This window comes from Chelmon rostratus, chromosome 22 (assembly GCF_017976325.1).
Source record: "Chelmon rostratus isolate fCheRos1 chromosome 22, fCheRos1.pri, whole genome shotgun sequence".
NCBI lineage: Eukaryota > Metazoa > Chordata > Actinopteri > Chaetodontiformes > Chaetodontidae > Chelmon > Chelmon rostratus.
Genome location: NC_055679.1, coordinates 10,445,850 through 10,510,765, shown reverse-complemented (window position 1 = coordinate 10,510,765; position 64,916 = coordinate 10,445,850). Strand labels below are relative to the sequence as shown.

Below are 64,916 nucleotides of genomic sequence, written 5' to 3'. Positions count from 1 at the left end.
CTTGTTTTGCTTCGCCCTCATATTGAAGTTTGCAGGGCCAATGAATTAAGTAGGTTGGTATTCATCGAATTCATGTACATCAAACACGTATTTTATTTCCTACCCTCGCAGTCTGTGGCCAAAACAGCCAGATCTGTCAGAACAGGCGTTATTGAACAACTAATTACCACCTGAAGCCTCGCATGCGCTCCGACGTTTTCAAGGGGCCGCTCGTCTTTTTTCGTTCAGCGAAACCATCAACCTGCGGGACGCCAACTCAGACTCATATCATAGCTTTAAATCTCTTGCATCCTGCTGGTCTTTATGAGGAAATTCAACACAAATCTCTCGTCCGAAATGTTTTCTGTTTGTTAACGTCCCACCAGCATTTCACTTTAGCTTTTATGTTATCATATGATTGAGCTTGGAGTTCCTCCTCATTTCTACCATTCCTTTATTTTTTTGATACATCTCCCACTTCCTTCAGATCGTATTATTTATATGTTGATTCATTTTTCCCGATTTGTGAAATTCTTGTCAGGGTTTTCTCTGACAAATTGTTCAGCGGAGGCGTTCATCCTCCTGACGTGTCTTGTTGGGTGATCAAACTAGTGAGTGAATGAGGGCCCAGACAACAGCCCCACTCATTAAACATGTGGTATTTACTGTTTGAAAAAGCAACTCAGCTCCTTTCCCCTGGAGGATAATGTTACATCTCATAATAATGAGGAACCTTTATATAGACTGAAAAGATTGTTTCCCAACACACAGAACAGCTTAACTTTCAGTAGTGTTTTTGCAGTAGTTGGACCATGGTTCCACACCCGCACACTATGGAGATACAAGGTTTTTCTTCTGGCATTTACAGTAAGTACATTGCACCATGGCCATGACCTCAGACAGCTATTTAACACTGCAGCAAAAACCCTCCCTGTGTAGACGTTTTCTATATGTCTCAGCAGAGTCTTTCCCTCATCCCTCCCCTGAGGCGTGGTGCTGTTTTATGAATGAGCTGTTATGCAAGAAATGGTGACCTGAATACAGACAGACAGAGAGGGAGGAAGGGAGAGAGGGAGGGGAGGGGGTGAGGATTGAAAGCACTGTATGGCTGCGATTCAAGTGACATCACAAAAAAAAAAAAGAGAGTCCCAAATCACGTGATTCGTTTTCGCTGTGGTTGTTTGCTGCGAAATGACATCTGCCGTGGATTAGGTCACATCAGGTGCTATTATAAATAGGGGTTGTATTTGCCAGTGTAATCGCGCTAAAGCCGGAGATTGACTGGTGTTTATCAAGACGTTCAAGGTGTAATCACCATAATGACCTGATAATAACCACCGCCGGTTCTGCGGTTATCACGATGTCCCTGCCAGACGACGTAACCGAGGAAACAGGGTTTAGATGCATGTGAAAATGGATCATTCGGCGGGCAGTGCTTGAAGTTTCCAGGCAGTTTGGTTTAGTCCTCTTAATGCCTGTCATGTGATCGTCGAGCCATCCCACCGGCCTTGTCTCTGGCTGATGTTTATGATAATTCAGGGTTGGGTCAGTGCCACTCATCTGTCAGATTTGTTTATATAATAGTTTTATTGGTCAATAAATATAATCATTAGAGCTTAAACAAACACATTAGTATTGTTTTAAAGAATTAATTCGCAACTATTTTGGATAAATAATTAATCTCTAGTCTTTTTTTTCCAAATGATCACATTCTGTATTTATGTTTTACACAGCGTGTGAACTTTTTTGGAGTCAGGTTAGTTAGCATGCTAACATTTGCTAATTAGCAATAAACACAAAACACAGCTGAGGTTGATGGCTTTTGCAGGTATTTGGTCATAAACCAAAGATGTTCTAGTCTGGACCCAAGTGGTGGACTGACCAACTGGCAAATGTTGATAGATGTTGGCATCACTAGAGGCTTAAAATGCCCTAAATTCTCTGGTTCTAGTTTCTTAAATTTGACTTTTTGCTCTTTTCTTTATATTCTATGCTTTCTATACATTTTGTCAACGTGCATGGGCTTTGGGAAAAGTCATGGGCATTTTTTAAACCAGTGTTCTGACTTTTTAAACACCAAACATTTAGCAGATTCTTTTCAGAAAATAACTGGGAGATTAATCAATAATGAAAGTTAGTTGGTGCCATCATTAAGACTGCTACTGGAACAATGCCTAAGATGAAATTTTAATTTTGAAATGGACAAATACACTCCTCATGAGTCCCTGTTGGGAGATTATTTTTTCTTGGGTCAGCGACACATCAGCATTAGAAACACGTGATAACATGCAGGCTTCAGTCCTCTGATTGAAAGCTGCCGTCTCTCCTCACAGGTTTAAAAGATCCTAATCATGGACTGATTTGATAATCACCAGGGGGGATCAATGTCACAAATCCTGAGGAGTTGAAATGTTCTGTCAGTTCTCTCATGGTGTCCCAATAACCAGCCAATCTCTAGTCTGCATTAATCTAATCTCTGCGTGAAAACTCACTCACGCACCGCTCGGCCAAACCGACAACACATATTGAAACCTGAGCGTTAAAACCTCGCTATCAGCACACTGTTCAGCAGGTTATTGATCAGCATTGTCAGCACCAGCATGACTTACGCAGGTGTGACTCCCTCTGATACAGTAACATGTCATCTATTAGTGCAGAGTCGTGGGTTTATTTTCATGCCTGGGTGGTGCTTCCCTGCTTAGGCCCCATAAAGAAACTAAATGACAGGAGACTGTTAATTATTTACATTTAGCACTGCTGGGCGAGACTGCCACAGAGTCCCTAATGACTGTATGTACATTATACGTATGTGTGTGTGTGGCGGGGCGGGGCGGGATCTCTGATGAGATCAGCACTCAGACACAATTATTTCCAGTATCTGATCACGGAGCCAAACAAAACAAAGGGCGAGAGTGTCCGGCCTGATTCATTTGCCTCATTAACCTCAACACCAACCACAGGGAGCTGTTTGTTAAGAATCATTAATTAAACATATATCTTTGTTTAACAGGATAGAGAGATGTTCACGCTTGCTTCTTAGGAAACGTTCAAAACACACACTCATCTGGAGACAAATGGAGGGAGGCGAGAGGGGAAGAGATGAGAAGACGAGGCTCCTAAACGAGTCCAGGCTGATTTATGAGTGTTTGACTTGGCATGAAGGAGCAAAAGAGCATGAGGGAGAAGAGACCTTACGTTTTTATTTTAGCAAGTTAAAAACTGCAACTACCACATATACAGACAGAGCGGTGGAACTGCACAGGTATCTCGTTCATAGTTTCTGACTGGGTGGACATTTCAGTCCAAAGCACCTGTCCTTTATATTTCGGGGGCCTCTGCAAGCACATAAAGGCACACACACACATGTCTATAAACACACCCTTATATCCTTGTCTGCAGTGGCTGTTATATATAGAGAGGGAGCGGGAAAGTGGAAGGATGGCTCAGGACAGCCTGTTCTCACTCTAGATGAAAAAACTCACAGGAGCAGAAGAGGAATCCAGGCCATTAAAACACACACTCACACACTCACACACACAGGGGCTTCCATATTGCTTTTCTGCAATGAATATTGCGATATGAAAAAACACATGCACGCTCATGCATTGTAAAATCGATTGTGTTGTATAGGAAATACTGTATTATCCATAAAACATAAGATGCATGCAACATGTACTCGACAAACGTCTGACAGAAATTGCTATTGTTGAATTTGGGCGAGGGTAAGAGTATAGCCACACTTGCATGAGGCTGTACTTGAGCTAAATGCTAACATGCTCACAGTGACAATGCTATCATGCTGACGCTTAGCAGTTATAATGTTTCCATGTTCACCAGCTTAATTTAGCATGTTAGCATGCTGTCATCTCCCAGTTAGCACTAAACACACAAGTATTGCAGGAATTTCCTCAGGAACTGAAGCACTAAACAAACTAACCTGATGATGGCGCTAGATGAAAAGTTAAGGGATTAGCAATCTTATTGCAATTATCCTGAGAGGACCATGAATGTGTGTGCCAAGTTGTATGGCAAGTCATCCTATAGTTGTTGAGATGTTACAACAAAACAAAACACATAGTGGTGCTAGAGGAGAAGTCGGGGATCACCAAAGTCACCAGGATTTATCATCTGAGGAACATGAATGTCTGATTAAACTAGTTCATGCCACAAAAGAATAGGATTTATACTCTTAAAGGACTGATAAAAATGGCTGAAAAGGCTCAGTGCTTGTTTACATTTACAGGAAACTCAGTACTGTAAGTATGTTAGTATTCCACTGCTGCGGTCTTGTGTAACATCTCTAATAGAGAGCATCCTTTACCTAATCTAACTGTTAAAAAAAGCCAGAGAGAAACAGAACAAGAGTGAAATCTTTCCAGATACCTGCTGTGGTCAAAGGAGGGATTCCCTTTAGGCTGGCTGGTATTTGTTTTTACGCATGGGAGAGTAACAGGGGTGGTTATATAACACCAGGGGGGCACAGGTGAGAGGGTTCTGACTGCAGTCCCCCTCCACTTTATCTGCAGTGGGACAGAGAGGAGGAGGAGGAGGAGGAGGGGAGGGAAGGAAGGAAGGAGAGAGGAGAGAAAAGTGAGAGCGGAGAGGACAGTGAGGTGGAAATGGGAGAGTAGAGAGGAGGAGAAGAGAGGAAAGAAGGGGGAGAGGGAAGCTAGACGGAGATGAGAGCAGATGAAAGGGAAAGGAGAGGACAGGAAGAGGAAATAAGAAGGTAGAAGAGTGGGGTGAGAGGAGGGGAGAAGGTAAAAGGGGAGAGGAACAAACAGTAAGAGGAAATGGAGACAGGAGAAATGGGAAGGAAAACAGGGAATGAAGAGGAGAGAAAGTGCATAAGGAGAGGAGGGAAATCAGGAGCAGCACAGAGGAGATGGGAGGAGAAGGAGGATAAAGGGGGGGGTAAGAGGAGGGGGATGGAGGGAGGAGAGGAGAGGAAAAAAGAATGAGGGTAGAGAAAGGAAAGGAATTTGAGAAAAGGGAAATTAAAGGGGGCAAAGCAGGGAGAGGAAAGAAAAAGGAAAATGAGAAGAAAGAAGGAGGAAAGACGGAAAAGGGAAGAAAGAGAGAAAAGTGAGAGAGGAGAGGCCAGGAAGAAGGAAAGGAGGTACGAGAGAGGGGAGAAGAGAGGGAAGAATGAAAGAGAAGGAATAAATGAGATTAGGGAAAGGGAACGAGGAGTGACGGAGTATGAGGAGAGGAGGGAAATCAGGAGCAGCACAGAGGAGATAGAAAGGTAGTGGGGAGGGGAAATAAAACGATGAGGAAAGGAAAGGAAAGGAAAGGAAAGGAAAGGAAAGGAAAGGAAAGGAAAGGAAAGGAAGGGAAAGGAAAAGAAAGGAAGGGAAAGGAAAGGAAAGGAAAGGAGGAAAAAATGAAATTAAAGGAGGTAAAGAGAGGGCATGGAAAGAAAGAGGAAAATGAGCAGAAAGAGGGAGCAAAGAGGGAGAAGAGAAGAGATGAAAAGCGATGTGAGGAGGGAAAAGTGAGAGAGGAGAGGGAAGGAAGAGGCAAATGAGAGTGGACAGAAGGGACAAGAGAGGGAAAAACAAGTAGGAAGAGGAAAGGAAGAAATGAGGATGGATAAAGCAGTGAGGAGAGGAAAGGAAAGAAAGGAGAAGAGGAGAGGGGTTAAGCTCTTCTAATAAACAGATCATTTCAGCACACTGTCTTCAAACAACTTCAGAAAACAGCACATACCACAACTACTGACCAGCACGGGTGTCAGGCTTCAAATAAGTGCTGATGCCGATGACACGCGACAGCCAAAACAGGATGTTTATCATCAAGTGTCGGCTCGACATCGGCGGCATGTGACTAGAATGTTTTCACCTGCAGTCAGCAATCAAAGCGAGAGGTGATCCGGCCTGGCAGAGGAGCAGCGCTATGTTTAGCATGTTAGCTCCACGTCATCTGTGGCAGTAATCACTGTAGTTGTAACCCTGTATTGTCATCCGCTTACATGATAAATTGCACTGCATTTGAGTCCAGGTAAAAAAAATATCTGTGTCAGTTTACTTTCAGGATTATATTAGCAATCTCCCTCTCCCGCTCTCTATCTATCTATCTATCTATCTATCTATCTATCTATCTATCTATCTATCTATCTATCTATCTATCTATCTATCTATCTATCTCTCTCTCTCTCTCTCTCTCTCTCTATATATATATATATATATATATACAAACATACAATATACTGTTTTAAAGAAACAGTTGCACTCATTTGCTTTCTGGCTCATAACAACTTTCATATCTGTAAGGCTACAGCGAATGACTGATTAGCTTAGCCTTCCATAAAGACTGGAAAAAGGAGAAAACAGCTACCCTGGCTCTGTCAAGAGGTAACGAAATCCACCTACCAGCACCTATAAAGCTCAATAGTTAATATATATTATTGTTTCAAATCTGTCTAGTGACTGTAAGGCTACAGCTAGCAGCCAGTTAGCTTAGCTAAAGACTGAAAACAAGAGGAAACAAGAGGAAAAAGGGCCTCTAAAGTGTACTGTTTCACGTATTAAATAGTTTTATAGTAAATATAAGGCTACAGCTAGTGGCAAGTTAGCTTAGCTTATCATGAAGACAGGAAAAGGGAAGAAACAGCTGGCCTGGCTCTTTCCAAAGGTAACAAAATCCACCTACCAGCACCTATAGAGCTCACTAGTTAACATCTAATATTGTTTTATATCTGTCTAGTAAATGCAAGGCTGCTGCTAGTGGCTGATAAGCTTAGCTTTCCATAAAAAACTGGAAAAAGGAGAAAACAGATACCCTGGCTCTGTCCAGAGGTAACAAAATCCACCTACCAGCACCTATAAAGTTCACTAGATAACATATAGTATTGTTCATATCTGTCTAGTGATTATAAGGCTATAGCTAGCAGCCAGTTAGCTTAGCTTAAGACTGAAAACAAGAGGAAACAGCTAGCCTGGCTCTGTGCAGAGGTAACAAACTCTACCTACCACCTCTAAAGTGCACTGGTTTACATATTAAAGTGTTTAATATCTGTCTAGTAACTATAAGGCTACAGCTAGCAGCAAATTAACTTAGCCTACCATGCAGACAGGAAAGGGAGGAAACAGCCAGCCTGGCGCTGTCCAGAGGTGACAAAATCCACACCGTACACCTCACTATAGTGAACACATTATATTGCTTCATATCTGTCCATTACATATAAGGCTACAGCTAGCGGCTGGTTACCTTAGCCTACCTAGACTGGAAAGAGGGGAATCAGCTAGCCTGGCTCTGTCCAAAGTAACAAAATCTAAAGCTTACTAGCTTACACATACAAATGGATAATCCAGATATTAAAAATCAGTTCAGGGAGGTTTTTGTGTTGAGGAGACGTCTACAATCCTGGCCACAGCCCAACATTTCGGTTTTCTTCTACTTGATGGTTTCTTCCTTTGAGATTAACCGTCTCATGTTTCTGCCTCTTGTTCTACATTCAGATGTTAAACAGGCCATTCATCTGTTGAAAGTTGCCTAAAACAAATCTTAAAATGTGGTCAAACTAAAAGCAGAGCCCATATTAAGTTTGGATAAATTATTTACAAATTGGAATTTTTGGTTAACCATTTTATAAACCCTCAGGAGATAAGAGCACAACATCACTATACGTTTTTATGATCACTATCAAAATTTAAGTGACCCTGTAGTGTTTTTTTGGCTCACACATGAGGTCATATCTATAAATATTAAATGTGTCAGGTTAAACTGACTGACTAAGCCTTCTATCAGTTCAACCAGAGACTTTCTAGGATGGACAGTGCCATAACAAATCCCTTCCCAGAGACAACAGCCTCGGGGACTAGTTAATGTTTTGTCAGATATTTCAGATAGTGAGGGGAATCATTTCCTGCAATTCCACTCAAAGAAAAGCTGCATACCAGCCTGAATGACTCACTGTTGCCATATAAACCAAGCCATGATCATAAAACATTGCGAAACCCTTCTTTCTGTTGAGGAAACATGAAAACAGCTCCAGGACAGGTGCCTCTGCTGTGTTAAGAGGGATGGAAACTATTGCCACAGACTAAATACATGGATTACATTTGCTCAGGTATCCAAACATCTTGACTGGACAAATAACCTGTTTTTTTCATATAATGCTGTTGAGAAGATGGAATTTAAAGACATCTGACAGAAATGATTAGAAACCCTGAGGAGGAACACATCCCAGTGTCTGCAAGCGGTCATAAAAAAATCATTATATTTATGAGATACCTCTGTCTTAGCAACCACAAGGTACTGCATGTTGTCTGGTCCAGGTAAAATTTGTTTGTAGCGCCATCTTGTGAACATCTACAGAACTGTAGGAGAAAAGGGCATAGAGGCTTGAAATAGACCTTTACAGCACACACATGCAAAAAGCACAGGTGAAATTAAATAACATTATTAATGATTGTATTCATAAGGTGAGCCAGATATTACCTGCGCAAAGTTGTTTTTCAGTTTTTCAGAATGGATTTTGGTGTATGTATTTTATCAATCAATCTAAAAACAGGTAACTTTTGACTTGACTTTTTAGATCTAAAATGATGAGTTTAAGCAGCTTCAATATTTCCAATATAGAATATTGGACAGTTGAATTTAAATATGTGAACCTTAAAACCTTGAAATCAAGATTTTGAGATTACACAACTTGAAGAAAAAAGTCAAATTTTAAAAGAGGGGGATTTGAAGTCCCATAAGTTAATCATTTTCAAAATAAAATATTTCAATAATATAATTTTAGTGTTATTTAAATGCAACAGTAAGTATTAAATAGTGATTGATTTTCACACTTCAATTCATTTGCTTATAAGATCTAAACCTATTGGCCTTTCTTTTTTAAAGAACTGTGGGAACCATCCTTCATGTAGATCCTTTATCCTTCAAATGTAATATTGAAAAAAACATGTAACCAAAAAATAAATGAATATGTTAAAAAAAAAGTTGAAAATGTAAAATGGACAAAAATGTAACACAGAAAAAAAAATGTAATCTAGAAACTGAAATCCGGAAAAAAATGTACAATGGAAAAAAATCTAATATGAACAGAAAATTCAATCTAGAAATAAATTAATGTAGAAAGAAATAACAAAAAATATGTGATATACAAAAAAAAACGCAGTACAGAAATTATAGTAGTAAATGTAGTAAATATACTAAAAATTTAATGTCATCTTGAAAAACATATAATCTAAAAAAAAGCAATATGGATAAAAATGTAATCTAGAAAAAAGTCATATAGAAAAATGTAATTCTGAAAAATGGACAAAGAAATGAAAAAAAAAAAAAAACTACATACACCCTAGTATGTGGCATGTTTTCCATGATATATACATGTCTCTATAAAAACAGGAATAGATGGCCAAAAACTGCGTTTTGCATGACTCACTACTGTTCAAGAGTCAGTGTCTCCCTCAGCTGGACACAAACAGTTCTACCTCCTGCAAATAAAGATGTAATGGAGACTTTCAGTATGTGCCAATTGAGCCCAGCTGTCCCAGCAATGTTTCACAGCTTCATACCATCCTTGCAAAAAATATTTTGCACTTGTTCTGACTAAAGCTTTATTGAGCAACAGACTCCTAATTCTGATTCTGTGGGCTGCAATTTGAAATTGATTCAATGGTTGCCTTCAAAAGCTGTCTAAGCAAATTTAATAAAAAACAAAGACACATTCTCAGATTGCAAATTCCTATAAGAGACATGAGTGCATGGGAGTGATTAGCACAGTCACTGTCCATAAGTTAAATCTCAGCTGTAACCTCTCTCCTTTAGGGGAACACAAACTCCACACAACACAAAACAGACGAGCCTCTACTTACTTAACTCAGTTTATTTACAGAGTATTTGAAGAGCCATGTTTGCAAATGTACTGAAATTACCGACAGAACTCTTCTTTTCCTTTTTTTTTTTTTTTTTTTTTTTTACACATGGGGAGCTGATTAATCAGAGTTTGATCTCTCAATATTTTGATCTAGATGCTTCAAAAATCCAGTGAGTGACTGTATCTTGCTTTAGATTACTGTCAAGTCCCTCAGGGGAACAATAAATTAACCAGGTTTTAAGCCGTGCTCCATCTTCCAGACTTGAGTAAATGTAGCAGTTAGAAACAGTTAGTTAATCATTCTGGGTGAGGACAGGACACAAACAAATCTAAGCAACACCAAAGCCTGTGATACTCCAATAAAAAGCAAGAAACAAGATGAACCAAAAAAAAAAAAGCCTAACAGAAATAGTTTTACTACAGCATAATGTTACAGTCCTCCCTCAGATGAGCCATGTAGAGGCAACATGATCACAGATGGTCTGAATGAACGGGGCAATGAGCCATTCACGTCAGTCTGATGGTGTCACACTGATCCCACTAACACAGCATCTCGTAAAAGGAAAGTTTAAGGGTTGTTTTTCTTTTCTACTGGTCAACAAATCTAGAGTTGGACACAAGGTTTCATGTGTGCAATTTTGAGCCAAATATAAAATCTGTAATAGCATGATAAGAACTTTTAATCTGGAATACCTTTATTTGGAATATCACATTTTCCGCAACCACAATGACCCAATCAGTCATAATTTGCATAATCATCATGATCAGTATCACAAAAAGAGCAATGAAGCGGGTGAGACCCACACAGGTAAATCACGGTGACAAACAGCTCTATAAGCGATGACGAGTCCTTTAAAAAAAACCTTTCCCCTTAAAGACGACTCGACTCTTGCAAACACCCCCCGAAGAAAACTAGTTTGAACTGTCCTGGTATCAGTGTATTATGGTACATAACTTTTTTTTTTTTTTAATGAAGTAACACTGAAAATAAAATAGAGAACAGGCAACATAGATAGCATGGACAAACAGTTAAAAAAAAGTAAAAACAAACATCTGAACGTTCCACACCATTAAAAAAGGACATTTTCAACACATTTTAATAGTCTGCAACAACAAGTGTACAGTTCCTTTCCAGCACAATCATTCTACGTTCTCAATGTGTCGGAAATGACTTTTTTTTTTAAAGCGTGTGGAAGAAACCTGCTCACCCTCCCCAAACTGTCCGACAGGGTTCGAAGAGACTTTTACTGAAACGTGTGCAGATGTGAGGAAGCCATGGATGAAACCACACAGTCTGACAGACGGAAGAAAACCTTGAAGCTGTGGCAAACTTTTATACTGTTCAACAGAACATGACAGCACAATAAATCAGCAGATTGGTTCAAACACCCAAATTAAACGACAGTGTATTTCATCAACTCAAGACCAATGTTAAGATTAATGAAACAGATAAAATTACATCTGCTGGGCCACACATTGACACATGCCCTGGACTTGAAGCTGTTAAATGAAATCTTGTGTACAACCGTCAGGGCATCTTCAAGAGTATTTTACAGTAAAAACGATGGAATGAACATCCCTCAGACTTCTGTGGATGAAAACTGAGACCTCCTGTTTTTTTTCAGTGTCCAATCCTTAAAACTGCTGCGGTTACAGTATCTTTCAGAGGCTCGTGCGGGGGTTGAAGGAGCACTTCCTGTGTGTAACCCGTTAAATTTACAAGCTTTTATGTCCAATTTGACAACTAAGATCGTCTTTGCTGTGCGAAAATAAAAATATGGTGATGAGTTTCACCTCTGAGCTCAGTATTAAGTGCCCTGTGTGCTCTTGAGATTCTGCTGAACTACAGTAGCTGCACCACTGACTTAAGATTCAGTGTTGTGAAAGTGGAAATCCAACTAACCTCCTTGTTTAATATAAGGGCCATAATCCAAAAAAATCACCATATTCCCAGGAGAATTATTCCTCTCCTGCTTACTACTAGTGGGGAGAAAAGAGCTGGACGTGCTCTTTGTGTTGAACTAACATGTTGTCTCTAACATAAGCCATACAGATGTGTACACAAATAACGCATGTGTTAAAAGAAGAACAGCTTTAATGTATATTTTGCAGACGTACCAGTATGTGCCTAGTTCGGGACAACATATTGCATGTTATTCTTAAGACTGTAGTGGGGAGGGTGTCATTCTCTGTCCATGCATTTAAATAGCAACACAAGGAAAAAAAAAATTAACACACACTTAACGCGTCTTAGAGAGGAAAATAAGTCACCCAGAGGTCTGCAGCAGTACATCTCATCATTTCTTTCAAATAGATTTGGACTTATAATCTTTTTTTTTTCTTTTTTTTGTGTCCGTAAAATTCAAATGTTGACAGAATAGGAGTACATGTTGTGGATCACATTCAGACGCCTCGTCTCTCTTCTTCTATACTTCAGTGTTGCCCGCGTAGAGCCTGGTCCATGCTCGGGCTGGGGGGAGGGAGAGACAGAGAGATGAAATGGTGGTGGAGGGTGTGAGGGAGGGGATACGGTGCGGGGCTGTGGAGAAGGAAAGCGTTGCAGAGTGTACTCAGATGCTCCCAGATCAAAGGGCAGCCTGAAGTAACTGAACTTTAGGAAGTTTTAGGAAGCTTCTCACGCAAATGTGCCCAAATTGTGTTGGTTCAAAATCGAAACTATGGGATTATTTCCACTGATTAATAAGCCAGTTATTTTCTCGATTAATGGGCCAATGAACTGGTCTTTAAAGTCTCAGAAAAGATTTCCAAAGCCCAAGCTGACATGTTCAAGTTGCTTGTTTTGTTCCACCAGAAGGTCGAATGCCCAATGTACTCAGTTTCCTACCATACAAGACTTAGAAAACCAGAAACTATTCACATGTAAGGAGCTTTTTGACATTTTTCCTTTGAAAAAATGACTCAAAACAGGAAACTGATTATCAGAATAGTTGCTCTCAATTAAAATATACTTCCAGATACTCTTATCTGAGGGTTTGCTGGTTTTCTACGATTTATACCCTTCTAACTTAAGTATCTAAAACAAGCAATCTGAAACTATCGTTGTGGGCTCTCAGAGAGTGTGATGGACATTTCTCACTATTTCTGGACTTTTAATAGGCTCGTTGGGCATTTGCATGAGACAAACAGACACTGAACAGTTAAATGACAGTAAAAAGTCAAGCTTCATGAAGGGAAAACCCAAGAAAAAGGCCATGACAGGTCTGTGTACACCAACCGTACCACCCCGATTAAAAACATACAGTCAGCGTGCTGATGGTCTATTAGACATAGAGCTGCCTGCGTAGAGTCTGGTCCATGCTCGGGCTGGGGGACAGACAGAGAGATAAAAATGGTGGTGGCGGGTGTGAGGGCGATATGCTGGAGGACTGTGGATGAGGAAAGTGTTGCAGAGAAAACACTGACGTGTTCGATCAAACAAACTCGCAGAACAGTCTGTCTAATTAAATGTCCAATTTACAACGAGTTCAATCAGCCAATCAAGAGAAAACAAATCATCGACAATTCTGATGATCAATGGTTTTTTCAAAGGCTGAGCTTTTATATATTCAAGTTGCTTGTTTTGTTCCACCAGCAGTTCAAAACCCAAAGGAATTCAATTTCTGATCACAGAAAACCAGAAAACAGTCACATGCCAGAAGCTGGAACAAATCATCTTTGGGTTTTCGACTGTTATTCAAACAAAACAACCAATCTGAATTTAACACAGTCGGCTCGGAGTAACTGTGACGGGCATTTTCCCCCATGTGTGGATTTTTTTTTTAATCAACTAAAAAAAGAACTGGCAGGTTAATTCACGCTGCAGCCATAAATCCAAACCATTAGGACTGCATTCTTTCAGTTTCTCTGCTTACACGTTTATATCATTCGACAAAGTTCTGATCACAACAGAACATTTGCATGAGATATGACAAAGACAGCAAATTCTCAATCTGTCTTTGACAAACAGATGTCACAACACAGTGAAAGTGCATCAAAGAATAAATCATTCAAATAAAGCTTCATGAATAAACAACTCCTGAAGAATGACAAGATAGGTCTGTATACACCAACCATACACTAATAATGAAAACCATTAATATTATCATGGATTACCATTTTGGTTTCACTCCATTTTACATATTGATACATTATCTGTATAACAGCTGAAACTATTTTATTGTCCCTGTGCAGTCCATGCTGCCGAGCCATTAAGACAAGCCTCTCAGCTTCCTTTACGTCATCTTCCGACATGGTGAACAAGGGACAAACAGCTGCAGTCACTCAATACTCTCAACCCAACCATCTCAATGGATGCATCACAGGGGCCAGTTGAAAAATTCTACTATTCTGAGTGAACAGGAAAAATGTATTTTATTTGCAGAAATGTCACATGCCATATTTGTGTACATTTCCGGTTAGATTAAGTTGTCAACACAGTTACAAACACAACATGATATATGATATATTGGTGGCAATCCAGAGGTCTGGAATCAGGCTAATGATGCTGGCATCTACCAAAGCATTTTTCACACTGGAAAGCTGTAACCACGTGTGACGGTGGCAATGTAGTTGAGTAAAGCAGATCCCAGGTGCTTTAATGAGCGCTGAACAAAAATATAAATCAAATCCTCACCTGTCTCGATGGCATTGCTTTCGTTTTTCTTCCACTGCTCTGCAACATCGTTTGCCAGGGGATCATCTGGATTGGGAGCACTTAATAATGCCTGGATAGATAGCAACACTGTACGGATCTGCAGGGCTGGAGACCACTTGTCTGGAAGAAGGGAAGTTCAGAAAAAGGTGCAAACAAGGGACAAAAATGACAGCTTGAACATCAAATTTGCAAAATGAGGGAAAATTCAGCAACAACATGCCAGCGACAGAGACGCCAAGCGGCTGCCATCATGGATGAAAGCTGAATTGCTCCGAGATCCCATTTTTCCTCAAGGCTACTTGATGAAGGACAACAACTCTAGCTCTCGTCAATCCAGGGAAACAAAAAACAATAAGAGCAAGTGACAAACTTAAAGTGCAGATCAGTGTGCCTACAAATCATAGCATTTTCCTTAATACCTAAAAGCAAGTCTGGCAACCCCTCTGCCGCTGTCTGCCAAATAAACATTACACCTTAAGTTTGTTTACCTCAAAACTTGATTTAATGGTTGTAATCACATCAACTTCCTGAGGCTTCGTTCCAAAAATTAGCTTTCTGCAAATTTAGCCAGCTGCTTTTCAGCCATCTCACATAATAAAAAGCCTATTACATTTACCTAATTCTGGTTTTAACAATAAAAACCCAATCTGTGATTCTATGCCTCACACTGCTGGTGTGTCAGTCAGGGTATTACGCCACCTGTCTGATTTGTTTGTAGAGAATTACTGTGCCAGTTTACATTGCTGGGATGTGACATTTAGAGGAAATAAACAAGCGCAGCCAGTCTAAAAGTGAATGAAAGGAGTAATCTATCAAATCTATTATGTTGTGTCACAACAGGGAAAGAAGCTAATATTTTGAAGCACTGGCCCCACAGGCCACGAGGCCCCTAAATCTGGTGGCCAATTTTTACATTTTTGGTTGCCCAAATGTAAACGTACGTAATACAGAAAAGGCTATTTCAACACAACTGTCACACTTCACACCCCCTAAAACTACCATCAGGATTTTACCGATGTTACTCTCATCAATACTCCTTATCACTTTGGTTCTTTAGTGATGCTCTTATCTGTTCTTTTCAAATAGTATTTTTTTTCTTTAAAATACGATTAAAAAAGAAACTCAGAACAGGATTACATTTATATTTTCAATGTTTTAAGTGTTTCTAGAAAACAGTAACGCTTACAACAGCAAAATCACTGTATGAACTTAATATCTCACTGGACACAAATCTAAAATGTCAATAAAATAAAGTGAAGTTTAGAAAGAATGAGTCAGTATCAGCTGTTTTTCCTGTCCTCTGTCCTCCACACTCGGCCGATGTGGATCTCTGCCTGCAGGTACTGCTGCTGAACAGCTAAACTCCATACAGACAGCTTTTGTCTTAGCTTGTTTGAAATCGTTCACCATTAGCCGAGCTAGCGCGCTGTGCTTGTGTAACTACTGGCTTTTTACTCTCAGAAGTTTATTGCACTTACAGTAACGAGCATAGTTAAGAGAGCTCAGCCCCAACACAGAGAGCAGAGGAGATGTGGCAGCATGACAATAAATTACACCAAAACATTAAAAACGTTGGAGCTTATCAGTACTATAAATAATAATACTATAACTTTGCCCTGGGGCCAGTTTAATACCACGTTTCAGTGCCATGCCACTGCCTCATACATACACTTCCTCCCTCCTGCATTGTGCCAGACATTTTTCTGTAAAAGGCCAGTAAGTATTGAACTTAATCTGTGGTGTGGCCAGAAACAAGACTACATTGGGATGTACATAATGCTTCTGTCGTGGGGATATTCAGTAGGCAGCTGTTTCCTAACACACTGGGAATAATAACTCTGTCACTCGTGTCTGTCAGATAAACATAAAAGCTTTTGCATATTTTCTTCCTCAGACTAATGAGAAATCCCTAATCACACCCTTCACTTATGATGCTACTTATTTTTATTAATTTCAGGATTTGAAATCATTTTTGCTAATTTCAGGATTTGAAAGAAAAGCACGGAAACAAAAAATATGCTGTGTCTTCTGAGTTTGGTCCCACATTGACGCCGCAGGAAAAAAAGTCAAGAAAGTCTTTCAACTGAATTGATACTTTCACATTTTCTTACCTTTCAAAATGTCTAAACATATTCTTCCCAGTTTGTCGACATTGGGGTGGTAGATTTTGGTCATGAATCGCACTTTGGGAGCTGCCATGGGATACTCTTCTGGAAGAAATAGTTCAAGTTTAAATGTGCCTCCTTCAAAAGGAGAGTCTTGAGGCCCTGCAATGACCACATGGAAGTAACGTGCATTCCCTTCATCAGGTGTAGCCGTGATCCCTGGAACAGGCTCTGCCATCAACCGCTGTGTCTCCTGAGTGTGGTCAGAATGAGAAATACATAACGCTGCTGTTGACTTTTCTGGGCAAAAACAACACATACAAAGTGCTGCAAGAAGACCTGTGGAGGTGTCAGCAGACAACAGACTTTCAAGTGTATAATGGATGAGTACATACAATTTCACCCTGCTTAGTCACACATGCACTGCCGAACTCACCCACATACACACAAAACAACATTCCACAATCTATTATTAAACACAGAAATGAAAAGGCTGGTGAGGGCTGGAGCACTTCACACATGCTGTGCAATGACTTTGATAAAAACACACACAGGACTGTTAAAGACGATAAAATGCTGATTTATCAAGTAAAATAATTCATTTGAGGATACAACTGATACTATATTATTATAGATTAATGTGGCCACTATTTACTTCAATTAATCAACTGTATATAAGATAATGAAAAATGTAAAAATCCAAATATACCCTGTTTACTATCACATAAGGTAAGCTCATCCACCAAATATTAACATTTTAAAGGCTGTAACCGAATTTCTAACATATTTATATTAATTTAAAAAAAACGATTAATGGTTTATTTTAGAAGCTGCAATTTTGTTTCAATCGATTATTCGACTGGCTGTTTCAGACCTAAATTATTTTATCAATTCAGATAACAGAGTGTCACTGTTTATTTAGTGTTTTTATTTTTAAATCTGTCAAACGTGGACTTGCAGTATTAGTTTAGTTTTAGTACAAATCAGTTAGGTATTGCTGCTTCACTTAAAAGACAATCGACAATGGAAATCAAAAGGAGGAAGTGACACATATTTCACATTTTTGCATTTTGATCAGGCAGGTGCACTGAAACATCTGCAGTCAACAGGACGGAAACTGGTTCAATCGTGTTGCAAAAACTATTCACTCTTTCCTTCAAAACTACAGGTCGCTTCAATGGAATCTGAGATCGTGTTTTCACTCAGTCAATGTTATGTTACGGACTGTGAAAACCTGCTAAACCTGAGAGATAGCTGCTGGATGAGGCGGAAAAGGCTGATCGCGCCCACCGCCGGGCCTGGCCCAGTGAAGTTGCGGTGAGGTTGAGGGAGGAGACCGCAAAGCAACAGGCCTTAAATTTCTGCCATTTTTTCGTTTCGTTTTGTACATAAAACGCAACACTAGCGTGTTTGCTTTACTACGGGCGTGTAAATGTTTTGAGACCACAAGGGCAGCGTTTCACATCAGCGCCAGACATGTGTAGTCACCAAAAGCTACAGCTGCTAGCCTAGCCTACTTAGCGAATCCATTCATATAGCGACTAGAGCAAAGTGTCATAATTTGGTCATTAATATTGTAAATTAGCCAGCCAGTAATGAGAGTACTGTATTATAAGTGTGACAACACATCTATTCGTACAGAAATTCAACCACAGATCTGAGCAGACGGGAGTAAACGGAAGTGGCAAACAAAACACTTGCAGACACGGACCAACGGGCTAGCTTGATAACTAGCTAGATAAGAGCTAATTGTGCTAGCGGCGCTAACGTCAGGCTACACGTTGGATGGCAGTAGTTTTACGTCCATATTCTTACCAAATAATCTTTCCAGTACTCTCACACAGGCTAATAACTATTTATATCCATTGTCGGGTGTAAAGCGTACCTTAATAATCCTACGAGGCAAACCGGCCATCTTGTGTTAGCTATTATATTTTTAGCCGTGGACTCGCCTTCTCTTCAGGTTGGACTGACTGAGCTGCCGGGGCGGGGATAGTTAACTCACTCTTCCGGTGGCTTCAGATGACGTAAGAAAATATGCTGGTCCACAAGATTGTCTGTGTAAAAATTTCATTGTTTGTTGTGATTTCACTCCAAAATTTTTGGTCAGATTGACAGGGAAATTTCCAACATTATAAACACAATTCAAAACTTCCCGTTGAGTATGTGATGACATACTATGAAAGCCAATGTTTTGATATAGTTTTTTTTTTTATTGTTTTTATGGACAATGTCAAATGTTTTTCTAAAAGAAAGTATAGGAAGTATGTGTATTCGCTCTCTTCAAGCCTTTACGTGTTTGTTAGACTCTCTAAAAATCCATAAAGAGTGTATACACAATTAAATGCTTTAAAATAGATTTTATTATATATGTTTTTTGTTTTCTATAAATCTAATTGTACCTGCTAAACACTTCTTTTAGGATGATCAGAAGCTGAAAACTAAGTTTGATAAATGTCAAAAGATAATAATAATAAACAGTTATATTAAAAGTCTTGCTTTCTGTTTGTGCCTCTGTAGTGAGTCTTTTTCATGGTATCTTAAATTAGAGTGAAGAGCTACAGTTTATTTGCAGTAAATGATTTTGTAAAGCAGACTTTTTTTAAAAATCTGTGGTGGGACCACAGTCTGGGTGACAAGTTATTCAATAGCTAGATGCATTCATTTCATTCATGGTCAATTAATAATTATGCATTTAAGTTGCACTGACAGCTGACATTCATTACTGGTCCATTGCTCTCTTTTGCATGAACATTCAGAATGAAAGAACAAAAGCTCTGGCAGCAAACATCTTCAGCTGAATCGTCTATAAACCACAAATGCTAAATGTGTCATAAAGCAGAATTAAATTGGATTTGAAGCTCAGAAACCTCTAGTATAATCTGTGATGCTGTAAAACAAAAAAAACCCTAAAGATGTAGAAGAAACAAAGCACAGGTGTGATTTCATTGTGGCCGCACTGAATAGAAAACTCATGACAACTGACTTAATATTTAACAGTTTATTATCATTGTGACGACACAAACAATCATAATTTGCAGTTTTGGAACTTTGGCCTTCGACTATCTGTCCTTTGGGGGATTCTTCTTTATGCGTCTCATGTGATACCTGTGAACAGTGAAACAGAAGGAAATTCATTTTGATCAATATCTACAGAGGGATTTTTGATGGGCTGACATTTTTTCTCTCAGCTCTAACAGTCTGCTTCAAAATTATGTACGTACTGCAGGGACACACCTGCATGGTGCTGTGGAAGAATAAAATAAAAAAAGATGACAAGAAGGGACCAAGTGTCCTTATCAAAGAGACAGATATAGTCCCAATAAAACACCACTACATCCATACTAGGCATGACGTTTACATGTGAAACAGCTTATTCTAATCTGATTTTAAAAAAGCATGTGGGATTGGTCAGTGGAGCCAGTGGTGCTAAATGAGAGGCTGTTTGTTATTCTTCTTTCAGCAGGTTATTTTGCCATGAGAATAACCTGCTCAAAGATCCTGTGGATTATCAAGAGGGAAAATTCAATACTTAGGAGAAAAAAATAACCCACTTCTTCTCCTTGCAAAGTTTGATTTGAACAAGGGAGCTCACAGACCTCTCATTTCAAACCTCCACCTTGTCAGTGAAGAGATCAGGTGTCAGCTATAACTACGATGGCCACATACGCTCCATGTTTTTCTTCAGTCTTTCTGGCACCTTTTGAACAACACATCTCATCTTCTACTGCAGCTGAATCAACTGGTCACCTCAACTCAAAAGATGCAACAGCAATTCATTTGTAATGAGAGAATAAGGCTGTAGATACATACACATGAAATCATAGAGAAAAATGTCCTGACGAGTCTCTGCATGATAAAGCGAGCGTTTGTACCAACAGTGGTGTCAAAGGCTTCTGCCAACGCTGTGTGTTACTTGTGTACTTACTGTCCTCTTGGATACCACCGGTGTTTGGTGGTGAAAAACATCTTGCTCAACTCCTCTATAGTCGGCCCCTCTTTGTCCTTGAGTATCTCCTTGCTGAGGTGGGCCTTTAAAACCTGGTCGTGGGACTCAACCTGGTTGGTCATGGGGTCTGGACGTTCTATAGGCTGCAAAGATTTACTGTCATGAACAGCTCTTACAAATTTTATCATATGTTAATTTCCAGCAGTCCTGCAACAATTCCCATCATCTTTTTGTGCTGATAACTGATAAATTTCTAACTAAAGAACATCTGTGACAGCAGTATGAAGTCATGTTTACAGTATTTAAATTTTATTTGCAGTTCTTCACAGCTTCACTCTGTGCCAAAAGCCTTGCAAGTGTTCTTAAATAAAGAAGAAAGACTAAAAGCTCACATAACACATCTTCAAGAACAGGTCTTTATCACAGCATACAGATCTTTCAGGACAGAGGTATGCACATGAGCTGCAGAGGGCAGAGAATCTGCAGGGAGCCTCCAATTTCTCTATAAGGCCAAATCAGTGACATTATGGGATACAGATTGCGTCATTCTAAAAAGCACTCTCTTACCTGGGTAAGCTCATAGGGAATGTCGACAGCGGGATGGTAGCACACTATGGTTTTCCCATCTGAAGTCACACCGATATCCACATTACTAAATCCAAGAAATTAGAAGGTTATTGTCCTGAATTCAACAGCATCTTTATAACAAATTAATATTTAATACTTCAGCGAGTAAGCTGCTTTACTACAGACCAAACCATACGGTCAGAAATGTAAGAAACGTCATGATAATAACTAGCTTTGAAAGGTCAATGTTTGGTTTGTCTGTTCTGGGCTACTGTAGAAACGCAGTGGTGCAGCATGTTGGACTGCAGATATAAAGAGCTCATTCTACTAAAAAAAACACCACAATTCTTATTTTCAGGTGGCTATACACTGATGAAAACATACTTATGAACAGTATATTCTATTTGCCCCCGAAGCCAACAAACTGGATTTTTAACAGAACAACAGCAGCCGTACACACATGTAACATTGACTCATTAACAACTCTGGGTAATATTTTCACATAAATACTCCAAAACACTGGGAATTTCTTCTGCATTTATTTGGCTCACAATTAAGGTAATAATTAGGCAGTTTTACACAAACGGGCCCAGTATACAGGTAGCATCTGTAATTTACAAAACTGCCAATGTGTCAACAATTTCATTTACACAGAACAACCGAATGTGTCCTATGAAATAGTGAGAACTTTTTTCGCATTTTGAAATCAAACTTCACATACCTGTTTAGGCCATCAAGTGAAGGACCACTGATACTGGACTTCTGTCGCAATGGCACCAAACATGCTGCAGCATAAAAGCAAACAGGTGAGACACACTCACTTGCTTAATTAACAGGGGAAAAAATCGTCGTCACATTTGAAAGCATAATTCCACTGCAGATGACCGAGTTATTCATATGGTCATAGAAAGTCAATTCTGGATTTGACGTCCCTCCAAGAAGACCTGAAGGCAGGGCCATCAAAGTCTGACAGCCACAAACAAATCAACATGGAGGGATGTCCATTCATAGACCAGGATACTAAAACCTGCTGTGTCCAATGTGGTGCCAATGTTTCTGTACTGTAAATGCGCATAATCCTATCGATTAGTTCAAAGGAAACACGATTCTGACAATGGAAACACAATTAATGCTAGACAAAATCCAAACGTTTACCAGCTAGCTAACCATAACACTGTCAAGGTTAGCCGCTGTTAGCTTTTACTCCTGCCGTCGTTGCGTTAACGGTTAAAAACTAACATGACCTCAAACAAATACTTTGTTAAATTTAACAACAAAACAACTCACTTTGAGCACCTCGCAATGTTGTGCCGTTAGAAAGTCGCCTTAGGAGACTGTGTAGCTTGCATAAATGACCCGACGCCATGCTCAGTTAAATTCGCTTGTGCATCAGTATAATAGTTCCGACTGAGTACTCAGACTCTGTCACTGAGACAGCTTTTGTTCCACTTTTCAAATGACCGGCACAGACCAATCCCGAAAAGAAAATCCAGCCCTTTCCCTAATCCTACCATTTGACATTACTGTCAGACCACTTCTTGTTCATCTTATTTATTAAGTCATGGCTCCACTGAAATGGCTTTCAATTTATTTAATGTGTTTTAACACTCTGCCCAAGGGACAATCTTAAATTAAATGGCAATATGTGTGTATATACTTATTTAATACATGAACCATCAACTATATTGATTCAGTCCGTTTTTTATGGTTATAAAAGCATTTGAATATGATTCAGATGTTTAAAATTCCACCACAAATTAAAGAACTTACAAGGAGAACAGATAATCTGCAGCACTCTCTCCTCAGGGCAGCTTTGATCATAAATTTGACCTCATGTTTGATCCATTTTGGACAGAATTATCATGTACCTTGTGTGTGCATCATCTAAGGGCAGCAAATTCCAAATAACAGAAGGTTTACACATTTTATAAACTGTTCATTTATTGAATATACAGCATTTTAAAGTGTCTATCAATTTCCAAAATTTTACCATAACCCAGGTAAGTAAAATCACAATGAAAATGACACATTTTCATGTGAAAATAGGCTTAGTAGCATGTTACATTTGTAAATGTATAGTAAAGGGGAAACTGAAAGAGATCTCAAAGTCTCAAACAAAGCAATTCAAATATTTGAATCACTACTTCTCCATGAAAATAAAAAAGTAATTCATGGAAATATTCACTCATATGAATATAACAAAGACGTTCTTGTCTTTTTAACACATCTTTGTGTGAACAAAGCCACTGTAATCTGTGCTGAGAGACAAGATGAACAAGTTTTTCAGGTGTTTTCGGTCCAGTTTGCATTCTGGCCAACCTTTCAAACCCTTCATGAATGCAGCTTCATTTATTCCAGTCCTCTCCGCTATAAAGTGCTGCACTACAGAAGATCACAGCAACAAGCGGAGCAGCTTGATACGTTTCCAGGGATGCTCGGTTTATTCATGTTTATAGGTTGGTATCCAGAGCGTCACTAGGAGACGTCCATCTCTGCCGTGGCTGCAGTGCTGGATGCCTGTGATCCCGTGTTCACCACCAGACGCTCACGGCTGCCAAATACCTCTGTAACTAAAGGCAAACAATCACAATAACAAGTCAGCATTATCGGTTTACCGCCTGATTTCATACATAAAGGTCAGGCTCTGCCTATTGCCTAATCATTTCACAGGAAATACATCTGACAGATCAACAAGTTAAACTAGAAATTTTAAAATGATTTAAATAAATAGAAAAAAATGTTTCATCAAAAGAACAAAGTAAAGAGTGAACTATACCTGCTGCAACATCACTTATATCCCACACCCGCAGGCCATCCTTCTGTCCCCCAAAGGCGTAGACAAAGGGCAGATCAGGGCAACATGAAGCACAGAACAGCACACCCTGTTCAAAGGTGGAGAAGTAAGTTGCTAAAACTCATAACAAACACAGACTTCAGGACTTTGACTCTGCAAAATACCTCAAGAGTGAACTGCAACCCTTCAGTGACAAAGGGTGAAATGATCTGACATCTACATGCTGTATATCTGAGTTCTTACCATTTTCATATCCCGTGAGTGCACCAGGTTGGGTTTGTTGCCCAAAATGTCCCAAATCTTAACGTGTTTGTCAGCTGATGCGGTGACCAGGCATCCTTTAATTTGACTGCTCAGGTCCAAACCTGCAGAAATGTAGGAGAAGTTTTCGTTGTGAGGTCAGAGAGCCTTTAAAAGACTTTGGGCCCACCATGAAGTCAGCCGGAAACCAAAACCTTTTTGGTTTCACAGGCGATTTCTCCATCCTGTCATCCATTTTTTTCCACGCCTGCGTATTCTTCATGGCCCCAGGGTTTCCGGAGCACATCCCAGCATGTACTTTGTGAGAGACAAGGTTCACTTCCTTCACAGAGCTAGAATACCTAAAACGGACATTCACAATACGCCTACATGCAAATCATGTGGTGGAAAGCATGGAAGAAGAAAGGCCTTACTTACTGCTTTCTCACTGGACTCATCACAATAAAAATAAAATAAAGCAGCCACAAGTTTTCCCACATTTCTCTGGTATGTGCCAACAATGTTCACCCATGCTTTCATCCCTCCTACGTGACCAACATGACCAACAGTCTCACCACACAGTGCAGAGGAACAAGTGCCAAATCATTTGTGCATGAGCACACACTTTTTTTGGATGATGGGCTGATTTTCTCCTTTGTTTACGTGCACACACACATGTCTGCATGCTTCTACCTACCTGACACTTCTTCATCATGAGCCCTCAGCGTGAAAACAGGTTTATCTGAGCGTGCGTCCAGACAGTAGACAAATCCATCCTCTGTGCTGGCCTGAAAAACAACCACAACCCCGAGTTAACCACCGAGCTGGAGAAAGAAACAACAGAAGAGGGATAAACAAGGATTGTTGCGCAATCACAATTAGCATACACACCAGCTGCGTTTGTAACGAATGTCACGATTTCCCAGCGTTAAAGTTTGAACAGGAATGTGATTGGTGGCTTCAGTGTGTTTGGGCTTTAACTTTTGAATGATTGAATGAGGTTCTCGATGGATTATATTAATATTAAGGCACAGATGAGACTGATATTGTTAATTCTGCCACTAATGTGGGTTTGGGGAGAGCCTGGTTGTTGCAAGCAGGTTTTATATCTGTAACAGTCACTTGTTGAGAGATAACTGCACTCTTTGTTTGTAACCCTGAGGAAAACAGCTGATCACCCTCGCTGAATTATCTCTTAGACTTTGAGCCCCTACCAGGAAGTTGTACGGTGAAAAGTGGTTCCAGACCAGACGCTCCACTTGACCACTAAACCTCCAGGTTCGATAGCTGTTGTCAGGACTGCGGCAGTCGTACAGGACGGCTGTCCTGAAAAGAGAAAATGTTCGTCTCAAACTCACTTCACAAAGCCTTCTGTTTCTCCTCCGCCCGTAAACTAATAACGAAACCAGATTACACATACTTGTCATATGATCCTGATATCAGAGTCTGTGCCTCAAACGGATGGAATGATAAAGTCTGAACCTGAAAGAGAAAAGATTTTGTTTTCCAGAAGCTGAAGCCTGCAAATTCTGAGGATGCAATAATAAAAATATACACCATGTATTTTTCTCACTGAATACCTTATCTGTGTGCCTGTGCAGAGTGGTGGCTGGTTTGCCTTGAGCGAGATCCCACAAGATCACTGTGTCATCTGCTGATCCACTGGCCAACACATTTCTAATGAAGAGAAAGTGGATTTGTTTCATGGTAAAAGAATGAATCTGAGTACACACAGACAAAATGTACATTTGAGAAGCATTCGGTGCATTTTTGGATGACCCTTTTCCAGCACTACATTATATAGAAACATATCAATGAATGCTCCGATGCCTAAAATACTGACCTGAGCAGTTTGTTCCAGGATAAATCCAGCACTGCATCTGTGTGCCCCTCGACAGGCTCTGCTGCTGCTGCCCCCTGGCATCAATGAGAACAGGCAGAAATGAGATAATGATATCTAACAAAGCAGGAAAGTTCATACTTCTTAAAAGGGAAAAAAGCATAAAAATAATTCAATTTCCAGTAATTTCCACGATCAAGCCGACAAACCATTGCAAAAATACGGAGAACAGAAGAAGAACAGGCTCATACCTTCTTCTTGCTCTTCTTTTTCTTCTTTGAGGCCTTTTTGCTCCCCAGGGAGAAGACTGGCTCTAAACAGTCCACCACATCCAGGTCCCACACATCTATCTGAGGGGTCATGTTGCCCACTGCTGCATAGTTAGCTGGAGAAGAGAGACCAGGGCAGGTAAGCACAGTGGCATGTGCACATTAACCAGACACAATTAGGTATTTATTAAGGTTTGGGTTAGTTTAAGGTTAAATATAATGCTGGGAACTACTCATTACTGTTATTTTCAGGCTTAACTGTGGAATCATAAAAGTTCATACACGTTGAGGCCTGGTTTGTCAGAGCAAGGCAACATTTTCTTACCAGCTCCTTCTCCAGGGTTGGGGTCAAAGTTTAGCCACTCCACACACAGCGGATAAGCTGGCAGCAGAATATCATGATGAACGTACAGCGATTCCTCCTCGGAGTTATAAACTGGAAAGCAAGAGATAAACTGTTATTATTTATCTGACATTCTAAGCTAGAACGGCAGTAGCCAAACAACAAGATGTTTTTCTGTGTCCTCAGAATACTTGCTATCATCTCATCGCGTCACATGTAAAGATATCTACCATGAATGTCTAAATTGCAGCAGTCCTTGTCTGCCCGTCCTGTCAGGATGAGGTTGTCACTGGGTTTGATCTGGAAGTCTTCTCGTTCGTACTGGTCCTAGAGGGAAGAGCAAAGCTAAAAGTCAACATCAGAGCTAAAATATTATGTCTTTTCAAAGGTTTAATAACATTCCTGCACTGGAAAACAAACTTGTACTTCTAGTTTATTGTAGTTTTCACAGCTATACATTCGTGGTCATTGGTGGTGAATCTTCATGCACGTGGTCATTGAGGGCACTCACTGTGTCCTTGATGGTGATGTAAGGATCCTCCTCATTAGAGCTGAACACTGTGAGCCCAGCCAGACTGTCGCCGAGATTAGCCGTCACTAAATTGAAGACAAACAGTAGATACAGGGTCAGTCTGAACAAGACTTCCAGCTACATTTAAACAGACACAAGCAAAGTGTTGAGAAACAATTAACAGAGAGCATACAGTGTAAATACAGTAAACACCCCCTAACCTGCATCCTCTTCGTCATATTTATCCAGGCCGTACTCTGCAAGTTCATCATCTTCCCCCTTTTCTTCTTCATTCCCATCCTTCGGAGTTTCAGCAATGTCCGCTGTATTCTGTTCAGAAGCAATACCTTCATCCTCCTCTTCTTCATCCTCAACTGCTAGTTCCCTGATTTAGTAGGGTGGATAAAAACAAAACAAATGAACATGAAACCAGCTTCAGATGTTTGGCTGTTTGGGGGAAGCACAGTAACATCTGATTCTTATTCAGCTCCCACGAACTAGCAATGCATTACACTACATTTGAACACTTTAAGGCACCAAGCGAGAAAACAGGCACAGACTGCAGTGATGGCATCCCAACATACCCAAGCTCCTCTTTGGCTTCAGTAATGATGCGCTGTAGCTCCTCTTGGCTCAACTCAACCTGAAATGGCGTTAAAAAAGTGTCTTAAACAAACTGATAAACTCAGTAAATACAAACAAACAAAAAAGTGAGTCAATGTGCTAGAAACGTCTCGCTTTTTATTGGCATTTTTTGGCTGAATCTTTGAACACAGTAATTATAAAAATGGAAACCGCGTATTAGATAACTGAATTAAGAAAAATGAGACTTTTCTTTCGAAATTTTCAATTATAGTAAAGGGTACAATTATCTTAATGCTAAGATATTTTTAAACAGTCAAATCAAAAGATATTAAGCTAGCTGTTACCACACAAGATGTGTTCCATTATATCACACGACAGTCTTTGTGTTTGCAGTATAAGGTAAAACTTTAACTGTAAAACCACCTACAAATGTAAATGAAAGCCTGAGAGCTTAGAAATTTGGTCGTTTTAATTGGTGTAGTAGCACAGTGTCCTAGCATGTTGACAGCTTGGGCTAACGTTAGCTAGCCCGACATGTTAGCTACTTACTTTGTCCGGGGTTTCCTTGGCAACGCCTCTTCCGACCCATCCGACACAAGTGATCTGGGAGCTCATTCTGGAGCAACAGTGTAGTTTATCGATCAATTACAATGGAATCTACAGACGTGTACTTGTCCACACTGCTCCAGGCATGCACACAGCGGGAGTGCATGTGAGTTAACACGGGTCCTGTGTCGCATGTAAATGGCGTCAGGAGAGCGTTGAAAAATTTGCCTGAACAAAAATGTGGCTGAGGCGTAAAACCACCCTCAAGCTGGAGCTTTATTCATCACAAAGGTCCAAAGATGCTTGAACTTCCATAGTATATACTGTATATGATGTAAATACACTGCATGCGCAAAATGAAACTCAGATGCACACTAAAATAAAGGTAAAAGTAAAGCAAAAAGTGCATCTGTGGGCAAATGATGTAAAAAAAAAAAAAAAAAAGCACACCTGACTATTATAAATAAATCTTTAAAATCAAGTGGAATGATTCTTGTGTTCTCTGTTTGAATATGTACATTTATTAAACAAAAACATTTATCATAACGCAGCTAAAACTCAGAGTCACACTTGAAATCGTTGCCACAGGTGTTTTAAGTCCAAAAGGTGTTTTAAGAGAAGGTTTCAAGCACATTTTGTCAGATGGGATATTCTTTCATGTTGTAACATTTCCAAACCAGGAAGGTGTGTTCAGGGGCTGCTCTGCTGGAAGAAATTGTTTATGCTGAATATAGACAGCAAGCTGTTGATGTAGGCCTCCATAGTGTTATTAGAGTAATCTCCGTATGGGTAGCACACAGAGAAAGACCAGCAGCAGACCGACCACGAAATCACACCACATGCAGTCTTGTAGGCTCTTTTTCATTGTGTGCTTTGTTTTTATTGTTTCTGGCATGTGCACCTGGACCAACCAGGTTGAGGCAACAGTCGCATACTTGCACAATGTACCTGGCAGGTAATGGAGATAACAGCATGACATCATGTGGTTTCTTGCAGGAGAGTCAACAACAAAGTCGGACCTGTACACATTAGTGTGATCCAAAGCAACAGCCCTGCAATAGATGCTATATTTGCCATTTTAATGTTTCTCTGGTTCTAGAGCTTCAGCATGACAGGACCAAGCCTGACTGATGTTATATCTGATTTTAGTGATGGGAGGGACAAACGTGTTGTGGCAGCTTCCTGTGAGATTGATATCTTCTCCTTTGGCAGAAGGGAACATCTTCAAAGACAAGCTGTTCTCTGGGTCTCTGTCTCTGGAAGCTCTGTTATTGTGTGGCAGATAAGGAAGGATTCGGGTGTCAGGAAAGGGCAGAAGTATGATTCAAATGTTTTTTAATGGCTGTATTTCTGTACAAACCCTGTTGTTGCTAAAAACCTGGCTTTTCCTATTCACACTTTTGAGACTGAAAATATTCAGATACAAAACTGAATTCAGATTTCTGTGTGCTAACAGAGTTAACCTTATGCTGCATGTACATGCTCACGTTCCCCTTCCTCCATTATGATGTACAGGATGTACAGTGAGAAGTGAGAAAGGCCTTCAGTGGTGTATTTATGCTGGGATCAAGAGCATCCTGGAGAGAAGACAAACATTAAAGCACCCACCCTTCATTGCTCTCCACACGATCGGACTTGTGACACTGGTAAGTATTAAAAAAAAGCCTTGCAGGCACGTTCCAGTTTACATTATTTCATATATTTATTTCATTTTATATCTTTTTACAATGTATTTATAGTGATTTATGTGCAGAGTAGCTGTTGTTGCAATAACTTTTTTAATCTTTTTCTCTAGAAAACAGAAACAGCTTGTTTTCTTGAATAAACAAGATAAAGATACAAATCTTTGGAAACCAAATGAGGTATTTTTATCATCTCAGCACACACAGCTGCTGTGGCCGTGGCTAATACAGCAGATGAAGTCATATCCTGACAGGCAGTGCTTACCCCTCCATGCACAGAAAAACACAGACACAGGATGCAGTAATGCTGTTTTTTCAACACATTACGGCGTTTTTAGTGCCTCTGTAATCGTGTGCTTCAGCTGCTTTTGGAAGTGGAATAAAAACCATCAGATTCATGATGAGACGAAGAGGAAAAAGTGAAAAGAGAAACTTAACATCCAACTGGAAATCTTGTGCTGACTTCCAGCGGTTCTCATTCTCACCTTTTTTAAAGACTCTGAAGAACAATAATTCATATAAAACAATTTATTTGTATAAAACAATAAGACAAGACAAATTCGCATCATGAGATATTGCTGGTACATGATACTGTTAAACATACATGGTGGTTATAGTACCACTGTTTAAATCAGGTGAGGCAACAGCTGAGGTATTGATCCAATATTTCAGCAATGACACAGAAAAGGCTGAATCACTGTATTGCCTACATCACAGGATATCACGCAGTCAAAATGTCATGCAGTGCAACGGTCATGGCACAGGACTACAACTCTGTAAGTGCAAAACAGTACAGCAGATGTGAGTATATGAATAAGGAAAAAGAGAATATACTCACATTGTCAGCTAAAACACTTCCAGGGCTGCGATTCATTCAAATACAAATATACGCTGCACTATACACTTTGTTGTCATGACGAAAGAGCATTCAGTTTCAAATCATTCTTGTGCTTTGTAAACTTGTATCCATTAAACTTTTACATGGCACCAGCCCCAGTTTTGAATTGTCAAATACATTCACTTCCTGGATTGGCCATATTGAAAGAAATAGAACTTTAGACCAGTTCAAAGGCTTACAGAGGTAAAGGTATTTGAGAAACATGAAGGCCTTGACCACACATATATTGATTTCCACGCAACACAAATTTCCCTCTGCGTTTGGGCCTCTCGTTCACACACAAACAATGTTTAAAATCACCAAAACTGTGATTATTTAAAAAATGCCTTTTTGAAGTGCAGATTTATCAAGATTCTGGTTTCTGTGCATATGAAACAAATGGGAATATATCTGAAACAACAATGGTGGACTTCTGATTTGTTTATATTTGGCTAGCACTGCTAGGCTGTTGCCAGAGAGGCGTAAAATAACTACAAATAAATAATTATTTGTATAATATGATATATTTATCGCCCCCTACTGGCCGACATGCTTGCTTGAGCATTTTGAATCATGTTGCATTCCTGTGTGCATGGAGATTTTTTTTTTTTAAACAGAGGGGGAAAAGTATGTATTTGAAAGAATATCTGTATAAAGGTGGTCAAGGCCTTAGTCAGTATATGTGGCTTTAAGCGAGTCCATGTCTATTGTAATTACTAGTATCTCATCACTTGTGTAACAGTTTGAGCTGTTTGGTGCATCACGACAGCTCTCAGAGGAACAGAGAGTTAAAAAAAAAGTCTAAATCAACAACATTGCATTTAAAAGTGGTGCAATTTGTGTATATAATAATACTGTTATTATTAATAAAAGAAGACCATCAGCGGCACTTGTTTGTTGCATGTGTGGTGAAAGCCCTGAGCCTCCAGCATGTAGCACAGTGGACGGAGTGAGACGCTGCAGTGCTGATATAGCCAATGACCAAACTAAAACTTACTGTACTCATAAAGCTGGAAGAAACACACACGGAAAAATCCCAACTCAAGGTCGACACACTAGCTTTTTCCACAGCTTTCAACCATGCCCGTACGGCAGCTCACGTCTTAGGCCGACACGGCTACACACTACAAATCTTAACTGAGTAAATTTCTCTCTGCTGATGAAGACCATGTGACGCTGCTGAAAGAAAAAGCCTGTGAGTGAACACTGAGATGGGACTGTTTTGTTTTTCATGCTTAATCCACCAAATGGTTGGTGGTATTTAGTGTGAGGCACTGATTTGAAAGAAAAGACACTGAGTGGTGATAGAGGACAGATGCACTGTTCTTTTTCCTTTTTCACTCTCTGGCCAAACGCAGCGAGTCCAGAAGGCAGGGGTGAAGACTGGACGACAGTGGTTTCTCCTTTCTTTGTCCAACAGCCTCGCAGGAAACTTCAGACATCTTTTTCTTACTGGTTGCTACACATCATTCAAAACAAAAGTCTATAACTTGTTTTGGGCCTTAACTCTGCCACTAGTTAACAAGGTTTTGGTCGCTATTTAAAGGAACATTTGATCTCTTTTTCCCTGCATTTTCCTCTACTCTGAGTAGTCAAGCTCCATCTCCTCCATTGCCAGAATCGCCTCGGTGTGTTTCATGGTCTCGTCGTTGACAGGTTTCAAACGCTTGGTCACCAGCTTGAGGTTGGTCTCGTGGAGGATCACCTGGGTCAGGTATTTCTCCCGTTTGATCTGTTCTTTGACGGCGTACGGCACGTCTGGGATCATGTAGGACAGGATGAACTTGGTAAGGTAAACAATGTGCTGTGGGGAGAAGAAGGAGGCGCCTCTGTGAGTATGTTTTAATAATTCAAGGGTTCATAATCACTTCCTGTTACTTTTCATACTCACCTCTACGACAATGATAAAAGCCATTTTGGCAGCGATCACATGCCAGTAGTAGACGTTGTACTGATACTGCCTGGCGTGCCCGGGAGGATACCGAAAATCTCGATACCTAAAGAAGAACATTTTTCCTTCAGAACAAACAAGACTTCCCACACAACTGTCATCTGCTTTTACGTCCATATATGATGAAGCTGTATTAAGTCCATGAGCTCCCATCACACCATTATTTCTTGTCATTTTTGCAATTTACATAAATAAAATTGAGCAACATTGTGTGAAAACCAGACAGCTGTTCTGCTAAAATGCAACATATGACTGTGAAACTGAAGAGCTTTGTCACTCCTGATATGTTTTGCATAAATGTAATGAATAATTAATCATGAATATTATCAATAATATCTTTTAAACTTTGTGCAATAGTTTTTCAAATGGAAGCTCACACAGATCGGTCGGTCTTCCTACCTGCAGGTGGTGATGTTGGAAAATTTACCCATTGGCCTGCTGCTTTCAGAGAAGTCGCTGGTGTTGAATATAGACAACGAGCTGTTGATGTAGCCCTCCATGGTGTTATTAGAGTAATCTCCATATGGGTACACAGAGAAAGACCAGTAGTAGACCAACCGTGGAATCATGTCTGATGTAAAAGCAATGATCATGGCCTGTTGAGACACCAGGACATCAAGTAAATGCAGCGACAGAGAGGTGAAGATTCAAATTCATTTTCAGTTTTGTGATTGTTGTATTTCACTGGACTGTTATGTTAAGAAGCTGGTAAAGAAACACTTTAAACAGAAGCATTGTTGTATTATACTGCACTAGAACTCAGTGTAAACAGTAACTTACATTTGTTGCCACGGCCAAGATAGCGATGCCTTGAAGAATGGGTTGCCAGGCTCCGATATCCTGCGCCTTCTCTGGCACGACGCGGCGAAACTGAGTGGTGATTTTCCAGGCATCAACCCGGATCTCAAACAGGTTGTTTACCAGAGCCAGGACCGGAGCCAGAGGGAAGGAAGCCACGAACAGGGTCACAAAGCCAAACTGGATGACTGTGAGACAAGATGCATGCATAACAAGAGAGGCGCTGTTGAGACCACCCAGGATTCAGATGCTCCAGGTATACATACACTTATTGTCTGTAAATTCCCTCATTAGTTACTTACTATCTGGAATTTCCTGTCGACACTCTCCATACTTTGAGAATACTGCATACTAAGTCATTTGTTAAAGGAATAGTTAATGTGTTCGCCTTCAGCGATGCATGCTCATGTTCTTGTTTTATTTGCCTTCTTGCTGAGAGACCATCACATCTGTGCGTTAAGCTCAGAACAGAGCCAGCAGCTGGTTAGTTTACCTTTGCATACAGACTGGAAACCCTGCTAGCTGTTTACCCCCTCAGTCTAAAAAACTCCTCTCTCAGTCTAAATACCTGCACCTATAAAGTGCACCAATTAACAAGCAATATCTGTTTTATTTAATCCATATACAAACAGAAATGTAAAAAAAAGTTGGAGTTTTATGTGCTGTAACAAATTTCTTGGCATAAAACAGATTTATTGTGTCAAGAAATAATTTGCTACTCCTCTAAAACCACAAACAGTTTTGCATTTTTGTTTGAATAATGCAACATATTAATGAGTGAGCTTCAGAGGTGCTGGCAGGGGTATTTAATAACTGTGAACAAACTAGCCTGCTAGCTGTTTCACCCTGCTAGTTAGTCTGAGCTAAGCTAACTGCCTCCTGACTGTAGCGCTGTACACAACAGAGGTGTTAATCTTCTCATCAACTCCTAAAATGTCAAAACTATTGCTTGAAACTCATCATTAAACCTCATTTGAATATCTGAATAAAATGTCAGGTCAAATATCTCAACCATTATTCACCATATTATACACTTCATACAACATATGAGGAGGCTACATCTGTTGGTTAGTTCAACTAAACATTACTGTATACAAGAAATAGTTTTTGTGGTGCATTTTGTTTTGTATTACGTCAAGTTTAAACTAAAGAACATTAAAGAAAATGAATACACACGTGTAATAGTGTTTGATGCATTTACATTCATTAAGGTTTCTATACCAAACATAATGTAAAATTATGGTCTTCTTGAAATGACAAGGTTTAGTATAATTACACTGAATAATTTAAGTGCATCCATACCAATCATAAATCGAAACATTGCAATGTTTGGCTGAATTATGAAAGCCAGAAGTGGCACAAGATCAAGAGCCAAAAGAGCCAGGACTTTTCTTTCCTCTCACCCATCTCAAGATATTCATAGAAGAGTCCGAGTTTGGAAACAGGCTGGAGCCGGTAGTCCTGTTCCCAGCGAGGAATCACCTTCTCTGAGGCCACACTGGTGCAGCGGAAAATGAAATTCTTCACCCACCTGTGGAGGTTTGGAAGAGACCATATACAGTAACAGTGACTCAGTAAGACAATAGAGAATCGATGCATGATAAGCTATCAGGCCTTCGGCTCTGACACCTGATGTAAGCTGCAAATTCACCGGCATCTATAAGCTGCCTCTTGTTTCACACACAAAAAAAATGTTACATTCTGACTTCTTACGGTAGCAAGACCTCTTGGATGTTGTTCCAGATGGCTTTTCCACCCATGATGACAGAGAGCTGAGTCGTCAACTCAATCAGACAACCACCAGGATCACACTGCAGGACATCGAGACGCAACGCAAGAGTCAAGAATGAGAAACAATTAGGTTCTACATGTAACAGCTGGGTGGACGAGCTGTACCTCCTCGTTACGGTACTTTCCCAGGAGATAGACAGGCTCTCCAGGATAGCCAACCACTTTCCCTTTGGCGAAGGCGATGTAGAAACAGGAGGAGTAATAGTTGACGAACTGAAAGAGGAACATCTTCAGAGTCAAGCTGTTCTCGTAGTCTGTCTTGGTCCGCGGGAGCTCTGTTATTGTGCGGCAGATAAGAAAGGATTCAGGAATAAACCACGTGCAAAGCCAGCACTGGGCAGAGGTATGATTCAAACTCACCAAAGTCGGTGATCCAGATGGCGACCCGCTCGTAGAGAATATTGAGGATCATGATTACAACGAAGCTGATGAGCGAGGCTGTGACAGACGTGGCCATCTGAGGCGTCACATACTCCTTTAAAGGTTCCAGCTCTTTCAGGTCCTGAGCTCTGAGTCGAGCTGAGAAGGCAAAAAATGCAGCCAGGCGGTAGACGATGATGGCCACAATGGACGCCAGGATCAACAGAATCTAAAGGACAAAATACAAGTGAAAAGATTAATTCTGTTTTGAAATTGGAAAATCACAAAGTTCATGTATTACACTTACATTAAAAATGAACAATTAGAAATTAAATAATTATAACAATGTAAGAGTCTTTTAGTCAGTGCACACCCTGTCAGCTACATGCTGACACATGTCATTTGTTTCCATGCAAATGTAATTTAACATATACGGAAGTTTTCAATAATAAATGTGTCATGAGTAAATGTTAATAAATTGTTAGAATTACAGATTGGGAAACAACAAAATACTAGCAAGAAAAACAATTGAAGAAAAAATGGCTTTTATTAACATTACCCAGAATAGGACGGTCCCAATTCCTAACGACACCCGAACACATCGTCCACAGGCTGTATAAGGCACTTTTTCTTTTACCTAAATCATAAACAACAAAAATATGGCAAGAAATAACTCATTTCTCTATCTTTAAATAGTATATTTCCAACAAAACTGAGAAAATCAGTTTGGGTCCTTTTTTACAACCCATCTTAAGTTTTTTCCTGTTCCGTTTGCATTAAAGATTAAACCAGTTTTCTGATTACGGAATAAAAGATTAGCTGGAAAAAAAAAGTCTGTATGTGAGTTACCCCTGTGATAGGGTTTTTCCTCTCATAGACACACTTGGCTTCATATTCTGGACGGGGCGGCTCTTCCTGCTCCAGAAACTCCACAGTGTCCCACTCGTACTCCAGCTCCGCCTGGTAGCGCTTCCAAAACTCCAGGAACAAAGTTACTACAGCCAGGAAGTGAACAGGAGCAGGAAAAAACAACAGGGGAGTAATAAGAAAGAAGGAAACAGCTTTGAAACAGTCTTCCTTCATATGCGTGTATGTACTGTTAATCATGCTAAAAAATCTATATTTTTAAATATAATATAAAAAAATATTAAAATTTGTTTAAGAATGCCAAAGATATTACGGAAAAAATAAATCTGATTAATATATATGCTCCAAATATTGATGACCCAAAGTTTTTTCATAATCTTTTTTTCACAATTTCATCTCTGTCTGGTAGCTATGTTGTAGCAGGGGACTTTAATTGCACATTGAATCCGGGGTTGGACAGAAGCTCAGGCATTGATACATCTCATTCTAAAAGCAGACAAACTATTCAGCATTTTATGGAGGAGCTTAATTTGATAGATATCTGGAGAGATATGAATCCCAAAGGCTTAAAATACTCTTGTTACTCAGGTACGCATAAATCATATTCGCGCATTGATTATTTTTTGGTCTCTGCCAACTTGAGACATAAAATAAAAGACTGCCACTATGACAGCATTTTAATTTCGGACCATGCACCAAATTCACTAATATATGAAGGTGTAAGGCTAAGGAGAGACCCCCCTAGGTGGAGATTTAAACAAAAATGGCTCCTAGACTCAGAATTTATATCTTTTATAGATAACCAAATCAATATCTTTTTTGAAATCAATACAGATGAAACATCATCCTCTTCAAGATGGGAAGCCTTTAAGGCCTACATAAGAGGCCAGATAATTAGTTTTACGAGCTATAAGACAAAACAAACATATCAGAAAACTAAAAAGTTGGAAGCAGAGATTGAATTGCTTGAGAGGGAATACTATCAAACATTATGTCCAAATATTCATCAGAAACTACTGCTAATAAGAACACAGTATAATGAACTCTCTGCCTCTAAAGCTGCTTCACATCTTTTGCGTCTTAAGCAGGCGTTTTATGACCAGGGGGAGAAGCCCGGCAAACTTTTAGCCTGGCGTCTTCGACAATTACAAAACGAGAAAAGTATTACCTCAGTTGAAACTAGTGATGGACAAATTATTGTTGACCCCCTAAAAATCAACGAAACTTTTAAGGCCTTTTTTGAAAAATTATACAGCTCAGACATAACACATGTGGGACAAGAACAAAATCTCTTCTTGGATACCCTCCAAATACCCAACATCTCAGAACTTATGAATACAGATCTGGGTGCAGCTATAACTAAGGAGGAAATATCTATAGCAATAGATCATTTGAAAACGGGCAAAACACCAGGCCCAGATGGGTTGCCGGCAGAAATTTATAAAAAATTTAAAGCTAAATTGCTGTCCCCGCTTTTCGATATGTTTTCGGAGTCATTTGAAAAAGGAACTCTCCCTGTTTCATTAAGAGGAGCTCTGATAACTTTACTACCTAAACCTGGTAAACCTTGCAACAGATGTGAAAATTTAAGACCAATAAGTCTTCTTAATGTAGATTTAAAGATACTTTGCAAAATTTTGGCTCGTAGGATGGAGAAAATATTACCTTATATAATCACCTGTGACCAGAATGGGTTTATTGTAGGTAGACAGGGATTTCATAATGTGAGACGAGTGTTGGATATTCTTTATAATCAGGAAGAAAAATTTGATACTGCTTTGCTATCATTGGATGCCGAAAAGGCCTTTGATAGAGTTGAGTGGCCCTACCTATTTGAAATATTAAACAGATTTGGTTGTGGGGATAATTTCTGTCGGTGGGTTAAACTTTTATACAATGAACCTTATGCTGAAATAATAACAAATGGAATCATATCTAAACCATTTAAAATAAAACGCGGATGTAGGCAGGGGTGCCCTTTGTCCCCCTTATTATTTATTCTAGCAATTGAACCATTTGCTATTGCAGTGCGGTCCCATAAAAACATAACTGGTTTGTCAGTTGGTCAACAGGAACACAGAATTGCATTATTTGCTGATGATGTCATTCTCTTCTTGAAAAAATTGAAAAATTCTATTCCAGCCCTGTTAGAGCTAATAAACACATTTGGAAAGATATCAGGGTATAAAGTGAACAAAGACAAATCTTCATTAATGTTACTTAACTCAGAAGAAAGAAATGGTGCCGGGGCTTCGTTCCAATTCAGAAAAGTAGATTGTTTTACATATTTGGGAATTAAGATTGTGCCGTGTATAAGAGATATTGTCGAGGTTAACTACAGCCCAATGGTAGATTCAATTACTTCCTCTATAGATAGATGGAACTCCCTGCCCTTATCGCTTATAGCAAGAATTAATGTTCTTAAATTAAATGTAATGCCAAAGCTTCTGTACTTGTTTCAGAACATCCCATTGCCACCTCCTGTTAATTTATTCCCACTTCTAAAGAAAATGTTTGTACGTTTTTTGTGGAATAATAGACGACCAAGGCTACGTTTATCACTTCTATACCTACCGTATGATAGAGGAGGCCTGAAGTGCCCCAATCCACTCTGGTATTATTGGGCAGCTCAGTTGAGGACTATGATGTTTTACTTTACAGATAAATCTCCCCCACCTTGGATGACTATGGAAAACTGCTCAATCCCTCTCCCTCTCCCTCAGTACATATACTCAGCAAATATCAAAATGTTGAAAAAAGAGACCAAAAACCCTATCGTCAAAAATATGATTATAATTTGGCATCAGATCAAGAAATACTTAGGGGAATCCTCCTCTCTGTCACACCTCAGCCCGATATGGGGTAACCATTTTTTCCCTCCAGGCAAAGCAGACCCTGGTTTTGGAAAGTGGGCTGAAAAAGGTTTAAAAACAATAGGGGACCTCATGGGATCAGAGGCTGGAATTTTGATGTCATTTGAGGAGTTGATTGCCAGGTATGACATTCCAAGCAAACATCAATTCAAATATCTACAGGTGAGAAACTTTATTAGATCCTCTCAAAATCAGTGTGTATCGATCCCCTCACTGTCCACTTTGGAAATCGAAATGAAAAAAGATTGCCTTGGAAAGGGAATTATCTCCAGACTGTATAACATGTTAGCAGGGGGATCTTCTGAATCTTCTTTACATAAACTTAACACCTGGAGGCAAGATTTGCAGGAGGACTTGTCCTCTGAGGATTGGGAGGAAGCGTGTGCTAAAGCACAAACACAAACTACCAATACACGCCTCAAAGTTCTACAATATAGCTGGTTAATGAGGACATACGTGACTCCAGAAAAGCTCAGTAAGTACAATAATGATATCCCGGACTTGTGCATCAGGTGCGGAGAGGAGAAGGGGACATTTTTTCACTGTGTTTGGGAATGCAGTAAAGTCCAACAGTTCTGGTTGGAGATTAAACAAGCCTTAAAGGGAATTTTAGGGATACAATTAGTCCTTGACCCTAAATTGTTTATCCTCGGTTTATATTCTGATAGACAGCATATTTCTAGAAAAATAATTACTGCCCTGGATTTATGTCTTCTGCTCGCAAAAAGAGTAATAGCAACCTCATGGAGAAGTACAAGTAAACCAAAATTCATTAACTGGATTAAAGAAATATCTACAACTTTACCGATGGAGAAGATTACTTACATTATAAAAGGGAAACGGTCACTATTTCAAAACATTTGGGGACCTTTTATTGAATACATGGAGAATGTGGATTTGAGTGTTATGGGGAGTGAGATGGAGGAGGAGGCGTAGTTATTGGTAGTCCTCTGCAGTGTCCTTTGCAATGTCCTAAAATAATACTCTTTTTTTTATTTTCTCCTTGCTCTTTTTTTCTTGTTTTGATATTCCACATCCTTATTATGGGTGAATTATATATTTGTGTTTAATCACACAGTATAAAACAGAGAAGCCTTTGTTTTGGGGTCATTGTTCTTGTAATCTTGTTTTTTTTGTTGTTGTTGATGTTTTTTATTTTCATGTTTGTATGTGAAAATGCTTTAAAATTCAATAAAAATAATGATGGAAAAAAAAAAAGAATGCCAAAGATGAGGATAAAACTTACCCCAGATTGACATGAAAACTGCAAACACCAGGGTTCCAAAGTTATCAAATATACAAAGTTTCTACGAAGATGAGACAAAAGAGAAACATAAGGGTCAAAATTGTCACAGTTATATCCTGCGTACATGCGAATCAGTTCGAAAAAGGACTGTCGCTGTGCTGCTGGGGATAACAGCAGCCATACACATTGAAATATGGAAAATCTGTAACTGTATTGTTTGCTGGTGCAGTAAGAACAACGTGAGGAGCTAAAATCTAAAAATGATCCTCGGAAATGAAAGAGAACACTTTTCACAGCGACCACTGTGGCCTCAAGTGACGCTTATGGAATAAAGTCAAATGCTAAAAGCTGCACAAGTTAAGAAAATCCCTAAGTCAGTGACCCGACTCAGTCATGTCTGCTATACATATGCTCTATCTGCCGACATTAGATAACATTCCCGATCCCGTCCAAATCAGGCTATAGCAGTAAAAAGCCTGAGGTGGCTGAAGCTGTGGTGTGTTTTACTACTCGTGAATTCAGCTTTTCATACACAAGGGAAAGAATGTGCTATTATCCTATAAAACTCACTTTTGAAGCCTCACAGGTGCTGTTCAACCTCCAGTACTTGCATTCCCTGTCACACTGTGGACACATCACGATTTTCCCTCCGATTTCAGGGTCGCACACCTCTTTGCTGCAGCATTTTAAACAGAGAACAGAGATTATTGGACAGGGGGAGCTATAAAATGGAGCAAAGATAAACAGTCAGATGGAAAAATAGGCTTAATGAGGATATTACTTCAACTTTACTAATACTAATTAATCTCCAAGCTTATCATTGAAACTTTTTCATTCAACATTACCTCCAGGTGCTGGTTTCTTGAGTGTTGTATCCATAAATGAAGCAACCCAGGCCCACAACAGCAGCCAGAGTGAGCATAACTGTGTAGAAACCCAACCAGGCAAAGTAAATGCCAATCTTCTCTCCATAATACTTCCTGAGGGGGAAAAAATGTGTCTCTACTGTTTATTTAGGAAATTAAACTCTGTGTGCAAGGAGAAACACATTCCAGATTTTGGTCCCGCTTGAGCACGCAGGAAGTGTAACTGCAGTCCAACACGGGACAAAAGACTTTTCAGTTTCAGCTTAATCGAAAGTTTGTCATGAAAAAGTGAGTTTAGTACTTCATAAACATAAAAAGATTGTGTTCACCTGATGAGGTCAAGTGGTTGCATCTTGTAGAAGCTTTTGGGATGAGCCCATTCCTGATAGAGCAGAAACCTCTCATTGGGGCAGCCCTCTTCTTTGGACTTGACGTTGAACCTGCACTGAAATAGTCAACATGGAAATGCTACAAAGGCAGTTTTCTGTATTTTTTATTTTTTTTTGGAAGTGTTAAATGGCATCACTTACGTCATGGAGCGGATACGCAGCTTTGTACACTCCACCATCCAGCAGTTTGGTGATGCCAAACTTCTTGATGTTCCCTCGTATGTCATACGGGGCACGGCTCAGGATGTAATATGCCTGGAGGAAGACGAGGTCTGATGTTTACAACCCTAGGGAACTCCTCAGATTAACCTCATCCTTCAACATAGAAATGAGACATGAAAAAAAGATGTGGGCCGCATCAACACGAGACAGCTTTACCATCCTGCTCCTCATGGATGGAGTGAAGAAGGCGTCTTTGTCCCTGACGTAGAAGAAGTCCAGACGGTCTTTCTCAAAGGGGGCGGTGAAGAACTCGGTCTCCTTGATCAGGTCCTTACTGGGGTAGAAGTGCTTGGTGATGAAGGAGAGGAAGCGCCACGGGGAGGGCCGGGAGGACAGGTCGTTGGGCTGGATGGGGAGCTTGATGTGCAGGACCTCGGCGTAGGTGCACAGCACGTCCCACGGCATGTGGACTTTCACGAACAGCAGTTTGTCATCGATTACCTGCCGCACGCAGACATGTGAGATTGTGTTGAAATACGAGATAAAGCAAGAGAAACCTTCAAAGAGTGCAGTCTACTTACAGATTGTGTTGCCTCCAGCTCCATTCCCATCTTCATCAGGCTGGCCTCAAAATACTCTCGCCGTCTCTTCAGAGAAGAACAGAAAAAGAGTTCAATGAGCTTCTGGTTGTAAAGTTCACCACTGCCCTCTGGCCATTATGATTCCACGTCTATAGCAGATTTACTGATGTTCCATGAATGTGTCAAACCTGCAGTGTAAATACTGAGAGCACAGATTTAGCACTATTTAATTAATCTAACTTTATTAAAAAGGAGACAGAATCACACACATCTAATGCCAAGATGCCAGTCCAGGATTGCTTCTGTTGAGGTATTTCATGTAAAGAATTTGCATATTTTGCCTCTACATTATCATCTTGATAACCTTTAGGTCATATCAGTTTTATTTATATAGCCCAGTATCACAAATTTGCCGGCTTCACAGTCTGTGACACAACAACAGTTTTGTGTTAAGATGACCTTTAATGATGTTTATTTAAAACATACTCTGGAGTTGGGAGCTCCGGTCTGGTATCTGGACATGTTCCAGTTGCATAACATAAGCATTATTTACACTACACATAGTGTCAAAGCAAGACAATACTGCGAGCAAGTCAGGGCAGGATCTTGTTGTCACCAGATATGGTGCTATAGTGAACTGAATGCTGGATACACAGCTTTTCCACAAGCCAAAAAACACATGACAAAAGCACTGAATTAGCATAGCAAACTGTGGAACATATTCAAATAATAGAGAGAGCAGCTCAGCAAAATGCCCAGGAACAACGAATAAAACTATTAAATATTCTTGTTCCAACTACATCACAAATAAACGGGAAAAAGAAGGACATTTATTTATTTCATCTGAAAGCTGGGAAAAGATCTACAAATTACAATGGACGACCTCAAGTTCCAACACATGGAGGGAATTTTGTTGGAAGAACGTTCGATTTTTTGTAACTCCTGCCCAGAAAAAACATCAGGGTAGTGGAGGCACCTGCAGGAAACTCTGTGGGACAAATAATGCAAATCACTACCATATTTTCTGGGACTGTCCAGTGATCAAATCATTCTGGGAGCAGCTGAGTGAACATATAAATAATATTTTTACTAAGAAAAGCCCATATAAATTTGAAGCCCTGTACTTAGGAGACATTTCAGTTGAAAGCTGGACCCTGAAAGACAACAAACTGCTGTTAATGCTTTTGGCAGCAGGCAAAAAGACGATCACTAGAAACTGGTTAAAGCCCGAAGCACCTACAATTGAAGAATGGACCAATATTGTACAGGATATTTACACTTTGGAGAAGTTGACATTCACCCTCAAAAGCCAAAGGGAATCTTTTTTCAAGATCTGGTCAAAATGGACAGACTATGTAAAACCCGTAATCTCTGTGAATTGAATTTGATTGTCATATGAAAGGTTGTCATGCCATACATTCCTGTTTTGGTTTGTGTAAACATACACAATTTAATTTGTTATTTTTCTTTTCCTGATGTGAAAAATTGGAGGGATTCCCCCACTCCTGCCCACATGTTATATTTGTTCTGTTATGTCACTAAAAACCTGGATTAGCATTTAACAGCTTTACAACTCTGATGTGGACATTGAATTGTATCCAAAAGTGAAGTTCTGTACCATCTGCTTTATCAAATAAATAATAATTGAAAAAAAAATCTTGTTCCGACTGCTTTCAGGATTTTGGATTAGTTTATTTTCTAATTTATTAGTCATCCAAGTCAAGTTTTGTACATACATACATACATATATATACATATATCATGTCAGCCCCATTCTATGGAAGACCTCTAAAGGAACAGCAAAGGTCAAACACCTTTACTGTTTGTTTTGGCCAAACCTAATTTCACGACACACACAGAATACAATAAGGGCCTGAAAAAAGATCAACAAACATCAATCAAATCAAATATTTAAATGTCAGCTTAGCACCATCTCAAACTACTAACTTACACTCTCTGAAGTGAACCACGCCCTGCCAGCAGTCAGAGTCAGAGCAGAACGAGGTTTTGCAACTCGTGTTTGACCCACGGTTGGTTCTGGAAAAACAAAGTCAAGGGAGGGGCCTGTGGAGACTGTTGCATCTCTCATCCCTAACTGGGCTGAGTTTGTTTTGGGATGATTATGAATGAGGAATTGCCTCAGTCCTGGTGGATCTGTGGTGAAGAAGCTCATGAGCTCTGACCTGCAACAGCAGTAACAACAGGCTAAAGCTTCTACACAGTCATTACCTCGACTCACTGCTTCAGGAAAACAACATATCAATCATCTGTCTCGCTTATCAATACATCTATGCACTCATTAGACCTTTAGTCAATTGTTACCATTTTTACCATTTAACAACGAGTGATGTATGATTTCAGCCTCCACAGGGCAGAGTCTCCATTTCAAAACCACAAGCTACAGTCTTTACAAGCATCATATTGCACATTGCTCACTGTAAACCTATTGTGAAAGACACCTGCAGCAACAAACAACACACCTTGTTATGTCAGTTCATGTCTCAGCGCTGTGTAAGTAAGCAGGAATCATGTTAAATACCCCCTGAACAAACTGGATTGACTCTGGTTTTCCAAAATTTCTGGACAAACGTGAGACGACATTCAAGTTTAGATACAGACACTCACGACCCGACTGATCTGATCTGAAACCTCTTGCCAACATTGTGGTGGCGCAAGTGGAGAAGTGACGCTCCTCATTTCCATAATTTCCCTCTGGGGATTTAGACTCACAGTTCAAAATGCGGAATGAAAGAGAAGTACAACAGAAAGCAACTAGAAAAACAAAGTATGCTCAGCTGTTCCCTTTCCTGGATAATTAAAGGTTTGAGCATTATTGTGTCCACTGGCATGAGTAATTAATTTAAAGACACAGACAGCCATCCTGCTACAAATAAAAACTTTACAAATAGAGGAAAGTCTGACTCTATAGTGTTATGTTTGATTCACTGCTATGCAGCACAGTGAATCATTTGTTTTCCAATCTATTCATGTCTTTGATTAAAATGTTATGTTATGTTATGTGCTATTCATTAAGTAAAATGACTGGCTACCAAATCTTACTTTATAAGATATTCTCTAGGCTGTCTAATGAAGGCAAAAAATGGCTCAAAAATACAAAAAAGCCCAAAACATAGAACTTTTTACTGATACTTACTTTTTGTGAGTAGATAACTTTGCACTCCAAGTCTTACCTGAGCACCATTTGCAATACTTTAATCCCTGCAGATTTAATATGATATATGCACAGAGGGGGACTTACTTTGCGCCGCTGGAACGTGTGCCTCTTCTCAAACTCCTTCTTATCCTCATCCTCATACACCAAGATATAGTCGATCCTCCTCACGCCGTCATTGAAGAACAAGGAGTCCGGTTTGTCATTGAACTCTGCCTGAGAGCAAAAACAAGGCTCGTCAGGCAGCTCGGCCTCCTGAAACTCGTACACATCTTCCTCCATAATGTCATACATGATGCACAGAGAGAGGCGAGACTGTGTGTGTGCGGTCTGTGTCTGGATTATGTTAAATAAAGACCTTGGCCAGTCTATTTAACCAGCAGAAATAAGCCATGCAGGGGAAGTGGGAAGAGTCAACAAACATTATGACACCCGCCCTTCATCTCTCTCTCTTTCTTTCTCTCCACAGTCAGGCTGGTAACACCAGTAGGTATTAATAAAGCTTTTGCAAGCAAATGTAACTATTTGCATGATTTTAGTGACTATAATATCTACCGTCTGTTAGCTATACATATGTCCCTTGAGAAAAGATTCTCAAGTGGCTGCAATTTCCAAATACTAATCATTAGAAGAAGAGATAATATTTAAAAGATACAAATAACATGTCTTGACAATCAGTCAATTATTGTGTTAACTTACCAGATGTGCTTTGGCTACTGTTGCTCCTTCTTTAATACTTTGATATGTTGGTAAGAACTCCTCAGGGTAAACTGGAAAAAAACAGACCAAACACATATTTGTGAAAACAGACATGATAATGATAAAGGGAACCCAAAGCTGCATGGATATTTCCTCGAGCCTGAGTGATTTTAAGCATATTTGTATTCATATATCAAATCTGATGTAGTTTTGTGATTTTATTCATAGTTCTTTCATCTAGTAGCCACATCTGCACATAGCACATGAGAGCTGCTTTCTCACCTGAGGCTATAAATCAGAAAGAAATCATGGATGGATTAAAAGATAAACAGCTGCTGTAATTTTATTGTAAAGAATAAAGATGCTTAATTGAAAGATTGTGAAAGGTTATTCCTGAAACGGGACAAAATGTTCTACACTATGGTGGACATTTGCATTACAAGTATAGACTGATAGAAATCTACTGCAACGACACCATAATATTTCTAACTTCCTTTCTTAGAAGCTAATGATATGGCCACCTGAACCACATTACCTTAATTACTATTTTCTGAGAAGTACATTTTAAAAGTGTGTGACACTCCTCTGAGTCACCTGCACGGGAAGGATCTTATAAGGTTACATGGATCATACATCCGGTTCAGCTGACATTTACCTTCATCTCAACCGGATGTGTGCTTGTTACAACAAAGAAGCCCAGTCTAACTTATTGTAGCACCCAGCTATGTTTTAACGTTTTGCCACCTGGTTTTCACTTAACCAGGTTTAAACCACAGCTGAGCTCATCAAATCAGAAGTTACACAGCGGCAGAGATATTCTAAAACCAAAACTTCATCCCTGTGAGTGACAAGTAGAGAGGTAGGATAACTTTTTATTTTCATGAAATTCTCCTGATGTTTTTTTTTTTATTCTTGGTAACCTTTACTCAGCGCAAAAGATGATAAAGCAATTGTTTTAGCCGTGCTAGCAGCATGGACCAAAAGGTCCAACGTCGGTCTGTCCGTCAGTGTAATTCTAAGTCTGAATTTGAATTCGCCCAGTACCTCGGTTTATGACCAGCTACTTGCAAAACGGATAGCACTCTCATCATCTTCTGCTTAGATGATGTTACTTAGCAAATGTTAGCATGCTATCACACAAACCTTAGATGGTGAAAGCAATATACCAGCTAAACGTTAGCGTTGACACTGTGCGCACGTTACTACCCCAATTCCAAAACAAGTTGTTATGCTGAGTAAAGCTTACATAAGCACAGAATGCAATCAGCAAAAGCACTGTTTTTCCAGACAACAGTTTTACGAAGTGTTCCTGAGCAACGTCCCAACTTTATTTGTAGTTTGGAGCATGTTGACATTAGTATTTAGCTCTACGCCCTGCAGGGCTGAAGTAGCACGGCTGCAGACTCTGTCTTGTTTTATCTCTGTTTGCCAGTGAAGGTGCTGCTGACCTTACAAGTTCAACTTCACATTCATACGCTCACAGTCGGAAAGTGACCAGGGCGTAATTCATGTTGCACCTCAGTGGTGCTCACTGAAGCAGTGCTGCTTCTCATTCCCAAAGCCCGGTGACCCTCCTGTAAAAGCCTGTTTCCCCAAACGTCACACTGGTGCTGCTGCTTTTCTTTTCTTTTTTTTTTTTTTTTTTAGAGCTTCCACTCGGCTACGCACAAACCACAATGTTAAATCACTCCCCGGAAAAGAAAAGATGTAGGTCACCACCTACTGCAGTGTTTTTCCAGCTGTTCTTTCAGGAATCTGCATTCAGTATTCGCACTGCTGCCAAATCAAAACGAAGCAAAATCAATACTATCACTGTATGCACTGTTAAATGCTTCATAATTGTTTTACAAAACAGATGACACAACATCCAGTCTGGAAAGTCCGGCAATCTTTCCACATAAAGCAGAGCGCTATGAGAAAATTAACTGAAAACAGATGTTGTTTTCAAAACACAGACCATAGTGACACCCTGGGAAACTGAACTGTGCAATCACTGCTCTTCAAATGAGACTTTTCTATGACAAAGTCCTCCCCCAGCCTGGCACTCGGAACGCCATCAAAGCTTGTTATACTACGAACTCTGCAAAGAGCTTCTTATTTGTAATGACTGTCCCTTAGAATATTGCTTTTTTTTTTCCACAGACTTATGAATAACTTGCTGGAATCTAACAGCCTGGATTTTTAATATCTGACTCCTCTTACTTGTCAAATAGATGGTACGAAGAAGGACAGATCCAAGAATATTAATCGCAGCTGGTTAACCGTTTATCCACTTCTTTTTTACACTGATATATTGTCTGCCTAAATCCTCAGTGTAATATCACATGTAAGGTAATGGTCAAAGGGGAAAAGGCAGGAAAACTAAATTTCCTCTTTCTGTGTGTTTTGGTTTGTTTGCTGTGGACGAGCGGCCATTCTGTATTACCCAGATGTCTATTTTCTGCAGTCACCACTTTGATGTGTAAAATAAATAAAATGTGCACCATCTACTGAGTCATCAAACCCTTCGAAACCTCTGCAGCCTGCAGTGAGTCAGTGAGTATGATTCTTTTGAAAAGCACGCTGCAGCTATGCCCATAAAAATCTGCTTTCTTGCCACAACCCACCCGCCCAGCGCTCACTTCCTCTCTAGAGAACACCCTCCATAACAACACACAAAATAATGAAAACAGACTAAACAGGAAAAAAAAGCATCATTCTTTAACAGAAACAGATGTCACAAACTTTTTTTTATCTCGTGCAACATAAAGGTCCATGATGCATATTGTATTACACCGACAAGGGCTCACATTTTAACACTCAACTCTTTAAGTTTAATGCCAGCCACTGCTGAGTGTCCTTCTCACTGTCTGACAGGAAACTGTTTTCTGCACCGGTATCAGCAGTTAGTGCATATAATTGTATGCTTTGCATGTGAAATAAGATCAGCGATTATTCATTTTCATTGAACCATGCTTGCAGCGGTGGAAACCTGGTTCTCTCCCACTGACCCACAGAAACCTTGCATCAACACCGCAGAAAACGGTGATGAGTGCGTGTTAAAAATCATCAGTGTTTTTCTGCTGTCATCCCAGCATCACAGGCTGCAACAGTGTGTGAGCATTAATAATACATTTGAGGAGAAGAGAAGGCTCCATTAAACAGAGTGTACTTTAACATGGCCTTTGTGATCTAGTGTGAAAAGCGCTGATCATTTCCATATGGTCAGACCTTTTAAATACTGTATTATTGGCAACTATTCAAGTTAACCCAAAGGGCCATTTGTCTCTCAGTGACTGCGAGTATAAAACATGAATGCAATACCAGACGGTATGTCACCGAGGACAAGACGAAACACAAAGGAGCTTACAGATTGAGCAATCTTTCCCATGAAATACAAGCGTGTGGGCTGACAGCTGTACAGGCACTGCAACATACTTCACTGTAGCTTCTATTATTCCATTCCAAAGTTAAGTTGCAGCTGCAGCTTGTGGTGTCAGGAATGTAAGAAATGCAAGAGACAAAAGAGTGTGGAGAGATGGCATCAGTTGTGGCCTCCAAAGCTGCAACCATAGAAGGATCCACACCGGACATCTAAGAAATAAACAAGGACTCTACCTGTTTTTTGTTTTTTGTTTTTGTGGCTTTCTGTTAAAAACTGGTGACAGCCCAATATCTGTTATCTGTATTCACGTGTATTGCGGTTGCAGTGGGGTGAGCTTGTGCCCTACTAAAAATGTGCGCGCCACACCCCCATTGGTGAACAGAAACTCTGCTTCACATGCCATGTGCATGGTCTGAATGTTAAACAGACTCCTATACTCAGGGCTTAACATACTGATCATTTACTACAGAACAATAATGTGTTTGTGTTCAGCAGGGAGACCATGACCCAAGAATTTCAATCAGATCTTCTACTTAAGTGAAAATAGCACCAAAACAGTGTAAAAACACTCCATTGTGAGTGTATTTCATTGAAAATGCAACTTCAGTACAGAATTATTAGCAACAAAATGGACCCATAAGTACTCATTAGGCATCATAATGGTGCATTGCAGTGTTATATCATCATACATTACTGGATTATTATTACTGATGCAACATTTAATCACGATTTTAATGACGCAGCGAACTTCAACCCGACTATTTTATACATTGATGAGTACTTTTTAAAACCGGAGAACATCCTTTTAAGGTTTCCAAATGTTTTGTACGTAGAATCGATGCATATCCTCAATTAGAGCTGCACTGATTAATCGATTAGTTGTCGACTATTAAATTCACTGGCAACGACTTTGATACTCGATTAATCAGTTTAATATTTTTTTAAGAGCAAAAAGTCAAACATTTCTGATTGCAGTTTCTTAAATGTTAATATTTTCTGGTTCCTTCACTCCTCTATGATAGTAAACTGAGTATCTTGGACAAAACAAGACATTTGAGGCTCTGGGACACACTGATCAACGCTTTTCACCATTTTCTGACATTTTGTAGACCAAGCAACTAATTTAATCAAGAAAACAATCGACAGATTAATCCACAATGAAAACAACTGTAAATTGCAGCCCTATCCTCAATGTAACAGTAACTACACTCAAAAAACATGTAGTGAAGTAAAAAGTGCAGTATTTTCATACTCAACGTACAAGTATCTTAAACTTGTATTTAAATACTACAAGAACTCATGTAATTGATTGTGGTCCAGCACTTTTAAGCATCTTTACAAGCTGTTCTTAAAAAGGGCACCACCCCTGAACGCATCACTCCTTCAATTGAGAGCAGAAAGAAGAGCAGTGATGAAGAAGGGGCTAACATCCAGACATGATTATGGCCTGTCTGATGTATTCCATGTATCAGCTGTACTGTGTCTCTGATTGCTGAGTTTAAACCCAGACAGCGTCCCTGAACCCACACCAACACATGTCTGCAATACACAAAACTGTCTTCTCACCAACTTCCTCGTTTATGATGCCAAGTTCATTATCACCCTCCATCTCCTCCGTCTCAGTCATGGAGTCCATCTCGAAGATGTCGTTGCCGCTCATAGTCCTTGTCGGCGGGTCCAGTCACATCACAACAAGAACTTCGCTAATTCACCGACAGCCGACTGTATGTGACAGCAGCTTTAAAGCGCAGCCCCGTCCTCAGCGCATTACTGCTATATTTCTCAACACTCGCTCAGCCGCGTTAACTTTCAGACAAGTTCAGACTTGAGACGTGAAAAATCAAACGGGTGTGGTCGGAGGCGGAGGAGAAGGAGGGTGTTGACGTTGTTCAGCCATGTTTGACAGGTCTGGTTACGCCCACTTCACATGCCTCAGAAGTCAGTTGCAACGCTTTCTAATTAAGAAGTCGACAAAAGTGGCACTCGAGAGTATGCAGAAAAAAAGTGGTACATTACTTTAACATTGTACACACGTGTGTTAAAAATATCAAGTTATTCTCCGCAAAAAAAAAAAACATTTAGATTCAACTTTTGAGATGTTTGGCATTCAGTTAGCATCAACACTGCGAAACATAGCTCCGTTAGCGACCCTTGTACGTTAACCCGCTACTTCATTCAAATAACGATAATTAAAGTCAACCGTTAACCGATATCCAGTGACGGGTTGTTGCTTTAAATACGTTTTCATAGTCGCATCATTGACTGTTGTCCGTTTGTAATGATAATATGTTTAACTGAAGCGAAACAAACGTTTAATTCCAATATTTTCACTGACTTCTACGGCCGTAGCTACCGCACCAGAGAGTTGTTTAATAAAGACAGAAGGCAGACAGAAGACATCAGTATGAGAACGAAGTAAATTTTTAAGTTTCATCAGGGGAAACGTACGGGAATCTGAAGTAACATATGGGCTAGGAACTATTTAATAATGCCGCTCGGCAACTAGGGGAAGGGAAACGGTGACGAAACACCACGGGACATATTTCCGCTAATAACAAACCTGCTAGCCTGCAACGTATAAGTGTATTGTTTGTGCTAGTCATTCCAAGTTTGTACAAATAGTCAGGTGATGATGGTTTCTTGGAAGTGAATTAAATAGAAAAAAATTAGCTTAGAACTACGCAAATGCCATAATGGGTAAGTGTTTATGTCGCTGGTAATGAACGTGAATCAGCAAACAGATGATTCTGGTTAGTGTTAGCTAAAAGGCTAACGTGGTGGTCAGTGTCATGCGCCCTTAGCAAGTAGTTCATGCTAGCTTGCTAACGATGTGGAGTTATTGATGGCATGCCCTGAGACTGATTGGCTCTCCCTCTGACTGGTTAGACAGTCCGTTTATTAGTCAAAACATGACCTAAAGAGAGCAGCCACGGTTTTCAGTAGGTTGAGATTCATTCCTGACCTGGAAACGTTCTATTAGCAGGGTATTCTCCAGGTGAGCTAACGTTCAATGATAAGCGGGCAATATTTAGTGCTGGACATGGCAGTTTATGTATGTCAGGCTGCTCTATCCATCATCAGCAGCCATGATAAAATAATAATTCTGTCATTGCACAGGTTATTTCCGTAGTGTTATTAAGGATATTGCAATTGCAACAACGTGTTTACAATGTGCAATGTTCAGGTGTAAGATCATTTTGATATGATTTAACGCTTGATATGTCATGTAACACTACACTTACAACATACTGTACAACATGGACTTTGTTTGGTTCTGTGCATATTTAAATCCCATTTTTAGAGATCATCTGTGTTAATGCACATTCTTTACGCTGTATATTTTTTAACCATTGAACTGTGCTATAAGATGTTACTGGTAATACATGTCAGAGTTTGGGTCTTAACTTTTGTGTCTAAATAATCCCACAAAGTGTGAATCAGGTATGTGACTATTCACAAAAATAAAGTTCATCTCATTTATTCATTCACATACATTGTTTTCAGTGATCGATCTCACTCACTTGAATCTGCAATGTCACGTCAGCCCAAATCCTGGCTGACAAACTATTTTCCTCGTGGGAAATACAGGGAAATTAAGTTTAGATATTGTATGTTTACTCTGTTACACCCCAATTATGACTAAGGAGAACAGAAGATTTCAATTTGCATTAGGTGTAGCAATTTAACCCGAAAGTTAAGCATTTGACAATGTAAACTTTACAATTACTGCAAAACAACTTTACCCAGTGCTTGATGGTTGGTGTTATTTTTCTGTTACTCTTACAGATCAGTACGTGCTGCAGATCGGCAAAACCAAGATGTTCTCGGTGTCTCACAAGACGGTCTTTGTGGTGGACCACTGTCCCTACATGGCAGAGTCGAGTCGCCAGCAGGTGGAGTGTGACGTGCTGACGAAGAGTCGAGCCCAAGGGGTTATTCCTTTGGCCCCTGTATCCAAGTCCCTGTGGACCTGTGCTGTGGAGTGCTCCATGGAGTACTGCCGGATCCTCTATGATATTTATCCAAGGGACAAACTGGTTAGCTTCTTGATTTTTGTTTTTGTTTTTTTTTTTTACTCAGACTGAAATGTTTTAGCTCAAGCTGTTTCTCCACCACCAGTTTCACTTGCCGTTTGAATTTGGACATGTTGAAAAATACAGTTGAGGTCACAAGGGGAAATCTTACGTATGAGCATATGTTTAGAAAGTTTTAACCATATGTTTAGAAACTTTTATCCGATGTATTAACCGATGACATCGACACTGCCGTTCACATTTTCTGCCAACTCTTTATTTTACAGATCAATTACATTGTGAGTGATTCAGAGTTCCACATCTTGAACAGCTGGAGGCAGGAAGACCAGAGCACTCATGAGGTAATCCACTGCCCACGAAAACACATTTTGGAGAAATGCAACCTTTCTTTAAAAACACATCAGTGACCACATTTTAGCAGAAGTTGGACTTGCGATATGATTATTCTCCTCTTCTGTGGCAGCTCATGTCAGCTCTGGCAGCTGTTGGGCCACCCAACCCACACGAAGACCCTGAGTGTTGCAGCATCCTGCATGGGCTGGTTGCCGCGGTGGAGTCGTTATGCAAGATCACAGAGTTGCAGCACGAGAGGCGCACCACTCTGATGGACACAGCCGACAGAGTTGCCAACAGGGGGCGTATCATCTGCCTTACCAACGCTAAAAGGTAAACATTGCCATTAACATGGCAGGCAGTCAACAGCAGCCTGTTGGCCAGTTGTTGTTGTTGATGTGCTTAAGACTGTGCTAATGCAGTGCTCTGTTTGGGTTTTATCATACAGTGATACTCATGTGCGCATGTTGGAAGACTGCATCCAGGAAACCATTTTAGAGCAAAACAAGCTGGCAGCAGGCTCGGACAGGTCAGTCTCAGATGATGTGCGAAGAAATGTGTTACTCACTTGTAAAAATATTTTTTTAATCTTGAAATAGGCTGAAATACAGTGTTGATAATTCTCTCCTATTAGATACATATGTGGCATAGCTTACACCACACTGTTGATGCAGTAATTCTTAACTTTTAAGAAGGTGATAAATTACTTATAGATTTGTTTTCTTACCTTGAACTCGCTGTTGTGTGTTTCAGGCTGATGGCCATCCAGCAGTGTGACCTGGTTCTAGTCCACATCTACCCACAGGGTGAGGACACATTGGTGTCTGACCGACCGAAGAAAGAGGTGGGTAACAAGGAAGAAAACCACCGTCATAGTTTGCACTCTGTGGGTTCATAAAGACACAGCAAATGAATCAAAGCAAGACTTCGTTGTGAGTTTGTGTGAAAATGTGATGCTTAACGCTGGATTTGACACCATGTCGCAGCTGTCTGTCCTCACCGCATCTTCCTCTCTCGTTGTGCCAGATCTCCCCTCTACTCACCAGCGAGGTTCACAGCGTTCGCGCGGGCCGCCATCTAGCCACCAAACTCAACATTCTGGTCCAGCAGCACTTCGACTTGGCCTCCACCACCATAACAAACATCCCCATGAAGGTAAGGGGCCTCTTGCCCTTCGCCTGGCCTTGCACATGCCTCACCAAAATTAACTCACATTAACTTTTACATTTTTTTTCTGTTGCTAGTACAAAAATGTTGTCATGTCGAGAATGCAGTGAACCACTCTCTCTTTTCACTTGATTGTTTGCTTTTTGAAAAGATTTTCTCTCATAGCCTTCACTCTTTTTTTTTTGCTTGCTTAATCTTTATGTATGAGCCCTTCCTCACCTGTAATTACTCATGCAACTTTGCAGTCTCATCTTTTTTGTTTATCTCATCTGCATGTTGATATGACTGTGAATCTGCTGCTGGTTTCATGCTGTATTTTCTGTTTTGCTAGCCCACATTAAATGTTTGCGACCAGGTTAGTACTCTTATCACACACACATCAAAGTGAGGAAGGGGCAGAGTTTACACCACCTAGTTTGAAGTATGTGTTTTGAGCTCTACTGTTGCAACAGGCTTACAGTGTCATGTATTTATTTTGATGTGACACTTGGTCTACAGATTTGCTGGTGAGGCTCCAGTGAAGGACAGGCAACTCTGGTCTCGCGGTGGACACCCAGGAAATGCAGAGTTTGGGGTTTGCTGGAAAAGCCTCCACACCTGAAATAACCTTTTTAAAAACATTAAATGATGTAATAGCCTTATTGACTCACCAATTGTTTTAAAATAAACAATTGTTGTGAAAAATCAATTTTTGGGTGTTTTGACATAGTGTTTCTGCCAAATTCTGATTCTCAAAACATGTAGAATATTAACATTGCATTCAGATGTTTTTATATCCAAACATCTGTGACCAGCGTTGCCTCTTCTGAGTTATTAAATCCTGTCAGTGTCTCTCAGGTGTTTATGCCTTAAAAGTTGTCCAAACTTTCCCCTGGTCTCTGTTTTCCCCATCAGTTCCCACTCATCCCCCCTCTTAGTGTTTTGATGTGGTCCATTGTTGGTGTCTGGATAACACATTTTGTTTCAAACTTTATCTTTAAATGTTTAAACATGATTCCCAGTGGTTATAGTCTAGGTATGAGACATATACCTACTACTTATTTTTCAGTCCATCTGTCAGTAGTGTGCCGAGAGCACACAATCTTTTTTCTGTAGGATGGCAAAGGCATGACCCACCCTACTCTGCCTTTGCTTGGCTAGTACTCAAAGATTGGGTTGGCTAGGTTTGGGCATGAGGAATGACAAATGGTTAAGGTTAATGTAAGGAATATCAGGGTAAGCCAATCAGAGGCAGAGTAGGGCAGGGCATGCCTTGTCCAAAGAATATGCTAACCTTGTTGGTTAACCTCAAATAACAGCACAACAAAATGTGACCTTTGGAAAATTTTACTTAATGTAATTAATAGGAAAGATGAAACAAACTACTCCATCAAAAATTTGCCTCCAGAATTACATAGAACGTTGCGATGCTACATCGCTGCGGTTAGGCTTCGGGTTAGAGGCAGAAATTAAGAGTATTCTCATTTCCTCAGGCACCACTACACCACTTATGATTTCACCTTTGGCGTCCCTGAAACTGTTTTTTTCCCAAGTGTAGAAAGCTTGTGATTAAAAAGTGTGTTGTTAGATTTTTAGACTTGGGTCCAAATTTTATCAAGCTGGTTTTGTAAGACTGGGAATCCATGATTTATGTCAAACGGGTGTAGGCTCAGTTCTGTGTGAATCTCAGGACATTTGCATTAAACACTAGTCTCTGATGTGAACAGAAGAAAACAGACTTGAGTCACCCAGCGAGCAAACCTTTTTCTTTCACTCCATTATCATTTACCCTTTGGAACATGAAATCAGCAGTGTTGATGTGTGTTTGTGCTCGTGTGTGTGTTTGTGTTTTAGTTTAAACATTTTAAGAGCTGACTTCATGCTGACCTGTGTTTGTTATTGTCTCTGCGGATGGACAGGAAGAGCAGCACGCCAACACATCAGCCAATTACGATGTTGAGCTCCTGCATCACAGAGACGCTCACCTGGAGTTCATTAAAAGCGGTGGGTATTGATAAAGCAATGAGTTTTCCTTTTCTATTGGTTGGCCATTAAAAGAGCTTCAGACACAACTACACAAGATAAAGCAGTTCATATCTGAGGCAAAACTTTGCTCTGTGAACTAAAATAATTATTATGTTATAGGGATTTTATGCATGCTTAATAATTTAAATTCACCAATTTATCCTGAAAAACTAACCACTCACGTGTCATCTTTGTGTCGTGCAGGAGACTTGCATATGGCCGGCACCAGCACTCGAGAAAACGGACTCAAAGAGACGATAACGCTGAAATGGTGCACTCCACGAACCAACAGCATAGGTGGGCACAGCCAGCCCAAAAGCTCTTGTTTGTCAGTTATTTCATTTGAAGGGTTTTAAGATTTAAAAACCAAAATGCCTGTTTCCCCGCAGGCCACGGTGATCTATTTTAATAGCTTCTTACATTAAACGGCCAAAACCCAAAGATATTCACATTATGATTTGAGGATGACACGCATCAGATCCTCATTTCATATCATTCCTCATATCATTTGAGATGATAGAAGTAGCAAATGTTCAGCTTTTCTGCTTGAAAAAAAATGCTACAATAGACTTTTTTGTTGCAGCTCTACTTTGAAGTTGTAATTCAGGAGAACACATACAGTATTATATGTATTGTATTTCTGTAGGCATAAGGGGCATATTGAGCAGAAAAGAGTTATCGATGGCAGCATTGACTTGACTGAATTATTTGTGTCTGTGTTTTTTTCCACCTCAGAACTGCATTACTGTACAGGAGCCTATCGCATCTCCCCCACAGACGTAAACAGTCGGCCCTCGTCATGTTTGACAAACTTTCTCCTAAACGGTAAGATAGATAGATAAGCCTGTGTACCGTGTCCACTGTCCTTTGTCCAGCTTCTTTGCCTTGAATTGATCTGCAGACTAATTGTTGCTTGGCTGCCTCTCCTCTTGGGTGACCACAGGTCGATCGGTGCTGCTTGAGCAGCCGAGGAAGTCGGGCTCAAAGGTCATCAGCCACATGCTCAGCAGCCACGGGGGCGAGATCTTCCTGCATGTGCTCAACAGCAACCGCTCCACCCTGGAGGACCCGCCCTCCATCAGCGAGGGCTGTGGGGGCAGAGTGACAGACTACCGTATCACGGTACGTTCATCTCACGCCGACTGTGTTTCAACCTGCGCTAATAATCCTCAAACGGTAACTGTCTTTTTTTGGTCTGTTTCAGGACTTTGGTGAATTTATGAGGGAGAACCGGCTCACTCCTGTGTCCGAGTCCTCCCATGATCCCTCTGGGAAACTACCAGCTGAGAGGGCCAAAGCTCAGCTGGAACGTCACACTCGATACTGGCCGATGATCATCTCCCAGACCACCATCTTCAACATGCAGGCCGTGAGCAGCATGCAGAGATACTTTTTATTTACTTCTACCAAAGATTTCTATCATACAAGTGAAGCCTCCAACATGCTAGGATGACAACATCTGCACATAAAAGATAATCTGCCTACTGGATGTTCCTGGTGAATGTGGCGTTTCTGTGCCTCCATGTTGGCCCACATCACCACCCTCCAGCTCACTCCTGTGTCTTCCTGTTTTCCTCCTCTAGGTGGTTCCTTTGGCTAACCTGATAGTGAAAGAGACTTTGTCTGAGGAGGACGTCCTGACCTGCCAGAAGACAGTTTACAACCTGGTAGACATGGAGAGGAAGAACGACCCCCTCCCTATTTCCACCGTAGGATCCAGAGGCAAAGGCCCCAAGAGGTATTTATCCAAAGCCTTTGACATCTTTTATCTTCTTTGGTTAAATGAGCATCACAATTTCAGTCAGCTGAGTCGCTGATGTTTCTGCGTCGCAACTTTCTCCAGAGACGAACAGTATCGCATCATGTGGAACGAGCTGGAAACCTTAGTGAAAACTCACGCCGGAGACACAGACAGACACCAGCGGGTGCTGGACTGCATCATCGCCTGCCGCAGCAAACCTCCCGAGGAGGAGGAGAGGAAGAAGAGAGGGAGGAAGAGGGAGGAGCGGGAAGACAGGACGGAGAAAAACGGCAGCAAGGACACAGACGACAAAAGCTGGCAGGACTCGGAGAGGTCGGTGGTGCTCGGATTGTCGCCAAACTTCAGTGGCAAAAAGAATCTTTGCTGTGGTCACGAAACTTTCTGTTCTCTCACTGTCTTTTTTTTTTTAACTGAAGACTAAAGGGTTTGCTGGATAAAGAAGATCAGGAGTCGGAGGTGATCAAGGATTCCCCAGATTCCCCGGAGCCCCTCAACAAGAAGCCGCGTCTGTCCACAGAGGAGGTTCAGCCTCCCGAGAGAGCAAAAGGTACCAACCCTCTCCATGCCTTTTCTGCTTAGAAAACAAACCACCTCAAAAATACTGCTGAGTCATGAAGAAATCATTGACCAACTGCTGGCAGTGTCCAGCTCACTAAGCAGCTTTGCATTTTTTAAACGCTGGTCTCAGTTCAGACAATGTAAAATTATTGGGTTTTTCTTCTTAAACTTGAGGGGGCACAGACTGTTAGTACAGGGTTTGCAGGGTTCACACGGTGAAATATTTAAGAGCTTTTTGATACCAGAGGAAGGAAAACCAGTCAGAATGAGGAGGCCTACAATTATTTATTAAGTTTTATTTCACATTCAGTCAGTCTCATTTTGTAGTACATAATAATTCCTTATAATCTAATTAATTAAATCAATCTGACCTTAATGCAAATCAGTGGATAATTATCTGTATATGAGGTTGGACCAATCAGAGCTTATGACAGCAAATAGCAACTGATGACATCACGCAGGCCTAACTGGGTGTGTGTTTTTCTTCTCTCTGTGGTTTTGCTTTACTCTTGCTGCAGGTCCTGTCTCGCTCCTCACCATGTGGACCAACCGCATCACCGCAGCCAATTCCAGGAAGCACCAAGAGTTCGTTGGAAGAGTGAGCTCCGTGAACAACAAGTTTGAGTTGTACCAGCAGCTCAAAGACGAGAATGGGTGTGTACTTATCGCTGTAACATTTCTCTTACATTGAATGATGTCCAAATTTTTGAACCTGTATCAGATCACATCTAAAAATACATTTCTTATGGATCAAAATTTTCATTTTCCCGATGTACAGGATGGACGTTCATGAAAACGGCAAAGCCTCCAGATGATGTTTCCATCGATCCATAGCTTCACCCCCCCGCCAAGGATGAGATTGTGGACCACAGTGTTTTTTAACATTACACTCCCAGAACAAGGACATCAGATAAAATAGACCCTGAACTCTAACGAGGAATTTCTAATTTTTTTTAACCATGGTTTTGTAGATATGCTGTTCACATATTGTGTAAAGCAATAAAAGCTGTTAATAGAGAGTTTTTGGCTTTTGCATATTGAATGTAACAATGATGAATTTTGATGTCTTTTGCCACTAAATTGAACTGGCACAAAAAACACTTCAAAGTTTAGAGTGTTTATATACATAGATATCTCTCTGTAAATATATGTGCATGTATGAAATGTATTTTTTTTTCTTTCCAAAGTCCAAATAGGGCAAAACCTTTTATGTGATTGGCTGTTGCTTTGAGAGTCAGTCACATAATTGCCTCTGCCTTGCTTCAGCTGAGGTTTAAAAATGTATTATTTTCCAAATTTATTTCTCTGTGACATATGTATCTACATGATAACTCCAGCCTTAAAGATTAATGATGGAGTTGAGAGGTAAAATAGTATTGTTGCAGTGCTGTTGGCAGAAAATTTAAAAAGAAGTAAAGTGTACTATTACGACAAATTTTAAAATTGCCCTAACAGTACCTGAAAACAATTTGAGAACTGAACTGAATGTGAAGTTGTACACTAATTTTATCGTCATTAATCTGAATCACATTTGCTGCTGTAGGACTAAAAGCATGAGGTTTTGTTTTTACACTTTACAAATCATTCAGGGGCTTTTTCTCTATTGATGCAAGATACTGAAAGTCGTATTGTGGAGGACTACACTGTCGCGCCTTGTCAGGAGTTTTCCTTCCTTGCTCACGTGTTGACGGCCCTTCATCACCTTGTGAGAAGTTGATCCACAGTCTCAGCGGCGGAGGAGGCACTTCAGGCTGGAACAGCGGAGGCCGCCTTGGTCTTATGGCCCTCAGATCCCGGCTTTGAACTGAGAGCACTCTGCCTGCAGGCCAAATGGCGCCCGTTCTTGACCTTCTGTGACCTTTGCAGAAATGGAGAACTGTCGCCACGAGGAGGACGATCAGGATTAAAATGCAGACAACGAGGAGGGCTGTGAACATGCCAGCCATCCACTGATAGCGGTTCATCTGTTGTGAGGTGGAAGTAATTGCTGGAGATGCAGGGGCACAGGAATTAGAGGTAGGACTCAGGGAAGAGTTGGTGCCTATACTTGGGGTCAGTGTAGTATGGACAGCAGGGGTAGATGCATCATATGTGGGAGGAGAGGTAGTGGAGAAACAGTTTTGTCTGTAGCTCAGAGGCCCAACTTTAGTGATGGGGAACTCTGGAAGCATTGATTGGCTAAATGCAGGGTTGACAGATCCATCTGCAGACCTCATTGCCAACCACATGCTCCGTATTTGATCAACCTGGCACTGTCTACTACGATCCATCCCACACAAGCTGTAGCTGTACCAGGACACCACAGTGGACCCAGGCCTCATGGAAACAACAGCCAGGTCGTGGTTACTGGAGCTGTTAAAGAAGCGAGACAGTTTTCTCAGCAATAGCTCCACCCTATGTCGGTGGCGGAGGATGGAGTGAAGACTGCGTTGAACTGTCAGGGTGAATACGTGGCAGGGCTCGACAGGGCTACGACGGAGGTCCACGGTCAGAGGCAGCCAGGAGCTCAGGCCCTGTCTATCCCGGGCGGTCAGGAGGAGGTGCTGAGGAGCAAACCGAAGGTCCACCTCCAGAGGAACACCATGGAGCTCCAGACCGTCCAGTGCCAACCAGGTACCAACACTGATGGGAGGCCCATCAATCAACCTAATCTCCAGGGATAGAGCGTCTGCCTCACCGTCTTCTGGGTCGAGAAAGGTTTTAGGTGAGATTGAGTAGTGGAAGGGGAAGCCAACAGTGGCTGTCAACACGGGAATAGACTGCAACACTTTGGGTGGGAGATTAATGGAGCCTGAAATACATAAAAACAATATTTAAATTATTGCAGAGAAATATTACATAAACATGTCTGCAAACAAGCAAATACACATGAATCTGATATTTTAGATAGATTAGCAGATATAGAAATGAACAGTTCATGGAGTTTTTGACTGTGGTGCTAAGGAGTTCCTGTTTTGTTTGTCTTTTATAGAGCTGCAACGATTAATCGATCACCAAAAAAAAAAGCATTTATTTATATAAAGGAAGTGCAGCTATTTTGATCATTGATTAGCCACTTGTCGTTTTTAAAGCAAAAATGCAAAACAATTTAGGTTTCAAATTCTCCCAAAATTCCAGTTTTCCAGGAGGGATATGTACTCGGCATATTTGTAAGCTCTAAGAAATATGATCGAAGGGAAATGTAAACTTTGATGTTGTAAAAATGTTGTTTGCTTCAAGAGGCTACCAGTATCGCAAAGGGTTTGGAAATGATTATAAAACAACACGTATATGATGTAAATGTATTAACAAATAAAAAGGTACTTTGTTAATGTATTTATGACTGTGTATTTATTTATCAAGCCTAGAATATGCTTCAGTTTTCCATGTTCACAGGCAGTGGCCCACTACAGCCAGTTTCACTCAGGCTTCCACTTGCTCCTCGATGGTACTTACTCGAGATGGAAGCTGAAGATGTTGGTTGAACTGAGCTCTGACTTCTTTCTTTCCCATAAAATGGACTCAAAGACGTGCTCAGAATCTGCTGCGTGGGACGTCCTTTTGTGATTGGCCCACTGGTGTCTGTCTGGCAGATTAACAAGGAATTCTCTATACTGACACAATTGCCACTGAAGGCAGATGATTTCGGTGCTAATGGTGTGTGTGTGATTACTGAGAAGCCACTGTCTTCTGGAAAAGGACTGTCTGAAATGTCCATTTGTGGAGTCGCTGTTGTCTGGTTTATTTCTGTTGACATTCTGGCAGACGGATGCATCGCTGGATTTGACGTCTTGGTCAAAAAGAACTGTCCTCTTGAATCAAACGTTAAAAACGGTGATTGATAAGCAGTCCGGTCCTCCTCATCTTGTGAATAACTTGTCAAAACATCCAGAATGTGCTCTGCTGTGCTCTCGAGGTAGGTACTTTCGATTTTGGGGGTGCAACCATTGACATGATCCTGCGCCTCAGACTGGCAACATAACGGCAATGAAGGATCAAGACTGTGGCTCTGATGAATGAGGGATGTAGTGTACGGCTCTTGGACAGCAGAGGGAGCAGTGGGATCAAAATGGGCCTCAGAAACCAGCCTTGTGCTCTCAAATATTGAAAGAGGAGCTGGATGGGTCACACTTGGGTCCGGAGCAAATGAGGTCAGGGCTGCTGCATTTAAATGCAAGCTCGCTGTCATTCCAGTGATTAAGGATATGTGGGAAAACTCATAAATTTGCTGAGACTCCACAAGCAGCAGTGAACCGAGCATTTGATGCAAGGATGGCATGAATTGCAGACTCTTATGAGCCGACTTGACAGATGGCTGTTCTTCAAAGGGCTGATCTTTGAACGTAGATGATGGGACAGAAATTATTTGTTGGGTTTTAGTGAAAGGAAGAGACCAACTTGGGTATGTTGGTTGTAGGGACATCAATAAAATATCTGAGTTTAACGTCTGCATTCGTGCATTTTGATCAAAACATAAATCTGTGCTTGATTTTGACTGTAAATCTGTTACTGGGCTCCCAAGACTCTTTTGCAAAGCGATGACACCAATATCAGGTGGCAAAGATTTGGAGAATGTCTGCGACGGCGGCATCATTGATGATGATGCTTTAAGAGACTCCTCTGTAAATACTGGATTTATGATACTGGGTGTCTCAAGTTGTCCAGTAAAAAAGCCAAGCTCGGAAGGTAAAGCCGGAGTAAACGGCATCACTGAGGGCTCCAGCAAGGACGCTGAGAGCGAAGGCTCCAGTTCAGTTCGTCCAGACACCGTCGGCTCACTCGTTAATGTGGCCGATGACGCATCTTGAGTTGTTACATCTAGCTGAGACATTACATCCTGATTCAGAACTGAGGACAGATGTTGGATTGTATCAGAGTGCTGAGTTATTGTGAATTGCTCCGTCATTAAACATGAGGTTGGTGACACATCTGGAAATAGCTGAGCAGATGGTGTGCTGTTTGATGGTGGCAGTGACTGTTTTGATTTTAATCTGGAGCTCAGTAGCAGGATATCATTATAACTCTCTGCTAGAGGTGGATGAGAAACAGATGGGAGGTTATGGGGTGTTGGTTTGGCAGTGTGGAGGTCTTTAATCGGCCCTTGGTTATAGACAAAGAGACCTATGAAAGAGAAAATGCAACAGTTCAGCACATTTAGTTAATTTAAACACAAGATACTTGTGCTCAAAA

General features: G+C 40.4%; 5 protein-coding genes across 8 annotated transcripts; 1 reads left to right on the top strand and 4 right to left on the bottom strand.

Moving 5' to 3' along the window:
- Nucleotides 1–9,911: 9,911 nt before the first annotated feature.
- On the bottom strand, nt 9,912–18,558 carry ube2nb (ubiquitin-conjugating enzyme E2Nb). 2 transcript variants are annotated; one of them, XM_041963672.1, is made up of 5 exons: nt 18,453–18,558; nt 16,574–16,820; nt 14,442–14,582; nt 13,069–13,132; nt 9,912–12,278 (listed from the first exon to the last, which is right to left on the bottom strand). In XM_041963672.1, exons 1-4 carry the CDS (start codon nt 18,480–18,482, stop codon nt 13,071–13,073), a joined length of 480 nt encoding a protein of 159 aa, XP_041819606.1. In that variant the 5' UTR covers nt 18,483–18,558; the 3' UTR covers nt 9,912–12,278; nt 13,069–13,070. The 2 variants fall into 2 exon arrangements, with proteins under 2 accessions (XP_041819606.1, XP_041819607.1); XM_041963673.1 differs by lacking the exon at nt 13,069–13,132.
- A 995-nt stretch (nt 18,559–19,553) lies between these two features.
- On the bottom strand, nt 19,554–22,476 carry mrpl42 (mitochondrial ribosomal protein L42). Its single transcript, XM_041964266.1, has 5 exons — nt 22,371–22,476; nt 21,805–21,868; nt 21,084–21,168; nt 20,496–20,659; nt 19,554–19,675 (listed from the first exon to the last, which is right to left on the bottom strand). Exons 1-5 carry the CDS (start codon nt 22,447–22,449, stop codon nt 19,630–19,632), a joined length of 438 nt encoding a protein of 145 aa, XP_041820200.1. The 5' UTR covers nt 22,450–22,476; the 3' UTR covers nt 19,554–19,629.
- Nucleotides 22,477–23,016: 540 nt separating this feature from the next.
- pwp1 (PWP1 homolog, endonuclein) lies at nt 23,017–28,364 on the bottom strand. The gene is made up of 15 exons (XM_041964087.1): nt 28,215–28,364; nt 27,665–27,723; nt 27,302–27,465; nt 27,081–27,166; nt 26,800–26,896; nt 26,552–26,662; nt 26,209–26,342; nt 25,961–26,034; nt 25,698–25,794; nt 25,538–25,599; nt 25,332–25,443; nt 24,815–24,905; nt 24,121–24,242; nt 23,860–23,965; nt 23,017–23,653 (listed from the first exon to the last, which is right to left on the bottom strand). Exons 1-15 carry the CDS (start codon nt 28,278–28,280, stop codon nt 23,559–23,561), a joined length of 1,476 nt encoding a protein of 491 aa, XP_041820021.1. The 5' UTR covers nt 28,281–28,364; the 3' UTR covers nt 23,017–23,558.
- Nucleotides 28,365–30,406: 2,042 nt separating this feature from the next.
- ano6 (anoctamin 6) lies at nt 30,407–51,725 on the bottom strand. Its single transcript, XM_041964067.1, has 20 exons — nt 51,456–51,725; nt 46,526–46,596; nt 45,914–46,042; nt 42,655–42,720; nt 42,290–42,574; nt 42,053–42,166; nt 41,852–41,967; nt 41,502–41,636; nt 41,227–41,332; nt 40,657–40,717; nt 36,520–36,665; nt 36,230–36,307; nt 35,671–35,899; nt 35,416–35,585; nt 35,233–35,330; nt 34,923–35,050; nt 33,502–33,707; nt 33,121–33,317; nt 32,662–32,767; nt 30,407–32,574 (listed from the first exon to the last, which is right to left on the bottom strand). Exons 1-20 carry the CDS (start codon nt 51,547–51,549, stop codon nt 32,350–32,352), a joined length of 2,760 nt encoding a protein of 919 aa, XP_041820001.1. The 5' UTR covers nt 51,550–51,725; the 3' UTR covers nt 30,407–32,349.
- ints13 (integrator complex subunit 13) lies at nt 47,260–60,766 on the top strand. 3 transcript variants are annotated; one of them, XM_041964069.1, is made up of 17 exons: nt 47,260–47,384; nt 53,676–53,926; nt 54,190–54,264; nt 54,387–54,589; nt 54,705–54,785; nt 55,010–55,100; nt 55,283–55,411; nt 57,322–57,406; nt 57,632–57,724; nt 58,163–58,252; nt 58,371–58,549; nt 58,632–58,796; nt 59,011–59,165; nt 59,271–59,501; nt 59,606–59,736; nt 60,266–60,401; nt 60,526–60,766. In XM_041964069.1, the coding sequence occupies exons 2-17, from the start codon at nt 53,708–53,710 to the stop codon at nt 60,560–60,562; spliced, it is 2,100 nt and encodes a 699-aa protein (XP_041820003.1). In that variant the 5' UTR covers nt 47,260–47,384; nt 53,676–53,707; the 3' UTR covers nt 60,563–60,766. The 3 variants fall into 3 exon arrangements, with proteins under 3 accessions (XP_041820003.1, XP_041820004.1, XP_041820002.1); XM_041964070.1 differs by lacking the exon at nt 47,260–47,384 and adding an exon at nt 49,043–49,060; XM_041964068.1 differs by lacking the exon at nt 47,260–47,384 and adding an exon at nt 52,448–52,586.
- Nucleotides 60,767–64,916: the final 4,150 nt, after the last annotated feature.

Coding starts and splice junctions, on each gene's coding strand:
- mrpl42 (XM_041964266.1), bottom strand. CDS start 22,449: ATGGCGTCGGGTCATTTATGCAAGCTACACAGTCTCCTAAGGCGACTT. Junction 20,660..21,083: donor TTCCCTATGAGCTTACCCAG/GTAAGAGAGTGC, acceptor AAATCTTTGCAG/CCTATAGAACGTCCAGACCC. Junction 19,676..20,495: donor CGGTGGTATCCAAGAGGACA/GTAAGTACACAA, acceptor CACTGTTCACAG/GTATCACATGAGACGCATAA.
- ano6 (XM_041964067.1), bottom strand. CDS start 51,549: ATGAGCGGCAACGACATCTTCGAGATGGACTCCATGACTGAGACGGAG. Junction 42,575..42,654: donor AGCTGGAGGCAACACAATCT/GTAAGTAGACTG, acceptor TGCGTGCGGCAG/GTAATCGATGACAAACTGCT. Junction 32,768..33,120: donor TCCAACATCACCACCTGCAG/GTAGGAAGACCG, acceptor GTTCTTCTTTAG/GTATCGAGATTTTCGGTATC.
- ube2nb (XM_041963672.1), bottom strand. CDS start 18,482: ATGGCCGGTTTGCCTCGTAGGATTATTAAG. Junction 14,583..16,573: donor ATGTTTAGACATTTTGAAAG/GTAAGAAAATGT, acceptor CCCTTCTTCCAG/ACAAGTGGTCTCCAGCCCTG. Junction 13,133..14,441: donor AAGCAATGCCATCGAGACAG/GTGAGGATTTGA, acceptor TCTGTCCCCCAG/CCCGAGCATGGACCAGACTC.
- pwp1 (XM_041964087.1), bottom strand. CDS start 28,280: ATGAGCTCCCAGATCACTTGTGTCGGATGGGTCGGAAGAGGCGTTGCC. Junction 27,466..27,664: donor GAAGCCAAAGAGGAGCTTGG/GTATGTTGGGAT, acceptor CTACTAAATCAG/GGAACTAGCAGTTGAGGATG. Junction 25,600..25,697: donor TGCACAGGCACACAGATAAG/GTATTCAGTGAG, acceptor TTTCTCTTTCAG/GTTCAGACTTTATCATTCCA.
- ints13 (XM_041964068.1), top strand. Junction 55,101..55,282: donor CTGACCGACCGAAGAAAGAG/GTGGGTAACAAG, acceptor TCGTTGTGCCAG/ATCTCCCCTCTACTCACCAG. Junction 59,737..60,265: donor GCCTCCCGAGAGAGCAAAAG/GTACCAACCCTC, acceptor CTCTTGCTGCAG/GTCCTGTCTCGCTCCTCACC.